At 43.4% G+C, this 71,832-nt stretch overlaps 1 protein-coding gene and 1 non-coding gene across 2 annotated transcripts; one reads left to right on the plus strand and one right to left on the minus strand.

The window, feature by feature from the left end:
- Positions 1 to 27,642: 27,642 nt before the first annotated feature.
- On the plus strand, positions 27,643 to 39,069 carry HEY2 (hes related family bHLH transcription factor with YRPW motif 2). Its single transcript, XM_041470149.1, has 5 exons — positions 27,643 to 27,850; positions 29,032 to 29,110; positions 29,215 to 29,298; positions 31,925 to 32,006; positions 36,848 to 39,069. Exons 1-5 carry the CDS (start codon positions 27,768 to 27,770, stop codon positions 37,531 to 37,533), a joined length of 1,014 nt encoding a protein of 337 aa, XP_041326083.1. The 5' UTR covers positions 27,643 to 27,767; the 3' UTR covers positions 37,534 to 39,069.
- A 10,800-nt stretch (positions 39,070 to 49,869) lies between these two features.
- On the minus strand, positions 49,870 to 49,941 carry TRNAE-CUC. Its single transcript has one exon. It is a non-coding gene; the product is annotated as a tRNA-Glu (tRNA).
- Positions 49,942 to 71,832: the final 21,891 nt, after the last annotated feature.

Below are 71,832 nucleotides of genomic sequence, written 5' to 3' on the forward strand. Positions count from 1 at the left end.
TTTAGCTTTTACAGGATATACAGATTATTGTAAACCTTGTAATATCCTTAGGGTACATTAGATAAACATTCCCTCTTTCTTTTTTTTTTTTTTTATTTATGTTTCTTGCTTTACCTGCTGTCATTTTCTGTAATTTCTTTTTTAAGAGCTTGACTTCTGGAAATTCTCACTTTGTCCCTACATTTTCTAAGATCAGTAAAAGATTTATTTCATGATCAGTCTTTTTTCCATTCCTTTCAGCCCTCAAGTTTCATTCATCAGTTCTTGTTTGACACAACAAATCATTAGGCCACAAGTGGGACCCTTTCTTGCCAAAGATGAAATAGGTTTTACATCTTTGTGGTAGATGATATATGTTTTACACATCGATATAAATATTACACCTCTGAATTGAGAAATTCCAGCCCTCTGCTGCCTCTCAGTTCTTTGTGTTCTCTAAGCAATCAAAGTAAGGACAACAGCTCAGGAGAGAATGGAATGTAGATTTTGGCATCCCAGGCCTCTTTAAAGCATGTAAGGTACTTACCTTCAACAATTGCAGCCATCTAGTGGACAAATACCAGAAACAGTCCCTCGTCAGTACAAATGTGGTCTTCCCTTGCTTGCAATTGTTCACTGAGTGGACTGGTATTTGGTGTTTCACAGTTAAACAGGCAATACAAAGCAAGCATCCCAAAATCACTTTATCGTGAGCCTGTATTACAGCGCAGTGGTCCTGGCCACTCTGCTAAGACCTTACGAATGAGCACACCTTGCTACCACAGAAAATGATACTCTAGGGAGTCACTTGGGCATGCAGATTTATTCTCTTGCATTTCCAATACCTAAAAAAATGATGACTTTACTAACTGCTGTACACTGACAGTGATAATGAATACATAACCAGAATGGTTTCTGCAGCAGGACACACCACTGACTTGCTTGGATACTTGACCAGTGAGTGTGGAGGAAGCTTTTTGTGCGTCAAGGCCTTACCCTACAGCAGTGATTCCCAGCCTGTGCTACACCTGCCTGACTGATGTATTGATGACTCTGCCAAGGGGAACATCAGCAGCTGCTGATTATCCTGGCTGTAAATGTTTGCCTTCACCGAAGGAGACTACATAGACAATTACCACTTTTGCAAGCTCAATTAACTCAAGTCAGCTAGGAAATGGCAATGTAACAGCATCTGCCTTTTGAAGTGTGAGACTTACAGAAGAATTTTTTTCACGGAATGGGAGATTGGGCATTGAAATGGGCTGCCCAGGAAGGTGCTGGAGTCACCACCCCTGGAGGTGTTTAAGAAAAGAGTGGTGTGCCACTTGGTGCCATGGTCTAGTCATTAAGGTGGTATTAAGCCATAGGCTGGGCTTGACGATCTCAAAGGTCTTTTCCAACCTAGCTAACTCTAATTCTGTGATAAGTCACCTTTTAAAATGCTGATACTTTAGGGCAAGGCATGACTATCCCATTCTGTTCACTAGGAACTCATCAAAATCTTGATGATGTACCACTGATACATATGTCTAAGGACCCTGAAGGAATGACTTGTTGGAAGCCTAGTTATTTCATATTTTTTTTAGGTATTGCCACAAAACTTAATTGAACCCTAGCCATTATTACCAATAATGAACCCCTACCATTATTACCAATATATGATTCAGGTACAATACAAAAACCTGGCTTTCCCACACTCTGCACACATGCTGTGGGTGTTTCCAGGTGACACCATTGTCATTGTATGTCTGCGGGATTCCTGGCTGTTAGGAATAAAAAAATTGTAAGCAGTATTTTTCTAGTGACATTTAGTTATTGTGCTATCACTGCTATGAAGCTGCATACAAAGGGAGGAGACAAGACAGGAGAGGATCAGACCACAGGAAACGCCGTGGTCTACCCAGTCCTCCATTATGTTTAGCAAAGCTGCTGAAGATCCTGGAGCCAAACACCATTTGGAAACTACAGTAACTACCTGCCTGATTCAGCACCAGAGTTAAGCAAGCTGTTTGTAGCCAACAATATAACAATTCCAGCCATTTTTTCTATTCATAATTTATGTTTAAGGTCTGCATTGTTTCTATTTTTTTTTCTCTTGCAAGAAATTCACTGCAACACTTTACTGAGGAATATGCTATCTGTTTTATACCTAAGACATAGGATATTATTTCTACAACTAGAAACTGAAACCATTCATCAACAGACACTGGAACTGAAGCAGTCACTTCTAATTGATTCTTTGAGAAAAGACAGACTTACTCACACATACAAAAAACAGCAGCCAATGTTTGCCTGTGTGCATGGCCTGGGGCAGCAGTTTTCAGTACTGAAACCCAATGAGACAGGACACAAGAGACAGGAAAACAGATGTGCCATGAAGTTCCCAGAGTGAGCAGAGCGACCTCAGCTACACATTCTAGTGATCAGTTCACCCCAAAGGGCTGACATCAAACTGGTGTTACATTTATTTTACATTCCAGAACAGCAGCAATAATCCTAAATTAACGTAGATCTACACTGGACTTTAGCACCTGACAGTCACTTGTCAGCTGCAGTCTTGTTCTGTATGTACTCAGTCCCTGCAATATTTTAGCATGTTGCCTTTTGGAAGGATTCGGGTACTGGACGTCCCCTGAGAAAGCCATAGGAAATACATATTGGTCTTGTGGTTAATTTAAGAAAGCTCTTGATGTCATTATTATATAGTGGAAATGTAGCCAAACACTTAATAAGCAGCCAAAATTTAAATAAATTCCCATTTTCTTAAGTGGTCATTTGAGTGTTTGACATAAAACGTACATCTGTGTTTAAGACATGGCATACACACATGAACTTACACATCACTGTAGGTTTTAACATGTTGAAACGATTTGCAAGTCTGCTTTAAAGTTATTGGCTTCCAAAACCAATGATGATAAGTAAAGTGAGATCTGGAACAAATTAATATATTTCCCAATAATCTGTGGGTTTCTTCAGGCTGCTCACAGTACTTAATCGCCAGCCAAGATCTCCCCATGACAACAAAATGTAAAAGAAGAACAATGCTATGAATATTGATAAGGTGCAAAGTCAGGCACTTAAAATTTAGAAAGCATAAAACTACGATTCCTCACACAATGTTCATTGGAGATCCTCATATACATTTATTCTGATGCAAACCTGATATTCAACTTTTTTCCACAGGACTTCTCTGTGGCTGGGGCAGACTGGCAAGCCAGGAAGCAGAAGCAAAGTGCTGCTTTCCAAGCAGGACAGCTGGCTGTCAGCAAATGCCATGACAATGCCAGCTTCTCTGCCAGAGAAACAGAGGGCTCCAGAGAAAATATAATGGCTGACCAAGGTGCTTGTGCAGAGGCAGTGGGTGTGCAGGAAACAAGTTACATTCTCTATTTCCCCCCCTTTTCAGGAGGCAGTTAGGAGCACATATAACCCAGCTGGATTGCCCAGGAGAAGCAGTTTCACTCTGCTGCCTCCTTCTCTTCCCCCTAACCCCACAGCTGGGTTTGCCACCTGAGTTGGGGGACAGACAGACCCCTGCCTGAAGCTAGCAGTCCCTTGAAAACAGAGGCTAATCAGGAACAGATGGCCAGAATTGTTCCAGGAGTGCATACATTTCCTTGGCCATCATCTTCCCAGCCCGGGGATCTGTGGGGAAGTGCCAAGTTGACTGGGCTAGTTCCGCCTCCAGCTGCAGAACTGTGATGGGAAAGGAGCTGCTCTCAGCTGAGCACTTCCCAGGAGTAGGGCTACAGACACAGGGAACAGGTATCCCAAGGCACAGGACTGGTAACAGCCTGCAGAGATCCTCAAATCACTTACAAATGAGCTACTGCAGGGAGGGAGATTTAATCCTGCTGAGGAGCTTTAGACTGGATATTAGGAAAAATTTCTTCATGGAAAGGGTTGTCAGGCACTGGAACAGGCTGCCCAGGGAAGGGTTTGAGTCAGCATCCCCAGAGGTATTTAAAAGACATGTAGATATGGCACTTGCAAACATGGTTTAGTGATGGATTTGGCAGTGCTGGGTAAATGGCTTGACTCGAAGATCTTAGAGGTCTTTTTCTTCCAGCCTAAATGATTCTATGATCCTATGATTAATGCCATACTGCACCCAGCCTAAAGAGCTCTGCTTCTTAACCTTACAATTCCTTTCCCCTCTGTGTTTTTCTCCATGTGGCTGTTATATATTGGCTGTTATATATTTTTTATTACACCGATTTAAAGTTGAGAGAAAAGGCTTTACAATTTGCACCTATTTTATTCTTTTTTTTCTTCCTTACAGATGAACAAAAAAAAGAAACAAGAAGAAAACCAACAAAAAACAACAAAAACCCTAACAAACAACCCTCAAAATCAAAACAAACAAACAAACCCCCAAACAAAACAAATCAACAACAACAAAAAGGCCCAAACAAAACCACCCCCCAAACAAAAAAAAACCCCAAAGCCCAGCTCTGCCATTCAGTTTGTCTGGTTTTGTACTTGGGCACAACAATGGTTCACATTAACAGCAGTAATATTTTTTATAGGAGGCAACTGGAAATTCAGAGACACTGAGTGACCTCTCCATGCAGGAATAAACAAAAACCTTTATTTCCAGCTTCCTATTCTAACAGCAAAGCTGCTCTCCCACACTCCCTACAGTTTACCAAAAATTGTCCCTTCTCTTTGAAATGTTTATTCCAAAATACCACAATGTGTCTTGGATTCCCACAAAGCTCAGAGTAGCAACACAAATCCCAAATCTGTCAACACAGCTTCACCTCAGTGTTGTTGCTGTAGTTGAGACTTGGATTAAGGCACCTCAAGACTGAGGCACCGCCTATCTGGAGCACCCAGCCACTTGCAAAGGAGGAAAGAGGGAGCTATGGGTGACAAACTGACATATGGGTTTGGGGACATGCAAGGACTAAGCGGTAAATTTGCACCCTTGGGAGAGAAGAATGAAAAAAAAATAAATTACCTCATACCTAAAATGTCAGAGTATTTCTTTCAAAGTCAGAGTCTCATTCAAGCCATGCTGTTGCTTATGATTCAAATTTTCCACAGCCTCCACATTTCTAAGTATTCATCTGCCTTCAGTATTTTTTAACGTAAAGCCAGATCAAGGCTTCTCAGCAGAGTAGGCAAGAAGCAGTTTTGGAAATGGTGGTAGAATGTGTCCAGGACAGGGAGGACAAAAAAAAAAAAAAAATTAAAATAAAAGGGGGGCTTTGATAATGCTGAACAGCAGAACAGCTGGACTAGAGCAAGCTTTTATTGCCCTGTGAGAAGTGTGGTTCAACTACTTTGAGTCTGCTCAGAGCCTGATGCCAGGAAAGCACTTTTAAAAATCTTCCAGTTGCTAAAAAGGAAAGAGAAGAGTTCTGCCTCTTGGAAGAGTGTACCTTGAAGAGGGTATTTGCCTAAGTGGGACTGCAGAGCACAGGCTTCAATCCCTCACCATGTTGAATTTCCTAGCCTTTTGCTAAAAGTGGCATGCCAGTAGCTATGGCACACATCATCCCAATTCAGGGACAGTGCTGCCACTGCCCAGATTCTCAGCGGTGACACGGGAGGCTCTGTTACTCCAGCTTCTCACAGGGGAGGCAATGGGAGGCTCCTCCTCTTGGGGGAAATGGCTCACCAGGGCCAAATCTGCAAAACCAGCAATGCCATAGAGTGCTCCTGATCACTGCACTCTGGTCAGAATTTTGGCTTTGGGCTGTGGAGGGTTTTCTGTTTTTTACAACCAAAGTTTTACAACTCAAATGAAATTATTTGATTTACTTCATGAAAACTGCAAACTCAATCAACATTTTCTTGTAGTGGATATGCCTTGCCCTAGTGCCCCATCACTCATGTCCTGCCAAGCATCCTGTGGGAAAGCAGGAAGGAACTGAGACTCAAAGGCTGACTGCTGGACCCTCTGCTGACACCCTAAGGGAGATTGCAGTGTCCCCTGGTTGGCAGAAAAAACAAAGTTTGTCCATTTCCTCTGTCAAATGTGTTAGTAGTCCTTCTGCTGCCCCGGGAAACTCAGGTTTCCAGGATCACTAGAAATTGCTCAATGAATCATCACAGATCTACAAATCCATGGCTGCTTCTGAATAAAGGTGCCCTTCATGCATCGTGTGCATGGGGGACTTCTCCTCAAGAGGTTTGTGCAAGTCCCCAGGTAATTTGCTCATGTCACAGAGTTTCCATGAGGTTAAAAATCAGGTTTTGCATAGCACTAATATAAGCAAATATTTATCATTCTGAGCTGAACTAACATGTAACTGTGCCTACCCCAGTTCAACAAGGATTTTAACTTGCTGCCTGCTCAAGGTGAGACATAGGCTTAAACAGCTTGCTGAATAAAAGCCAAAAGGAAGATAGATTGAAAGATTAGGCAAACATAAATGATTGCATAAAATTTTCAAGGAAAATTTGAAATTGTTTCCCCTTTAATTCTGATGTTTTATTGGTATTGCTTTCCCAGTAGAATTTCAGTGCAGCTCTCATCTTTACAATAGAAAAGGAACAAAACTAAAGCAAAATTATATTTTTCCACTTAACTGAGTACCTGTTTTTAATGGGTGGAGTCAGGACAAAACACAGAATTTCTCAGACAGACTCTGATTTTTTAATTTAATTTTCCAAAACCCTTGAGCTGTTCTGAAAATGTTTTATCTTGTAGTAATTAAATAAAAATCAATAATTTCAATATAATTTCAAATGATACATGGAGCATACAGGCATATTGTAAACACAGAAAAACATTACAACATCTGTTATTATTAATTCTCTTTACTTTCTGCTCCTGTCAAGTGAGGAAATCCTTCTGCTGATACAGGAATCAGAAGATCAGAGTTAGGCTCACCAGAGAAGAAGAGACACAAGGATTTCTGACGCATTTCAAGACAGTGTAAAGGTCTTGTTTATATTCTTCTTATCAAAGTATAAGAGTGAAGGAGCTGTAGCCTGTGAATATGACCAAAAGGACTGACTGCCATATGAATCTCCCCACCAGCATGTTGTGATCTCCTGGTAGCCTTAACGTTGGTGGACTTAACGTGGTGCACTGAATATTCATTATTGATCCTCAGTGGCTTGTGAACAGAGGCAGCGTGTCCTGCATCACCCAGCTTCTGTTTATCCAAAATGCCACAATCACATATATTTATCCCAGAGATAGCATTGTAAAAGTACACCGTCTATGATGATGCTTCAGACAAGAAAAGTATTTTTACAGTGTTGAATACCTGGAAGTGACAGGAACCAAGTAAGGAATCACAGTAATGGTGCAAGACAGGACTGACAAGCAATTTGCATGTCAGCAGACAGAAAGTAGGGCTGTAGCATGCCATGCAAACATCTGCAGGAATGAGCTGCAAGGTCGGAACCTCATGTTTCTGGAGGCTCAAATACATTTTCTGTAACATTGGTAAAGATTAGAAGAAAAAAAATTGTCACTGAAATCTCCGGGAAAAATACATTTAGTACACACACACGCACACAATTCCCACAATCTAAATCAGTTCAGACCTATCCCAGAGGGAGCTCCTCATCCTTTCTGCCTATTTCCACCCCATTCGTTTTATGCCATCTCTTTCTAATACAACCAGGGAAACTGATCAAACACATTCTATACATACCACCCAGCCCACAGTCTCAGCATCCCAGCTGTATTCCTAACCTCACAAATCCACAGTCAAACCATCTCCAGGGTTTCAAAAGCATAGCAGCTTTCATGAAGGGAGGCAGTGGGAGCTCTCTTAATTAGCTCAGCTTCTTTGTGCATTTCTAGACATGTCTCCCTCTTTGTTCACCTTTAAGAGTTTCATGTCAGGGTAGAAATAGAAGATTTGTCCTCCATAAAGTAGCATCATATTTTTCAGGGTCTTCTTTTTTTCCTTATAAAAGTTCTTACACTTGGGGTCAAATATCTAAACAGAAAGAGGTGAATTTTAACTGGTTTCTGCATTTAATGAGGACTAACAGAGGAAAAGCTGGAAACACAGACAGTTAGGTGAGCATTTCACTAACAAAAAGTCCTTCACATGTTGTCCCTACAACTCTGCAAACTCTCCCTACAACTTTGCAAATTCAAACATGAAACCATCACTAATGTAATTCAATACTTCCTGGAAGTACAAGAAAATTAAATTCAGTCTTGATAGATTAATTCTTTTAATATTTCCACTGGATGTATAACTTACCAACCTGACAGTCATTTCCACAATGCAGGGAAGGCAGCAGAACCATGAATTTTCTCACCAGTACTTTAAAGAATAAGTTTATACAGAAAAGAGAGTTGAGGACAAGCCATGGAAAGATGGGTTCCAACTTTACTGTGTCCCTGATTTCATTATTCGAGGTTTGCAACAAGGAAATCACATGATCCCCTAGAATATTCAGCATGGGCTGAGAGGCCCTGGGACAACAAATCACTCAAGAATGTATCTAAACTACACATAGCAAATTTTTCTAAGGAGAACCCACATAGATCAAGTTAGATAATAATTTAAATCATTCTTACCATTCCTCTCTGGCTACTTAAAAAAAGGTTTGAAAACTGAGATTCCCCATTAAAACCTGCATGAATTCCAAAATCTGAATTAGTACATGGCTTAATAAGAGGTAGCAGTCCATTAAATTTGTATCTTCTGAGAATTGTTTTGTCTTACATGCTGCAAGAAATATTTCTATTATTAGGGGACTAAAATAAAAAAGTTAAAATCTCGGTATTGTCGAATTTTTATGTGTTATCATAATGGCTAAAAAGAAAAATGAAAACATCAATGAAATTGTGAATTTTGAAGAACCCAAAAAATGCACCTCCTCCTGAAGTAAGGAGATTACAAACATCAATTTGTCTCCAGAAGTTTACACGTTGCTATGAAGAGGCTGTTCTTCCTACTAAGTAGACTATAATTAAAGTATTTTGTACAAAACTACTTCAATATGAAGAAAAGTAAACTAATTCTGGTCTCAGAATAAGTAAAAAATAAATAAGGAAAGGAAAGAAAGAAAGAAAGAAAGAAAGAAAGAAAGAAAGAAAGAAAGAAAGAAAGAAAGAAAGAAAGAAAGAAAGAAAGTTCTACCTCAGTTCAAACTCTACCTCTCCTTCAAACCTCCCTGTACTAGAACTAGCAAAATATTCTGATCCATCTAACCAACATCCTCACCAATTTCCCATTTGAAGCCCTTGCAGATGTCTCCTGATAATTAAAACACTTTTTCTGCAAAAGAGGAGGCAATGATCTTGCTAAAGACTACCTACCTTTTCAGTACATGCACATATGTACATTGTACACGTGTACATTGTTCAACTTACTGCATGTGTGTCCTCTGTTTTTCAGTGTAATCTATCTCCTTTCTCAAAGACAGCAAAGTTTAAGAGAGTGGGTGTTACCTAAAATTACATTAGAAACTACACCAGCATTGTTTTAAAAACCTATATCAATAAACTACTTCAACATCTGGAACAACTGTACAACTCTCACTGCAAAGCCTTCAGTGTTTTTATTTTTCCCATGTAAAATAAGGTCTTAGTTTTATACAAAAACCTTGAACTAGAGTTACACTAAAGTGTAACTTAATTTGCATACTGTACACAATGCTACTGGTTTATAATTCTACCTTTTCAAAAGAGACATTTTGGCTGTTTGGAGCTTTAATGTCAGTGTACCACCTTAACAGCTACAAGTACATATAGTTAATGCACAAAGTGAAGCATATATAACATATTCATACTCATTGAACCCAAGGGCTCTGCTCATCCTCAATATTTCTATTTTTACAAATCCGCACCTTCATCAACATTTCATATATAAATATAGTAAATATTTAGCTATTAGAATGTGGCTGCATGGAACAGGATGAGAAAATGTTCACAGGAATATATCCACAGTCAAGTTTCGGCAACTAATCACATCTGCTCTGCCTGGATTCTGCCATTCATGGTAACACAGTCCCAAACCTCATCTCTGAACCATTCTTTTGAACAAATGTCACAGACTGTGCATTCACCATGGAAAAAATAGGCTCAATTGACTATGTTGGCCATCTATTCATCCTTGTTTCTTTTCCATGTAATATCTAACATGTTGATATATTTAACAAAAATTGAATTCATTAACACATTAGTCAATATATCAATATTGTTTGTTGATTAAGTTCTTGGGATGTTTTCCCAGTCATAAAGTGATCAAACTTAATCTCCGAGTTTTTTTCCATTGCTTTACTTTCTTAGAGATTTTTTTAAATTATAATTTTCTGTAGGTAACTAGGTTAAATTAAAGACTTCTGCAATTTATTTTTTTATGGTCTCTTTTATGTTTTCTCACTAGAGCATTTCTGCTGTTTGAAGAGACTGTGACCATCCCTTCTATTGAAGGGCTGTACTCAAAGAAAACAATGAAAGACACAATTCTACAACCACCAAGTACGGACTTCTCTTTATTTGTCCGAATAGGGCTTGGTCTGCAGGATCCTGGAGGGTAATTTTATGACTTTTTGGACATAGCTTCACTGTCCTGCCTAAGCCCAGCAGATTGTGGGGTACAGCTCAGTTACATCTGTGCTATCAGACAATGGCTCTGCTCCTGCTTCTAACGCAGTCACTGAGAATTTTGCCATGAACTCATATTACTGTAATTCAGATGTGCTACTGAAATAAATGTGATGTATATTTTCCATGATATGATTACTGGATTCAGTTCTGGTCAATTAAAGCTGCCTGCCAGGGCTATCAACAGGGTAATGATTAATGTCAATAAGCAACCCTTGCACACATCTGCTGGCTGCCTATTAAAAAACCCAAAACAAACAAACCAACATTAAAAATGGGCAGTGACATTAATTTGTTGCCTTCAGCCACGTTTAGACTAAGAATACCCAGCTGCATGGAGCTGAAGTATTGTGTCCATAAAGAAACTGGCAGAGGGAACATGTATTGCTAGGAAAGTGTCAGACCTGAATGACACTCTGAATGAGACCCTGGCTCAAGGTGGAGAGCTCAGCTGCAGCACTGCCCACATCACCCATGAAAGGCCATGCAGCAGCACTCTGCCACTTCACAAGACAGACAAACTAGATGAAAGCCTCACAGCACACCAAGAACAGCCACAAAATGCAACAGAAATAAAAGTTTCTCTGTGTGTGTGTCTGTGTCAGTGTGTGTGTGAGCCCTTGAAAGAGCACAATTACAGCAAAACACCCCCAGTGCCTCCCAGGACTTTGGGGTGTGTGCAGCGGGCCCTGAGTACCAGCCCCACAGAGGACAGCATAAGAGCAGCTGGGCTTGGTCCCTGCTATGGAGGGAGAAACTCAGAATAGAAAAGCTCCTGGTGAACTTCTTGTGGGTCCCTGGCCCTCTCTGCTCTCCTTCCAGCCAGCACCTGGTACACCCACACTGACCCTCCATGCCCCAAACATGAGGGATCTTCTCTGTTCCCATCCTAGCTGGGCTTTCGTCCCGTGGGTTGCATCCCTGAAACAAAGACACATCCTCACACTCCAGCTCCTCTCCTAGTTCATTCTGCCATGATTTTAATGCCACCCTAGGGACTGGGCTAAGCAGTTCGGGGAGCAAAGATGGGCATCTCTCATGCTCCATTGTTTTGAAGCAGGAAATGGCCGCAGAAAATCTTCTTCTCAGAACACTCAGGCTGATGACATGGGACTGGTGGGATCCCTTCTGGTCAGAATGTAACCCTCACTGGAACAATCAGCAATTTGGACATCCGAAAATTATTTTATTAAACAACAGTTGTTAATCAGTAGGAGGTCTTTTTCCACAGCCATTCTTTAAAGCCGAAACATTTCCATGTTTCCTGTAATACTTGTGCTTAGTCACACATTGACAAACACAAGGGAAAAAACTCAGATCTGTATGACAGATTTTTGGAACTGCCAAAATAATCTCTTTGAATTCTGCAGCCACTTGACAGCAGGAGTCCAGGAGGAGAGTGTTGAAAGCAAAAACTATTTATTCACTGAAGTTTTCTCCCAAAACAGGATACCTATCACATTCTGCAAAAAAATACATCATCATATGAACAGTCCACAGACCCTGTTAAACTTTAAAACTTTCAAGGTCCACTTTTTGCTACCCATCCTGTAAGCCTGACAGAGAGAAAAGCGATTGTCCTTTACATTTCAGAGAGAATTTAACACACTCAGCCAAAGGCTCTGCCAGAGGACATCTTCTGCAGAACATCCCACCATCTTGCAACTCACATATTCACATGTGCAAAAAGTCTCTGGCTGAGTCTGCTCTTCCCTGCTGTAATACATCACAAGAAAAGAGATCCCTAGGTCAAAATTCCCTAACATTCAAACACTTGAGAAGTATTAAGTACTCTAATTAAAAATTATTACAATTACTTTCTAAATACCTGGAGAGGAAGGCTTGTGCTGGTTGGGCTAAAGGTCACATGTCACTAAGTCATGAAACTTTCCTCCTCCATGCCAGGCTGGCAGCACGTCTCATTCAGAAGGCCATGACTTCAGTGGAAGTGAAAGTGAACATCCTCTCCCATATCCATCAATTCTGAAGCACGGAAGGACCAAGCACTTCATCTCTAAGTAGATTTGCAGAGAAAGAGATAAGCCTGGTGTTTTCCAGGGCTGGCTGTAGCACAGGGCTGGGACTGGCTGTAAGCAGGTGAGAAGGGCCATGGCCTGCAGAGGATGGCAGCACCTTGCTCTGCTCTGCTGCTGGCATGGGCCTGAGAAACTGGGTTTGCTCCTTTGCCTTGCATGACCATCACCTGCTGCTGGGGTCCTTGCTCCTTACACCAGGCATCCACCCCCAAGCAACATGAGCAGGCTGGGCTCTCCCACAGTTCCCTGCCTCCTATTTGCATTTTCCTTCTCCCTCATCTTTTTCCAGGGCAAGCCCAGTCTCTCCATCACTCGCCTCAGGACAGGCTGGCTGTGCTGTTGAAAACTTCAAGCATGGGATGCTTTGGGGTCTGTCTTGAGGGGAGAGTTTCAGTATGTGTCCCATAGCAGCCCAACATCATCACCAGAGATCCAGAAAGGCCTGGAGTTTGGATATACCCATGGTGTGTCCTTCTAGCCTGCTAAGCAACACGTACACATCATTTACATCCTCTACATGTGGCACTGCACATGCCAGAGTGGGACTGCTGCTCAGAGGCGCTGTGCTCTCCCCATAACATGCCTGCATATCCTTGGGAGCTCAAGTCAAAAACATGGGCTTTGCCAGCCAATGCTGAGAGTCAAAACTTCAGTGTCCCATTGTGAATCAATTCCTTAGGCCAACCCATGCCCAGCTGTGTAATACAAATAACATTTTTTACCACAGAAAACATTTCTGCATCTTGGAGGCATACAGTAAATAAAAGCACATTAAAATACTTAATGTGCTTAACTCTTTGTGTCTTTGGAGTCATTTTGCTACAATGGAGTTATAGGTGCTATAAAGAAATGAGATTCCTTGTGATCACCTTCACAGTGTACTCTCAGGTGGCCTTCATAAATGAAATTGAAAACAAGATTCTCCAAAAAATACAGACTGAGAATTGAGACAAACTTTCAATCACTAAAATCACAAATAATCTCTCACGATAAAGACAGTGTTGGTGTTAAAAACTGTGTTTTAAATTAATTTTAGCCAGGTAAACATAGTGTTGGCCACAAAGGAGTAAGGCCATGGTAAGAAATCTTCTGGAGAAGCAAATAACTAAATGTGCATGACGGGCGCAGCTGGGCACCACCAAGCTTTCATGGTGACCTCAGCAGGATGAGTAAGTTCATCCAGCATTTTCCATGAAGCAGAGAACAATATTTTTCACTTTGTAGCTTTCTTCTGAGGCTCCCAAGAGAGCAATTCTTTTTTCCAGGCTGCTTGCAACTGCCCCAAAATCCTGCAACTCCTGCTTTATCAATACAAAAAAAGGAAGGAAACATAAAATGTACAGACTGACACGTTCAACCCTTTTTCTTCTTAACTAAAAATGTGGGAAATCTGCGGTGGTGGTAGTAGAAAGAGGTGAAAACACATCAGTGTGGCACAGTGATGTGTCTTTGCACATCTCCTGCCTCTCATTCCTCACTTCCCTTCCATGGGCACAACCAGCCATCAACAGGGATACAATAGCAGCAGCTGTTGCAGATTCCCCAGCTCACCCCTTTATATCTCCTGGTGGTTCCCCTTTGATCAGTGATAGAGGGAAGATTAGATCTGAGCTGATAAAGAGCTGATTGTGGGACAAAGCACACATGGCTCCTGCCAGTCAGTGTTGTGATGTCCCAGGTCCACAGGGATGCTGCATCTACGTAAGAGCGGCCATGCTGAGCTCCTGCCATGCACAAAACTCATGTACTGAATTTTCCCTCTTTGCCTCCAGCCATCCCTGCTCTGCCTCTTGCTTAGTCAATTGCTATCTACCACACCAGCAGTAAAGGGCCCTTGGGAAAAAGGAAACCAGGGAGTAGGCTGGTTGTTCCTGATCTAGGCGTGCTCTCTGCCAATACAGCATATTTTCTAGTGTGTTTTACAATTCTGTTTAAATGACTCAGCTAAGGGGTTTTGTATAACTTCTGACCACAGCCTAACAGTTCTCACAGGAGGTAATATTTCCTAGTGTTTGGCATGAGCTTTTCTCCTTTTCATCTAAGCACTTGTGCTCCTTCAGCAATCCTTACCTTCTTCTATCCCTTCTTCATGCTTACAGGCTACAACTTTGTAAGGGGTTACTGGATCCCTCAACTTCCACTAAACCCTTCAACATACAGTGCTGTATACCATATTCATTGCTGTTATGAAAGTATTTAGACAGTCAGGCTTTATCTAGCTTATCCTAATCTTTCCCATAAACCAGTCTTTTAAGTCCAACAGTGGGTTGAGTTACTTATGTGAATTCCCTCCCGTTTGTCAACAGCAATCTGCAACGTTCTGATCTTTGAATCACTGGATTGTCACAGTGCTGACAAGGTTCTTTTTTATAAGTAATCAACTGCTCATTTGTTGCATGTTACTAATTGCACTTAATTCTACCTCTGTTTTTTCCGAGTTTCATTATACTCTCCATATTACAATGTTGTGGTAAGCAGCACCAGACACAACTGGATTCCTTAGTCTGTCAGCAGCAAAGGTAATTGACATAAATATTTAAAACAGAGCAAACTGTGATATATGAAACAATTAAAACCCTTTCAGAAGCATCCTCTCTCTAACCTAGTCTCCTGGTAAACTGAATTTAAGTGGCTGCAAAGCAACCAAACAAAAACATTGCCTTTCATTTCTACCAATGGGAAATATTCCCCCTCTCTGCTCTACATTCTTGCTCCTCACAGAGTGAGTAGATATTTTATTAGGTACAGATTTAAACACAAAAAGATTTTCCAAGCCTTGGATCCAGTTTCAAGCAATTACACATTGGCTGGGTGTAACTCAATGCAGGATCACTCAACTGGAGAGCAGAACAGAGAAGGCTCCTTACAAAGAAAAAAAAATTATTCCAAGTGTTCCACCTCACACAGAATTCTTGAAAAATGTGCTTCTCCCCAAGGATCAGGGGTTGTTTGTCTCATTCAAGGGCTGAGTATCTTCCTGTTGCTAGTAGACTGGCAAAAAATTAGAGGGCTCAAGATGCAGGGTGAATGAAGAGCTGTCCTGAGCTGACACCAGAATTTCATAAAAACTCCTGAAGGCTGCACCTCTGCCACCTCATAGTGCTGTCTGCTGGACACTGGACCCGTGTGTATCATCTCAGTTCTAGTAAGCAGGATGTACTCACCTGTCTGCTCTCCAGCAGCATTGGAAGGAAAACATCTTTGCAATCAGGGCAAAAAGTCCCAGTCATGTGCCTCAGTCTGCCCCCAAAGCAGCCTTTCTAGGAGGGAATATGGTTCTTAAGACTGGTAGTCTTCTGGTGTTACTGCAATGCTGTCTCTGAGAAACTCACCTGGAGAGAATAAGAGCTGGTATTGGTCCTCTGGGTCTCAGATAAACCAGATTAAATGTGATTTTTTTAACACTAAAACCAAGTCTAGAACACGAAACTAACTAGCTCTGACTCAATGACACCAAGTGGTCACAGCAAAATTTACATTTATTATTATTGGAACATTTTGCAAAATTTTCACCCTTTGAACTGGAGTTTTGCAGCATTACCATTTGAACAATTTTATTTATTATGTAGGAGCCATTAAGCCTGGATATTTTGAGTATAGGAAGAGCACTCAATCTGTTGAAAAGAACAAGGGAAAGTTCAACATTAATACTTAAAAACTGACTTACTATATATTGACAAGATGCAGATTTTAAAGCACTAGTTATTCAGTTAATTAGCGATTGATGAAGTGATTAATAACTGGACTATGTGATGGTGCTAATATAGAAATCAATGAAAATGTTCCTATTACCAAAATACCAGAGGTCTTTTTATAAGGCATTATGTGTCTTCTCAAACCTACTGAAGCATAAAATACCAGCAGATTGGTTACTCCATACTTCACAACAAGAGTTTATCATACCCTATGCTCTAAGGCTCATAATATCTCTCACAAGAGGTATTTGAACATGTCTTGACTGAACAACATGCTTATTGATGTAAGAAAAGAGGTCTCAGTACATTTCCTCATCCATTACAATTCTGTATGTGATGTCGGGCTATATAGCAAGTACCAAAACATATTTTTAAAAGTCTGTCACCTGCTGGAATATGTTCTGTTAGGATGTTCTCTTTTCTTCCTTAGATGACTCTGTGAAATACTTGTGTAGTCATTTTGCCAGCCGCCATGAAACACCAACAAAATATCACAAGTCTAGCCAACCTAAGACTGAAAAACTGGCTACACTGAAAATTAACTCAACAGGTTCTCCCATTGTTTTTGAAGGGCTTGAATTTTTCCTACCTAAAGAGTCTTAACCTCTGTAGGCACATATGAAAAAGGAGATGGGTGTGATAGGAAAGAAAATGCTCTCTATGCCCACAGGGAAGGGGAAGGTGAGAAACAGCTGTGTGGACTAAGGTGTGTTATAGACATGTGTACTTTGTACTACCCCTGACCCTAGCAATGAAATTCTGTTGTCCTTCTACACAGAGTTATCATCCCTCTAAATATTTCCTGTATTGACTCTGATACTTGCACAAAGCATGTTTTGAATAGAAAAACTGTGACTTGAACAAGAAGGCAAGGACAGCATGAAACACACAAAGGAGGGCAACCAGTGCCACCCCCTTCCTCCTGAGCCTTCTGAGTGAGCTAAATGGCCTGTCTCTGACACGACAGCATCTGGCTGCACCAGGAGGATTTATTCCCCTATCCAGGCCTGCTCCACAAGTGCACAACCATTTCAGCAGCTGAGCTACAGTGGCCACTTTATAGACTTGCTATGCTAAAAATACTCTGTGCCCTCCTGCTCACTGAAATGCACCCCTCTTTCTCATGATTCACCTTGCTTGGGCTGTGTTTCCTGAGCTCCTCAGGTTACTTTCTCTCATTCTCGTCCCCTATCTGCTGTTGCCAGATCTTCTACATGTTAAATAAATTTATATGCTCTACTTAGCATCAGTCCTGTAGTCTCCTTACTTCCCATTTAAGATCAATACAGGAGAAATCAATGGACTACACAATTCCCTCAGACACTCCTCTCCAGACCATCATGCATTGTTGGCACCTCCTTTTTATAGCTGGTCTGTTAGCTGTCTTTCTCTCTTTACTGCAGTGCTTTTATCTGAGATCATTTTAATTAGAAGAAAGTTACAATTCCTGGAGAAACTCTGCATGACAGAGTAGTCCTGGAAATCTAAATATATGTCACTTGTGCTATGTTATGTTTTGCTGTATGAAAAAAATGAGAAGCTGTTTTGTTAATAACACACGTGATGGAATTTAGATGATGCCATGGACTTATAGAACACCTTTCTGTAAACTTTCTGGCCCTTTCTGGCCTTTCTGAAACCACAGTAAAAATCTCACTCTATGTAAACTGTGCCCTGAGCCCCTGAGCTCTGCAGGGTACCTGGTTTCAGAAGCAGAGCATACAAGTGACACAAGTGACACACACCCACTCTGTGGCTACTAACCAAATTCAAACAGGCAGGTGCTCGGTAACTGCCTCCAGCAGGGCAATTCCTCTGCATGACAATTCCTTCTCCTTACTCAATGCCAGCAAGAATTTTTTTCCTTGTTCTCCTTACTGTCAGACTCCCTCTCACAGCAGGAAGGTTTGTCCCCTCTGGCAGGAAGGGCAGCAGCAGGGAGGTTTCTGTAGCTCATCCCTCTCACCTCTCTCTTCCCTGACAGAGCCACTGGGCTGCTGTGCCAGCTTGGAATTCCCCTATCAGGGAAGAAAAATCCCCTCTGATTGCAGGAACCCAAACCTCCCACAGAGATGGATGGGTGATGGAGTTTAAGTGCCATTGCTCTGACATGTCACCTCACAAAAGAAAAAAAAAACTTCATGCATGCTGAAGTACCTCAGTGTGCTGTTTCCAGACAGAAGGAGCTCCAAGGCTGAGGGGAACATTTTGACATCTTAGGGACATGGACATACCTAGTAATCCTGGATACACTCTGGGTTTACAGCACCTATGCTTAGGCCCAGAGACAATTTAAAGGTAATACAGGAGATAAAACTAGCAGTGCTATTTTAATATAACTTGGGAAAAAATTGAGTTAGTCTGCACTGGGAAGCACCTGCTGAGCCTGGAAAATCAGGTGAATCTGAGCATATGCCACAGGCAATCACCACAGCTCTCATGGTGGGAGCCCTGCACAGCCACTGCTAATCCTGAGTGTCTGGAAAATCCACCAAAAAGCTTCAGAGACTCTGCACACACAAAATGTGGAAGGCAGGTAAGCCTGGGCTGAGCAGACTACCAGAAGAAGGGAGGAGAGAGTATGGTAAGAGAAAAGGCAGGGGCGAGGGAGGGCTGGAGAAGAGCCAAGATGTTAAAGGCAGGGTGTCTCAGGCAGAGTAGGAATGAGTGGTCCAGAGGCAGTGACAGGAGCAATGTGGCCAGAGCTATTAACCAGGAGGATGAACTGAACCACTTTTCTAAAAGCCCAGAAACACAGAGAGGAGATGTGCTTGGGAAGCCAGGCAGGAGCCTAAACAAAGTTTAGCCTACCTAGCAGAAAAATCAGATTATCCACTGCTTTTGTAGGAAGATCTGATAGCTGCACTTGGAGACAACTTTCACATCTAAGCAAACAAGAGGGCAGAGAAGACACCAACATTAAAAGCCTTTCTCTGCAAGAGTGAGAGAGCTGATGTCCTCAGCCTTGTTCAAGGAAGCAGAGAAGACGAGCTTTAAGAAAGAAGAAGTTCAATATTGACTGTACAAAGGACAAAGATGGGAAAAGGACATATGAAGAGGGAGAGTCTATCAAAAGAGACATCATGTAAAAGCCATTCTGTGACTGGGAAGTCATTGCTAGAAACTTCTGTGAGCTGCAGTCCAGAAGACATCATCAGGCTGTTCCCAAAGAAGGAGCTAGCAAAAAGGAAGGGAGCATGTCTCATGAAGAGCAGTAGAAAATAAAGCAACGATCAGAAACAAAGCTAAGGAGAAAGGTTTGCAAAAGGCCAGGGCAGCTTTCCAAGTGGGAGCAATGGCCTCAAAGAAGAGAAAGTTTCAGAGACCTGAGGTTCAGCTCAGAAAATGAAGCTAAAGTCTTCAGTTAAAGAAGTGTTCCATGGTCAAAAACAATACAACAGTGGCTAAGCTGGGGGCTAAAGGGAGGAAACACGAAATAGCAGCATCTAGTTTTATCCTTTACAACAGGATAAAAGCACCCAGGCACCTCTTGATGTTTTGGGTGGGGGGTCCATTTTCTGTAAATCCGGAAGGGTTACAAAACGACAGAAAGAATCAGGTCAGGCAGGACCACTGCATGTCATCTATTCCAAACCCCTGGCACAGGCAGGGTCCCCTAGGGCACATTACTTAGCATTGTGTCAGCTTTTGAAGATATCCAGGGAAGAAGACTCCCAGGCTGAAGGCCTGAGGAAGTGCTGCCAGCCACCTCAGGCCCTGTGATGGAGCTGGAAAAGGGAACAGCATAGGTCTGAAAATGGCACCTCTGCTCCTTGCAAAGGTGAGCACCAGCACTCACATAGAACTGGCAAGCACCACAAGCAAACTGCTCTCACTGTAATTTTAAGGGTGCTTTGGCTAACATCTGCCATAAAAAAAAAAAAAATGAAACACAAGAAAACAACCTACCAAGCAAATTAAAGCATTTAGCATTTTGGAAAGCCTTCAGTCTGCACAGAATTTTTTATCTCTTTTGCCAGAAAGAGCAGTGAACACTTTTTAAGTCACTGACAATGAACACTTTTTAAAGTCTGACACATCCTCAGAGCTGCAGAGCTTTCCTCTCAAAGTCTGATCTACCTTTGCTGTAATAAGACATATTTATTTTCAACCACATGTAACAAGAAATATACACTAAATAAAATTAATTAGAAAGACATTAAAATAAAATATTACCAAAGTAATATATTTTGAAGGAGAGAAAAATGTTTATCACTATAAATCAACAATACCTTCATAAAATTATTTTCTTTTAGAAGTAAGAAGAAAATTGGAATTAGGCCCAGTTCCTGCAGAGAGAGCTTTTCAATTTCCTTCTTGAAGCAAAAGTCATATCCAGTCAACACAGGTTTTCCTGATTAGGCTCAGCAGGATCAAACACGATAGTAACTAAAGAATCATGAAAATACTTGTTTAAGCACAGGCAGTTGTAAGACACAAGACTCATCAGAATGGAACAACTTCTCTCCCTTGCACAAGAGTTGACAAAAGGGAACTTCCTGTAGTTTAGATGAACTGTTCTCTACATGGACATACATTCATGGCAGTATGCAAAACTTACAGTCTGGGGAAAAACAGTTTCTCTTTGGCTGAAAATCCTGATCCAAACTTCTGCGGTGTAAGACCCTGGCTCTTGACTGAATGTATGCCTGTTTTATTTGGGTATAAATTTTACCAGTTGAGTGTCCATGTTGACCCTATGGGCTTTATTTCAGAGACTTGGAAGATGTTTCCATTAATATTTTTTTATTTCCAGAGATCATAATTTCTTCTACTGACAAGCAGCTGTTTAGTGTGTCCTTTTACTTACCTAGCTTTGCAGGATCTGTAATTTCAAAGTCCCTTCCGAGTGCCAATAAGGACTACTGTTACTGAGGAAGTTTGCAAAAATACCATGGATCTATCCACAATATCTGAGGTTGTTTATTTCTATCACATGCACAGTTTATATAAAGGAGTATTTTTAGAGTATTAGGTGAAGGGCTTTATTATAACAGCTAGGTTTGAAGCCTGGAGATGATACACTATTTTCTTTCCTAAATAAATCTTGGATAAAACCTTAGCACTCCCTGAAAATTGGATCCTTCTTAACTCTCTGGAAAGCATGGGGGTTTTTTATCTTAAAGGAGCAACCAACAATAAAACTCAAATAATGACAATTCTCCAGTTTTTGGCATCCAAAAAGCACAAAAAAAGGTCCATTCAGTGTGAAAAACATAAAAGAAATAAAGGAACATGCTGTAAAAAGCAGACAAGGAAGAAGAAACTAAAAAAAGGGGGAAAAAAGAAGATAGAATTGCTTTAGTTCAAAACCTACCACGTTTTTATAACAAAAATTTAAGAAGGTCCCCATTTCTGACACGATGTGTTTATCTAGATTTGCCACAGTCGCTAGTGAATTAAACCATACTTCACCACGATGAAAATGTATTTCAACAGAAATGAGTTTCAATGAGAAAGCTGTGATTATGTGCCCATTTTTACAAGTACTCTATTTCCATTATAATAGGGTAGTTTTATTCTTGATACAGATCTATGGATTTTAATAGCATTACTGCTAAAATAGATTAAAGTTCATAATTCATGTTGTGCAAAAAAACTGTGAGATTAGGTTCTGTATATTATTGTGAGGTAATTAAGTGGCCTGATTTCCACTAGAAAAGGAAGTGCCCTAGTTCCCTTTAACACCATTGAAGCTGTTCATTAGGATGACTGAAGTTAGAGCGTTCTTAAATCTTGGCCCATATTCTTCGAAAGAAACAGAGAGCCAAATCCCAGGAGATGTTCAGTGAAAGTCTAAAATCCACAATAATGCCCTAATTCTCCACTGCTCCATGTCTCCCTGGTCATGTACAGCTGGGTACAGCCATGTAAAATATTACCTGGCAAGAACTTTGCACATGTATAGAAAATCAAGACCTGGCTTTTGCAGAACGTGTATACTGAGTATCAGGCAAAATGCTGTCATTACCAAGATCCTTCACACAATGACTTTAAACTTTAGCAGGCAATTACTATTTCCATTTTAGTGATAGGAGCCTAAAATAAAGGCACGAAGCAAACTGGCCTAGATGGAAATGCCCGGGAAAATCAACAGTCTTAATATTTAGAGTGGATTAGTTAAACCACAAACAATTCTATGTAGACATCCATTCAAAATTAAAGCTGCTTTTGTTCTAGTCAATGTTATTTTATTCTGAAAGTGAGTTAATTTAAATCAAATTGCAGCCAGTTCTGTTGTGAATAAGAGCATGCAAACTGAGTTTCAATACAATTCACAGACACTTTTAATTTACACCCTTTTTTAATTTAATTAATTGTCCTGAGTGCCTGAGCTCACATAGGAAGTGTGCCAAGGCACAAAGAGTTAAGGATGAGGCTCTCAGCTGCAGGGTTTGTCCTCTCCAGCTGCCCTTCCTTGGGGTGCTGTTCAATCACGCTCCTTATCACCAGACAGTGGGAGCCAGAGGAGGTGTTCCTGTCCTTCTGTGTCACCTACAATGTAGTGACAGCTCTTAGGGAGAGCATTTCATGCTCTGGACAAACATGCAGCACCTATTGACTAGGGGCCAGGAGGAAGCACTCGACCCAGGAGGGTGCATTCATTGACCCCTGTAGGCACCGAAAACAGAGAAGCAGAGTGACACACTGCAGGAGATGCAGAGTTACATTTTCTGTCAACAGCCTAAAATCCCAACAGTCAGCTTCACTACTTGACCAAGCCCAGATTTGTGGAGGTGTAGCTCAGTGATACACATTAAAAATTGTTACTTAGAAAGGTCTATAAATACTCACTGCATCTTCCTTCCTACTTTTTTTTCCTCCATCATCTTTATCTTGAAATTTATTGTAGCAAGTCTTTGTGCCCTTTTTATCCTTCCCAAAACTGAAGTGATCTACTGGAGTGATTGCATCCATCTCAGGGAAATGCAATTTTATCGGTATCTGTGGGGTTATTGTACTACCACAGGAATCACCTGTGGATCAGGCCCTACTGTGATCCATTGGCAAAAATCCTACATCCCAGCTAATAGTGAAATACTCCTCCACAATATAGACCTGCAGGGAATGTCATGCATCCACTTCCACCCGTGTAGCCACTGTCTAGGCAAAGCCACATTTTAAAGACTCTCCTTTATTTTTTTTTTTTAGCATTATTTCCTTCAGCTGTCACACATGGTTTCCTCAGCTCTCTGCTCTTTCTTCAGTCTGTCCAGCCCACCTTGGTATGAATGTGGCCAGAAATCATTTTAACCATATATTTGCAATCACATCAGATAAAAAAAAATCAAGAAGGCTTTTTCTCTTGTTTTCCTGGCAGTTAGTGATGAGTCCATCAAGAAAAAAAAAAAAAAAAATCCAAAAAACCAAAACCAGAGTCATGGTCCACAGTCCATGAATGAGAAATGCATTTCTCTCCTGTTCTTAAGAGCTTCCTAATAGAGAAAGTAACTTAAAAGCAGTAGAACAGCTATTCCCCAGAGGCTGCTTACTCAGTGAAGGATATGGGATGCAAATGGCTTTTTAAGAAGGAGAGAGTAAAGTTAAAAAAAAAAAAAAAAATTGCTCAAAGTCTTAAGAGTCCGAGTACCTACCGTGTTCAGTAAAGAAACTCGGGACAATCTTGAGTCCCCTTGAAGAGAACTGCTGAACAAAACTTCAGTTCCTTCAGAAGGCCATGCACATTTTAAAAATAGTCTTTAAACTCCCTAACTATTTAACCCTAAACGGCTCACAGCGACGTGTAAAATCCTGAAATCTCGGGGGACAGGAAATTTCGTTTTCGGGAACGGAGCAGAAGAGAATCACTTCTCTACTGGAGCCGGCTCTCTAGACGTAGCGAGACAAGTACTGCTCTGCTTATTTGGCAAGCCGGCTCTGGAAGCGCCCCACGGCTCAGCGCCTGCCGGAGCCGGGCTGGCCTCGTGTGACCCGCCAGGCCCCGCAGCCACCGCGGGCACCACGGCTGCCGAGAGCAGAAACAAACAAACAAAGGCCCCGAACAACAAACCCACAAGAAAGCAGAAAGGAGGGAGGGAGAGGGAGCTGCCTGGCCGCCCCCCGACGCCCCCCGGCCGGGATAGGAAGCCTGCGGGCCGGGGAGCTCCAGGGAGCCGGCGGCCGGGGCTGCCTCTCCCGGGAAAACGCTGCTCGGGGGACTCCGGGGAGCGAGGGTGGCCTGCAGGAGACCAGCGTGGGTGGTGGGTGAGGACGGGGGATGTCCCGGGGCCTCCAGGTGGCGGGAAGCGGCGAGTCAAGCCGGCTTTTTTCCCTTTGGACGGAAAAGCAACGGGGAGCGGCGAAGGATTTCTCTGGGCTTCGACTGCGTGGCTGCCAGCTGAGCGGGCAATCCCGCCGCAGCAAGTATTCCCGGGATCCACGCTTTATGGGGCCGCGGGAGGAAGAGACACGTGTGCCATACAGCCAGGACCGAAGCACGACAGGAGGCTTGGCCCGTGGGTGGCGGTGCTGGTGCCGCGCCACGGAGCCCCTGCCTGTCGCAGCGCACCTGTCGCAGGGGAGAGCCTGAGACCTGGCAGAGGCAAGGGCTTGCCTTCCTCGGTGCCACCCGGGAAAGGCCGTAATTTCTCACCCAAGGAGCAGGTAGATCTCTCAAAAATAATTCAAAACAAACAAAAAAACCCACCCTAATCTAGGCAAGAGGAAAACAGAAGTTTCCCGGAGGAGGGCCTTTAGCAAGGCTGCCAGGAGGATTTAGCAGCCGGATCGACGACAAACGACGCTGACATAAGCTCTACTTGGGGAGGTAACCATAGGATACTCAGGTTTCTGTAGGAAAACAGCATGCGGGAGTTGTGCCCCAGGGGAAAAAAATACCATAAAGCAGCAGGAGCTATTTCCAGAGTGAGCAGAAATTACAAATCCAGCGGCACCGACGCGTGACATGAAAGATTTCTGTGCAAAACCCCGAGACAGCTCGGAAACGCACCAACATCCCCGGGTGATTCGCGTGCTTTCTTTAGCGGGGATTCTGGCGCCCACGCTCGAGCCTGTGTCCCCCCCTCCCCGTGTTTGCAGGCGTCTCTCGAGCAGCTGCAGCCCGGCCCGAGTAACACGGACTTAAACTCAGACCTACCAAACCTCCCCTCGCTCTGAAACCCCCATCGCTCTGAAAGGCGATGTCTGAGGCAGGGCAGCGTTTCCCGGCTGCTCCGGGAGTGCCCAGAAGGAGGATCCCGGACGGGAGCAGGCCCGGCGATCTCAGGTCTCCCCGTGTCGTTACAGCACAGACAACGAAAAATAATTTGGGTTTTTTTTTTTTCTTGTTGTTGTTTATTGGGATTTTTTAATTATTCTAGAAACCCCCACGTCGAGCACTGAAACTGCTGAGCGTAATCCCAGATTCCTAAAGCGTTTGTTCTTCAAATTGCAGTCGGGCGCCATAGGCTGCTCCTGCTAGTCCACTTCTCCCAAGATCCCGATACTTTTTTGGGTTTTTTGTTTGTGGGGATTTTTTTTTTTTCCGTGGGTTTTGGTTTGGTTTTTGTTTTCTTTTTCGGGGGTGTTTGTATTTTGGTTTGGTTTGGGTTTTTGTTCAGATCCTATCAAAGGAGCCATTGTGGGGAATGCGTCCCAAGTTCCCTGGAGCTGTCTTCGCCATTCCCGCGGACGCTCGCTTCTGTTGTGAGTGAGCAGCCGCGGAGCTCTTAGTAACTCTGCAAATACGGGCATGAAAAGGATGTCCCGGTAGGGCAATGAGGCATGAAATCCCGCTGTTCCTTTACATAGTAGCAACATCCACATGAAAGGGCAAACACCCGACGTGCCACCAAATATAATTGCAGAGATGGCGGATGTCGGCGTACAAAAGAGCTGGCGCCGGTTTCTCATTCGCAACGGCCCTTTGCCGCACGCACAGCCGCGAACGAACCAAACCACCTGTACCTTCCACGGGATTTAACCGAGTGGAAAACTGAGTCATTGGTACCGTCGGCTGCTAAATATAAAGCAGCCGGGGCAAACTCCGCCCGCAGGCAGAAGCGGCACCGGCGCTGCCGAGCGGGGCCGCCGGGAAGGTGCCCGCTCCCTCCGGCCCATCGAGCTCGCAGCCTGCCCCGAAAGGAAAGCCGGAGCCATCGGCCCTTCTTTCCTCCCTCCCTCCCTCTGTCCGGAGCAGCATCGTGCTGTCGCCGCCTGGAAACCCGGAGAGGCGAGAGCAGTGCGGCCACGGTGAGGGTCGCGGGGCCACGCCGCGCTGAACGGGACACCTCGCCGCTCTGTCGTTTTGCGGCGACGCCGGCAGCCGCTTCCCGCGTCTCCCTCCGGCAGGTGCTGCCCGCCGGAGCCCGGCTCGGGCACCCGCAGCCCCGGGCGGCCAGGCGAGGCGGCGAGGGGGCTGCCCCTGTCCCGACAAAGCACCGAGTCGCAGCAAGGGCAGCCCCCTCGCCGCTAGCCTTCAAGTCCTCCGGGCTGCTGAGCGACCGCGGATCCGTGTGCCGCCGAGAGCCAGGATAAGGCGGAGGTGCCCAAGCTGGTGCCGAACCCTCCACGCCCCGTCGCGGCCCCTCTCGGCCAGCGTCCGACAGCAGGGGCGGGAGAAAAACGTTCCTAGGAAGGTGGCAAAGGGGATGGAGCGGGCAACAGGGGCAGTCACCACAGCTGAAAGATTAAATTTCTGCGGAGAACATACCACTCCGAATGTATTTTGTCAGGAATCCGGAATTTGAAAACACAAACAAACGGGGTGGGGAAATCCCAAACAAAAGCAAAATAAAACCCGCCTGCTACAGATCCTCCGGTAAGCGAGACGCTAAACTTCCTCCCAAGTCGTTCCCAGCAGGGATTATCGCTGTGCTTGGCTCCCGGCCCTGCAAGCGCCCGCTAGCCCTCGGCGCGCCCGTGGAACCCAGCGGGACGGGGCGGCCGGGAGGGATTTATACATTTCCCGGGACTTACACAACTCTCCAACGCACTCTCGTGTGCCCGATAACACAACTCGCGGCACCGCAAGAAAGGAGACCGGGGCTGCTGCCACCGCCCGGGGCTCTGGAGCACTGGGCAGGGGGCTGATCCGGCTCGTGTGTTACGGGCGGAGGGGAGCAAGGTCGTCCCAAATGCCCGGTGAGAGATGGACAGCGGGGCGACACCGGCCACCCCTCTTCTTCCGGCAGCATCGGAGGGCTGGGAATCCAGTACTGCACCTTCTCCCCGCAGGGCGAGCTCAGAGGATGCTCGGAACCCCGTACCCCTCCCTCCCCGGCCCCGTGCCGGCTCCGCTCCCCGCCGCCCGTGAGCCGAGGGCGGCACGGCCCCCGCCGGGCGGCCGCCCGCTCCTCCGCACGCCTCCGCGCCCCGGCGGTGGGCGGCCCCCGCCCGTCACCCTCGGCAGGGCGGGCCTTGCCGGGGGCGGGCCGTCGGGCTTGAGGCTGTGCCGCGGCGTGGGAAAGCGCCTCAGAGAGGGCTTGGTCTGCTGGCGGTGCGGAGTCGTGCTGTGCCGAGCCGTGCCGTGCCCGCAGCCCCCCCGGATTTATTTATCTTTGCCCCCGTGCCGTGCACACGATGAAGCGACCTTGCGAGGAAACTACCTCAGACAGCGATATGGACGAGACTATAGACGTGGGTAGCGAGAACAACTACTCGGGGTAAGTGGGGCACCCCCGGGGCCGCCGTCTCCGTCGGGGGCGCGGGCCGGGGTGCGCCCCGAGGTGGGGCAGGGCGAGGGGGAGACCCGGACACCCCCTTGGGATGGGGGTTGGGGGGCGGCCCGCCGAGGTCAGAGGTGTTATGTGCCCCTCCAGGTCAGCTGGCAGCTCGCTCATAGCCCACCAAAAATTCGCCCCGCGCTCGGACTGCCCGAGCCTCGAAATTACGCGGAGCGCTCCGGTAGCTTTGTGAGCCACCGGGCTGCGGTTCATTAGCTCCGCTTAATTTGCCATTTGCAATCAGACCTTTTCCAAAATCGCTCCTGATCAGGCCGAGCAACCTAAGGGAATCGGCGCCAGTGGGAAATGAGCCGTGGAAAGTAAGCAGGGATCCTCAGCAGCTGAACTTCAGCAAACCCGCCGTGCGAGCCGAGGGCGAGCAGTGGTGTTTGCCCAGGGAGGGTCGCGCTGGGCGCGCTGCGGGGACGCTGAGGGGCTTCGGGGCTCCTCCTGCCAATTTAGAGGTTCATGCACCAGAGCCCTATCTCGTCTTCATCAGTGGCTAAATGAGTATTAAAAGATACTGATTTTTTTTTTTTTTTTTTTTTTTTTGCGCGCGCTCATGATGAAATAAGAACAACTTCGTACTTGTGGGTAGTATCATTTTAAAAGCAGGTTTTGGATTCTGCTCCTGGACAATCCAACAGAGCCAGGCTGGGCACCTGGCATCGTACTTGACCATCTACTGACTGTGTAGCAATGGGCAGCAATGTCAAAACCCAGCAGGCCTGGCAGAGGTTGTGTCATCGGGTATGTCCACTCACCACTGCTGTTGCCATATAGAGGTGGTTCATGTGCATTTGGGCCTGGTTCTTCAGCCTGTACTTGGTAGGCAGGACTTGATATGCAAAGAAAATGAAATCTGTGCTGGGTAGTGAACTGTTTGCAGAAAAGGACTCTATTTCATACAGTGTTGGAAAATTCAAAATGTCAATTCAAAATGTATGCTGGGGCAGTCAAAACTGAAATGCGTTGCTGTCTTCAAAAACACGCAAGGCACATCTTAAAAGCATTGAAAATGGCATTAGAGGGACTGTGCATACATAATATGGTGACCTAAGGTGTCTTCAAAGAGCGGTGTCAAGTTGTGCAACACCTGACATACTTTTATTGTTTCACAGGCAAAGTAATAGTTCTGTCATTCGATCAAATTCCCCGACAACAACATCTCAGATCATGGCCAGAAAGAAAAGAAGAGGGGTATGTTTCATTTAATTATTTTTGCATCTGACAGTTTGCATGTGTGCCGTGATTTTGCCCTTCATTTTTATGAACTTAACGTGTTTTGTTTTTTTTGGGAATAGATTATAGAGAAAAGGCGCCGTGATCGTATAAACAACAGTTTATCAGAGCTGAGGCGGCTCGTGCCAACTGCTTTTGAAAAACAAGTAAGTTTTTTTTTTTTTTTAAATATAAATTCTGTATCTCATCTGGCAATGTTAGTTCTCTTATAAATCTCATTAAAATAATACTGTATGTGTCCTGATCTGGCACAAAGCAGGCATTTCAATAAAATGCTTTGTTGTGGCAAAACTATTAGAAACATAATTCATTATAAGGCTGAAAAACATTTCCATTCTTTGGCTTGTTTTTCCCTTAAGGGTAACTGTGTTCTTGTTGCCTCTGTTCTTTCGATGAATTCCAGTAGTGGTTTTGTTAAAAATGTGCTTTACTCCATATTAAATAAAAAATAAAAATACACAAACCCAACACAACTCCCCAAACCTGTATGTAAATTAGCCTTCTGTCTAAATCTTTAAATATCATTTACTTTGCCGCTACTTTAAAAGACCTTTTTTTTTCAAATCTATACTTCCGTTGCAAGCGAATCAGTCCAGTTTCCTGAAAAGGGAGCAGACAGTCTGGATTATTCATGTTTTAAGATTAGTCTTTAGAACCAGTGCATTAGGAGGTGGAATAGGCCCGTGTTTGTCAGCTAATGAAGTCAGTGATATATTCAGACTTTCAGTGAGAAAGTATTTAGTAGGAAGTCTGAAAGCATCCAGTTAACTTTGGCTCAGGTCCTTGGTCATGAAATTACAGACCAAGACCTTAGAATACAATGTTTCATTAAAAAAAAAAAAAAAAAAAAAAGGCATTTTGGTTTTTCCATTCAAATTAATTTTTTTCTGTATCTTGAATTTTTTTTTTTTTGGGTTTGATTCAATATTCAGCCTTGTTCCTGTTTTGCTAGAAGTGTCTGGCGATCTATGGATATGTGCAACTGACACTATGTTTCAATAAAAATGAAACATCTGGAAATAAATAACCTGACTTCCCTGTAATAGTAAAATAAAAAAAACCCAGAAAGTAAAATTTGAGAGCAGGATTGGGAGGTGTTGAATGTAAGTGGTAACTAGGTGGCAAACACCACACCGTGCTAGGCCTATTTCATCCCTGGCCTGAGCAAAAGCCGGCTGAAAAAAATAAATTTGAAGTATTGGTTGAGAGCATCACTTGTGTCACCTGCAATATGATTTTTAGTAACTGGTAGTTGTCACTGTGCCCTTTCATTGGTTCTGGCAAAACTGTGACAGGGATATTTTCAGCTAGATAAACAGGGGCAAGAGACAACAGTTGTTTGTCCCATTTTATTGTTTATTTCTTGAAAACCACAAACATTATAAAACAAGTCCTACAGAGCCTTTGGAAATTACCCAGCACCATGCAGTTTTTAGCTATTAGTCACTCTCACTGAGACAACTTGTACTGTGTCTATGGAAAAGATGAAGTCTGAGAAAGCTACAGGATGTAGCTGCATGTAAAACGGGGAATTCTGACCAAAAATTCACACGCACATCAATGTTGGTGCTTTGAAAGCAATAAGCAGATTGAAAAAAATGCACTGCCATAAAAATGAGCATGTGCTATATTTGAATCAGAAAGTCCCACCATTTTCCCGCAATATGCCAAGGACAAAGTCATCAGTCCTTGCCCAGCTCCTTGACATTCAGCTCACTGGAGTTTCCAAGTTGGAGGTTTAGTTTCGCTTCCGCCTCCCTCCCTCCCTCCCTCCCCAAGCCCCGTGCTACTCCCAAGTGTGGCAGAGATGAGCGCTCTGAAGCACGGCTACACAGCACCGGGTAAGCTTTGCCCAACTCAAAAATGTGCAACCTGGGTGAAGCTGGCCGAGACAGTGAGGTGACCCTGATGATAACTAAGAGAAAAAAATTGGCTCGCAGGATGTGATCCACTAGTGGCTGCAGCTTGCACGGCCCTGATTTTAACTGATGCCAAGGGATGATCTCTTGCACTGGAATAACATTTGTGTTGTCTGGGTGCATTTCAGATATCCAAGGGAATGCTACCAAGCAAAATAGTTTTATTTATACATTTATATACTAATAGTATCGTTTGAGTTCTGTTTTGTACTTTTCTAGTATCTCTTGTAGCTCTGTGAGCCACTCTTAGTGTCAGATAAGATTTTTACTGCCAGAGGAGCTACACTCTTTCACAGTATTTAGTCTTTGCTAAGTAGGCCTCTCACTAACTTAAAATACTGTGGACTGTGTGGCAGTTTTTTCAGGCAAAAAATGAGAACGGAATATTCAACAACCAAATGACACATTGCAAATTAACAGGCCATGAGGAGAGGGACAGTGCTGGGTGTGTGTCCGCAGGGACACCTACCGGTAATAGCACAAAAAGTAACGCTGCAGCACGGTCCTAATCTGTGGCCACACAGATCCCTCCTGCCAGCTCTCCACTTGTGTTTGTTGTTAAAAAGGAAGTCCAGAAAGTTACGTAATTCTCTCATTTCTTGAAGATGTCATCTCTACACTACCTTCAAGGCCAGAGCTGGGCTGAGGTATAGCCCTAATAAAGGGAAATTAGAGAGACGGTATTAGTCCTTAAACCGAGTCTGGGAAGCAGATGCTTACGAAAGAATTAAGCAGAGAATGTCCTAATGATAAGGGAAATTGAAACCATACAGCTGAGCTCAGTGGAAAGTATATCAAATTAAAGTTTCTACTACTCGTAAGCATTTGTTTATATGTGTCTCTTATCTCAAAGGGATCTGCCAAATTAGAAAAAGCGGAAATACTGCAAATGACAGTGGATCATCTGAAGATGCTGCAGGCAACAGGAGGGAAAGGTAAGGAGCCAACATTTTTTTTCTAATATTTGGGGAAATCTCATCAAAAAAAGTGCTTTGAGGAGCTGTGATAGGCGTTTCCAGATTAAAGGAGTGGAAATCAATGCTAATGGCAGGATTGAACTCGTGGGAAAGAGCTACTGGGACAAAAGAAGCACTTGACCCTGGGCTTGTGTTTGCTTTCATAACACTGTGGGAGTAAAGGCTTCATTCACAGGCAGCCCAGTCAGAGATTTGTTTGGGGTTTCCAAAGAGCACTGAAATCTGCACAGGGAGACAAAACAAATACACAAACACCAAACATAAACAGGAGGTTTGTGGCAACAATTGTGTAGCTAAAAACCTGATGCTAAACCTCATTATTGAGCTGCTATACCAAAGGAAGTGAACAGAGAAGAACTTTAATTTATGTTTAAATATTTTCTTTGTTCTGGAAAGAGTTTTCAGTTCCAGGTTAGACCATCTCATTCACCAGAGCAAAACCCAGTCTTGCTCTATGAAGCTCCAGGTATCTGATGAAGAGGGTAGGCAGGCAATGCTCTCTGCACTCACATTTCTATGCTATATTTGTGTGTCAGAGGCCGGCGTAGCTCCCTGTTAATGGGTGCTGGCATGACGCAGTGGCTGCACTCGCTGACCCATTAGATCAGCTGAGTGCCGGGAGTCGAGCGTACCTCGCTTGTGCAAGCTGACAGTCCCAAGGCTGGAGGCCAAATGGTTTCAGCCACCCACGGGGTGTTCTGTGTAGTCATGATTTTGGAACTTATTTGGAGCGAAAAACTTGCTGGCATTCCATAAGCATAGTCCCACGTCCCGTGCCATCAACCGTGATCATACTTTGAATTGTTGTAATGGAAACCAGCTGATTCTTCACTCATCCACTATGCCATATAGGTAAAGGCTAGAAAAGAAACTGCTGCTTTCTCTCTCTTACTTTTTTTTGACCAAAGTTTTTAGTGCATGACTGAATTATGCTCCTCTCCCTACCTTGCAGCAATTAAAAAACTCAGCTTCGAATCAGTGCATGCCTAACAGCAGATGACTATAGGAAAGAAAGTTAAAGGCTGTTTTTTCGTTATTTGTGAAAATTAACACCAAGCTGACACACCTTTTTTCTTGGTGTTAAGGAGTTTTTTTCTAGGAGTCCGTTTAAGCTTAAAATTTATCGGTAACTTGTTTGATAAGAGATGAAAGGAATTTTATTGTCCATCAGGTAACAGACATGTCTCTTGATTCCTCAGAAAATGTACAAAATTGAAAAATAAGGTTAACATATATATGTAAAAAGTCCTTGAGAAAGCACTGTAGTTGCTAAAGACATGCTCTTGAAAGTTACAAAACGCCATCATTGATCATGGTTGTGCAGTCTGTATCTGTGATACCTGAATCTGTGATTCAGATTCTCTGTGTGTCCGAGTGACGGTGCCTTCTTCGAGTGTGTGGCTGTGTGCTGGTGTCCCACAAGCTCTGTCTCCCTCAGTGCATGGAGCACACAGTGCTTGGCTACTGAGGGAAGTGGTGGCTGTTTCGCTTCATCCTCCCCATGCGAGGTGTGGCTCAGCTATCCCAGCCTGACCCCCACGTCACGCTGCACATTGTTCCTCTGAGGAGCTGCAGCAGCTCCCACCCCTCCGATGTTTGCCCCGGCAGCGGGATGGCCAGGAGGTGAACCCAAATGGAGACCTCATTCATCAGGAAGCTTCCTTCCCCGGCTTCCCCGCCCAAAAAAAGAGAAAAATGGATTTTTTTATAAATGGGTCAGGTCAGGTGGCCAAGTGGGGCAGGGGATGAAATGCTTGGGATGGGAGCTGCAGGACAGTGAGATATGTTGGTGGAGCCCAGCCTCTGGCTCCAGTTGGACAAACTGGATGTTGTTAGCAGTGCCAGGTCTTGCAGTCTGTTCTCTTCCTTGGTTGGTCTCTGCTGCCATGTCTCTCCTGCTCCAGCTGACACTGGCATAGCTGTGGCATGTGGGAAAGGATGAAGTGTTGTGATGCAGGGAGAGGCAATGCAGGCTTATTTCTGCAACTGCCTTTCACACCATGATCCACAGTGGGTGGCCCATCACAATAGTACCTGATCACTTCACAATACTACAACTTTATCTGCTCCTTCTGTTCTAGAGATAAGAGTAATCTCACTGCACAGGTTAAGAAACTGTAAGAAAAAGAGGTTTGAGAATGAGTACTGGGCAAAGTTTAAGCCTGCATTTCCTGCTTGCTTAAATGTTTTACTTTGCAATCTAACTAACAGTTTTAAATATAATTTCTTAGAGTATTTTTAAAGTAGATATTTGTTTTATTTGCATTTATTTCCTTCTTCGTAATTCATCTTGTGCGCCAGAGAGTTTTTTTCGTATCAGCAAAAAAATGAATTTCATCATTTTTACCAGGGACAATCACTTTTTTCTGCAGAAAGGAGAAATGGGTCCTGATACCCATATGTTCCCCTGCATTGAGGACTGTCCTCTTCCACACACAGAAAGGAGGACATCCGTGATGGGGAATTGGGTGGGGCTTGGCAAGCCAGGATGGGGTTGGCCACCGCTCAGCACACTGATCCCAAGGTGGGCACTGCGGGAAAAAAGCCCAACAAGGCTTCTGCCCCTTCTCAGAGCTGCCTGGGCAGGCAGGCAGATGCCTCTCAGGTCCTGTGCAGACTCTGCGTTTCCGCTGCCCTGACACAGGTGTGGACAGTGGTCTCATGTTCACATTGAGTTATTATTTTGGCCTAAGGCCAAGGCTTTTTGCTGATGGTGCAAGCGAGCACAGGGGAGGAGTGATTTGTCAACAGTGAGTTGCTTGCAGAGAACTCAGTGTGGTTTTATTGCAGCTTTGCTACAAATTTATCTTGAGTGAGTGCCACCTGTGTCAGTGCATGGGTTCATGTAGCTTAAGTGACCTGTGTGCAGCGCAGGTGGGTTACCAGGACAAATGAGGTAAAACCAAGAGTTCCTGTTCATTACAAAACACTGGCATGTGCACATGGTGGAGGATGTTTGTGGGTTGGGAAAGAAATAAGAAACAACGTTTTTAAATCTCTCTCAGAAGGGGGAAGCTGGTGAAGGGGAAACCGGGAAAAGATAACCATCAAAATATAATGGAGCCTGGGAGTCCCAGATCTCATCTAGCCTCTGTTTTCATGTCTCGGCCACCATAGGAGACTGAAAGGGAGCCAGGATCACCAGGGCTTTGGGATGGCTTGTCACAGAGCCAGCAGCTCAGACTCAGGGGAAGCTGGTGACAACCACATCCCCCACATCTCTTCCAGTCCGGAGGGAGGGAGGGAGGCTGGGAAGCCCTGGCTTGAGCTGAGTGCTCTCAGGACTCCCAGGCTGGCTGACTCGTGGCCAGGGCTGGGAAGTGGTTCTGGCTGTGTGTCAGCCCCTCTGAAGCTGCTGGAGGTCCTGGAGCCTCCGGCACAGCAGCAGTCCCCATGCCAGGCTGACTGGCACCCGAGAAGGTGCCCTGCTATCTCACTGCTGCTGGCACGCCTGGCCTTTGTTTCTCAGGAGTTCACTCAAACCTTTGGTGGCAGTGGACCCGGCAGGAAGAAAGCTGTGAGGAGTCAGCGCTTGCGGACAGGAGTCCTCAACTCCTCACGCTCGTTGGTCTGCTGGCTGAGCCAGGGTTTCACTCAGGTTCAGATGAGCAAGTGGGCCTGCAGCAAAAGCACCATCGTGATTTGGCAAGATGGAGTGTATAGAGGGCAGGGGATTTGGAGCAATGTGGATAAATGTGCCTGAGTTAATTCTGTAATGTGGGCGTGCAGTGACAGAAACACTTCTTTCTAGCCTGAAAATTAATTAAAATGAAAAAAGCCATCTAAAGTGCCAGCATTTTTCAGAAAGGCCGAGATTATTTCATGACAGAGTACAAGGCATTGCTGCCATGTTCCACCATAAGAGGGGCACTTGATCTTTATATACTGACACTCATCACAGTCATGCATACCTAAAAATTTTCATTGAAAGTGAGAAGAAAAACACCATGCCAACTTCAGAGTGGATAGTATATTATTCCCCCAAGGAGACAACATTTAAACTAAAGTAGGAAAATTCCAAAAAGTGGAATAGGTTTTTTGTGGTTGAAGAGCTGCAAGTTAAATGCAAGATTTTATGCTCAACCCTTTTAGAAAGGGAGTATCTTTTCATGTGCATTTAATAAAATGTTTTTTTCAAATGCTTTTTTGTCCCAAGCCTATGGAGCTCCAGTTGCTGTTTGTTGAAATACCTCATGGGCCATATGACTGTCAGTCTTCCATTTCCAAATTAGTGATGGCATTACATAAAACGTTTTCTCAGTAAAGCTTTTTATTGTGTGTGTGCAGAGTCATCACAAGATGTTTTTTGTTTGTAGTTAAGCAACACCGTATGTCATATTGTCTTAATGACTCTGTGAAGTAGATGGGACCCCGGCAGCAGCTACAACAACTATCTCACAATGTCAAGAAATAGTTTGAAAGCATTAGGATGAATGCCAGTGGAGGGAAGAAAAGGCAGGGTAGTACATGCAAACTCTCTGATCTCCAGCCTGTTTCTTTGTGTGGATAAGCATCTCATTCACACGTACAGCATCAACACTGCACTGCAGCAGCTTGCTGAGGAATTTCAGGAGAGGAATCATATATCTTTTTAAGTGTCTTATGGACTTATTTCTTTTCATTGGTATATTGTCTGCATAAACAACTGCAGCCTGTTACATTACAGGGATGGTCACAGAGATCATTTACAGACCAGGGAACAAACTTCTGTTGCACATCTAAACCCATAAATGGCAGACGGGCCCAGGACTGGGTTGGCCAGCTCCACATTCAACACGTATTTTGCCCTCCCCTTGCAGGTTATTTTGACGCTCATTCCCTGGCCATGGATTTCATGAGCATCGGCTTCCGGGAGTGCTTGACAGAAGTCGCGAGGTACCTGACTTCGGTGGAAGGTCTCGACACATCCGACCCCCTGCGCGTTAGACTCGTGTCTCACCTGAGCACCTGCGCCTCTCAGAGGGAAGCTGCTGCCATGACCTCCTCCATGGTCCACCACCACCACCACCACCCCTTGCACCCTCACCACTGGGCAGCCGCCTTCCACCACCTCCCGGCCGCTCTGCTGCAGCCGAATGGACTGCACGGCTCCGATGCTGCCCCATGCAGACTCTCCTCGGACGTGCCCCCTCACGGCTCCGCCCTGCTCACGGCCACCTTCGCCCACGCCGATGCCGCCCTCAGAGTCCCCTCCGCTGGCAGCATCGCTCCCTGCGTCCCTCCTCTCTCTACCTCCCTCTTGTCCCTGTCGGCCACTGTTCACGCCGCGGCAGCAGCAGCCACAGCTGCAGCCCAGAGCTTCCCCCTGTCCTTCACCGGCACCTTCCCCATGCTCCCCCCCAGCGCGGCCGCCGCCGCCGTCGCTGCGGCCACCGCCATCACCCCTCCGCTGGCCGTGTCAGCCACCGCCAGCCCTCAGCAGGCCGGCACCGGGGGCGGCACGAAACCCTACCGACCCTGGGGGACTGAAGTTGGAGCCTTTTAATTCCCGCCCCGGCCACACACACCTCTTCCCACTGCAGCTCCCGCCTCTCCCTGTCGGCACACGCGCATGTGCTCTCACCCACCATCCCTGCACCCAGCCCCGGCCTCCGGGAATCGCCGAGCCCTCCCTGCTCAGCCCTCACCCGAAGGGCCTGAGGGGTGCCCCGAGCCCGCCGAGGAACGGCGCGATTATCCTCACTGCCGGTGTCGGAGAGGACATGGGGAGACACCTTCTTCCTCTTCTCCGTTTGTCTTGCTGGAGGCACCTTGAGGGAGCAGCAATGGCTTTCCTAACAGTGTGACCATATCAGCATGCAGAGCATCTCCTGCAGCATACGTAGAAATACGTAGGCATTAGAACTAATAGTTCTCCAGCTATGCATCCTTGTTTGGCAGAGAGGTGAGGGATTGCATCTACCGGGTCTCCCCAGGCTAGAAGAAGAGTTCCAGTTTCCTAAGTGCCTGACATTGAAAAAATAATAAATAAATAAATATATATATATGTGTGTGCTCTGCTAAAACAAATAACATTGCACAGGTATGGATATGGTATGGGAGAGAGGTGAAATTCTGCATTCAGCTCCAGAACTAGGATACTTTTCTAGGGCAGGTCATGCTCTTGAAGGGGAGAGGTTTTTTTAGCCAAAAGATTGCCGAGGAAGAATGTTTAGTTTGACAGGCCTAGTTCTCGCTTAGTTCACTTTCTTTGTACAGACTTGCCAAATTGTGACGTCTAGCATAGCATTGGCAAAAGCAATTATCCTATCAGTGCTGGGATTAATGAATGTTTCAGCATTGCCTGTGAGCCCTGAGGCACCCATTTTTATAGCTTAAACATGGTGCTAGCTCCTATCTGCACAAACAGTGAATTTGTCATGCACCCAGAAGTAGCCACCTATTGAAAGTGTGCGCACTTGGATACTGTTGATTCATGCCAATATGAGAGATTCAGTGTTGTAAGAGTTCAACTTAACTTATTTAGCTGTACTTGGACACTTACTTTTAGACAATTCAGTGCAAGATCCCTCTTCTTTTCACTATCAACTTCTGGGAGAATGATCACTCTGGGTATGAATGAAGTTATGGTAGGGACGATTTTTAAATTGGCTATTAACATGCCAACATTGTAATGTGGGTTTGATTCCAAACCAAAATGAATGTATTAATGGGATGTGAGTAAATTATTTTGTCAATACCCAGATAACTAGTGCTGCATAAAATGGTTTGCTTTCATTTTTTATTACAGTGACTTAAAATAACCTAAGTATTTTAATACAACCAGTCAAGAACTAGAGATTTTATGTAAAAAAAAAAAAAAAAAAAGAAAAATAAAACACAGCATGTATTATTATGCACTTGATTTCTCTGCTGTGTGGAGAAAGCAATAAGCATTGAAAATGTTAAACATTATGCAAAATATACTTTAAAATATTTGTTTTAAAAATACTGTACCTAGTCGGTCTTTTATGCATTACTTTGTTAACCTTTTTTCTATGCAAAAGTCTTTACATATCACTAATTAAATGAAGTCCTTTTTGACTGCGTTTTATGGATGATTTGTTGCAGTATTTGTTTGCTTTTGAAGAATACTTGTGGACTCAAGAGTTGTTTTCTGCCCCTGATAACAAGCCTGTTGGCTGCTCTCTACTCTTCTGCTCCCCTTGCTCAGCCAGGAAACCCACCTTCTCCAGCGTGATCTGGAATAGTCGGGGGAAAATAGCAAAGCAGCACTGGTTTTCAGGCTTGCAAACTGGCTCTGCATTGATGGTATGCTTAATGATACCAGCATATCTGTTCATCCTGGAGAGCCCCAAAAATCATTGAGGTTCAGCTTTCCATAGGGTTTAGAAGGTGAAAATGTTAACCCAATGACATCATTAATCCATAAATATATGGAATGAGAGGAGGTAGTTTTTTACAAGTTCAGGTCTTCTAATTTGACAGTTCTCACTGAGGCACGGGTTTGTTATTGTTTCATCAGACCTGCCTAAGCCCCTCTGTGGAAAGTGTGGAAAGCTCTGTTTATAAGGATGAGGACAAAGTCTTACATGTCTGAATGCCGAAATAACAGCTGGCAAGACTGAGGCACAGAAAAAGGGGATCACACCACAGCCAGACAGACACTTCACCTGTCATCAAAAGCCTCAGCTCGGTGGCTCACTCTCCTGTCATCCTTTCTCTCAAATATTAAACCTGGAACTCATCCCTGCCTCAATTAGCTGGTCTCTGGCACTTAAGTGAGGAGGGGTTGTCATTCACCTGAAAAAATGGACAAAAGAGGAGGAAGAAGTCTTGTAACCCCTACACTGTTAATCAACCTTGATATTCTTTGAAGTAGTGTTGTTTGGGTGGGAATATGACTTTTTGTTTTGTTAAGGGCAGAAATGCTGTGCTGTTGCTCTGGCATATTTAGCAGCATACAGATGAGGTATAATTCACTTTCTAAATGTGTATTTTCAAGAAAAAAGAGGACATTAATGGCTGGTAGATAAAAAGTGGGGTTTATTTGCATGAAAGAGCAGGTTGCAGCCCTACTTGACTGCAAGCTGTTAACTATTAACCTGCTCTCAAAGAGCCTGGTAGGAGGTCTCTCAGGCATGTATCACCTTAAAAATAGGCACCCACTGACTTGCTTCTGCCTAAGGTCTTCAATCTAATTGATGTACCTCAAAACATCATTTGTTTCCCAAAATGCAATATTCTGCCTTGTTCTAAAAAAATGGCAGTTTGAAAAGACACTGATTAGGTACACACCACTGATAGATTTGTGCAGCCTGTTTGTGTTTATCCCATTTTCAATTTCAAAAAGCAGGCCAGATCCCTGAGTTGCTGATGTGTCCTCTATTGCTTGTTGTGTTGGGTTTTGGCCTCCACTATTTCCTGTTGTGTTGTCTTCTGCATCAGTTTGGTTTGAAGCAAATCACCTGGAGGACATGAGGAGCTCATCCTTCATGCCTGCTTATTCCTAGGCTGTGGGGAATGTTACCTCTCTGAGAGTGGATGAAGATTTTCCAAGTGAGAAATTAACGACGAAGACACATATTTCACATGTGCTGTTGGAAAGTACATGAGAAGGTAACAGCTTCTGGTGGCTTTGGCTGTCGCTAACAGGTCAGAGCTGAAGGTGTCTGTGCAGTTTTTAAAACAGAGCAAGGGAAAGCTGTTTCCTTGGCATAACCAAGATGCAACAGTTAGGCCTCGTGGCTGTGCACGTGCAACCTCACTTCAGCCCTTTTCTATCTTTATTGTGCATTCAGTGAGGAATGGACCTGGATGAAGAACAAAGTTAGTAGTTTATATAATTTAAGAGCAGATCATGGCACATACTACAAGAACACAAGTCAGGCTCCTTGTTCAACAGTTAGCAGTTGGCTTTGACTAACTTTTCAATGGGTGGGTTTACAACTTTAAATTCCAATTATCAAGAGGATCAAAGCAGGTTATGCAATTTCCTAGAATGTTTTTCTTAAAAGGAAAAAACTAAAAACCAATTCTGTCACTCAGCATTAGCAGGCTCAAAACCTTAGCCCTCAGCAATGCAAATAAAAAGCACTTAGGCTGCTGAGAGAAGATTATTACCTTAGAGAGGAGACAGGCAGCTGAGAGGCAGTGCTGCCTGTCTTCCCTTTGCTGTGATTGCAAGTGGAGGAAATCCGGCATTAGGTATTGCCTAGAAGAAAAACCAGCTACTGTGGCCGAGGGCTGAATGCATATATTCAAAGTAGAATAATTGGCTGTGACTACCTCTGCCTGAACAACTGCCAGGAGGTGCCAGCTTATGCTGCTGCCTCCTAAGTGTGAACCTTCAGAATGTTTGCAGCTGTTTTGAAAGATGGTACTTCAAAGAGGATGCCATGAGATAAGTCTGGAACATGGATTTTGGCAGATTCTTAGGGCTATTGTAAACGAGGAATCTCTTCTTTACAACAGGAAAAGGTCACAAGCACCTTTTAGTCAAAAGATACAAAATAAGAAAATACTGACATGTGAAGTGGACTTTTACCAGCTCTGTAGTCACCAGCCTCATTACTCATCTGCTTCTGTAGGCATGGATAGCCTGAGATCAAACAACTGAGGACCTCAGGGACTGAACAGGTAGTTTTGCTCAACTTTGAGAAAATATAAAGGAATTGGTATACCTTTGTTTGCAAGCTTCATGCGTCCAAGCTTCATTTGTGTGAGGCCACTGCATGAACCTGAGTTAATTTTACTCAACACTGAACTTTCTACTTGTGCACTGTTTCTCTGCTTCATTATTTTACACAGCAAATACTTCGACACTAGTGTGTAAAAGTCTCAAAGGAATGAGTGCAGCAACACATCTGATCATATCCAGAAATGATAAGCAGAGGAGCACCAGGCAGGTGCTAGAAATGTTGAGATCTCCACTCAAGGGTAAACCAAACCTCTCCTGATTTATAAATGAAACAACATTTTGACAGATAATTCACAGATCATTTCCATAAAATATGCAGGATTTTATTTTTTGGGGGAGAAGACATGGTTGGTTTTGATTTGTTTTTTTATCCTGGTAATTGCTTTTCCTGGAAGTTGTAAAGTGCCATGAATGTGCAAACACAATCACTTAGTCATCATTCAGTTGTCTAAATGTTTGCCATGTCCTAAGTTTGGCTCCAACTATCACTTTGGAGGGGGTAGGTCTCCCTTGTGTCCTGTGTCACCTCTGCCAGTCCTTGCAGTTGCCTGGGAAATCCAAGTTGCTTAAGAGGCATGATATATGTTAGGCCAGGCAACGGAATTTCTCTCTATCTTGCATCATCATTGGAGATACAGGATTTCAAGCTTAATAATATTTTCACGTATTATCTAATTTTTTCAAAGAATTAGACTCCTCACCAGAAGAAACAATAGAACAGTATCAAAATCATTTGGTGATAATGCATTATCATCTATCACTCCCATAGAACTAAGATCAGTCAACACCTCAATCAGCACTAATTTTAGAAGTTCTCTTAATGCTCTGACTTCAGTAGTGGTGGTGATTGAGATGATGTCAATATAATTTGTTTTTAAAGTGATATTTTTCTGCATTTATGGTGGCTATGTAAGTCTGGGACACATGAATTAGTGTTGTACCCTAGATACTCAAATACCAGAAGCAAAAGGAAGTGATTATGGGAAATAAAATGAAATATGTTTCAATTCTGGTTGAATTACTTTCAAGGTCTGAAGAGGCAGATTCCTTTCCTACAGATATACTACTGCCAATATTGAATTCAAGCAAACCTAAATGTTTTAGACAATGTTTTAACAGTGCTATTACTTATTCTACAGGAAAGTCCTTCTGAGTTAGTGAATTTTGCTTTCCACTCAGTTCATTTTCAGGATTTTTCTCTTCTACAAAGAAAGTTTTCAGGAAAAAAATACCTTGATGCAACACTGAAATTTTGGTTGCTAGGAAATTTTGAACACTGCCTATGTGAACTGCAAGACCTCTGCACCCACTCCTGGAAACTGTCCCAATGGAAGATGTAAAGGAAACAGTTTTACCTGTAAAGAATACCCATAGATATTACTACATGGTAAGTGAAAATCTAATGAATACAAGGCAATATATAAATCCAAGGACACAAAACTGTACTTATGTAAAGGCCTACACTTTTTCCCCCTTACTTTTGATTTAACTCAGAATGCTGAATTTTTTCATATCTCAGAGAGAAAAGTAACTTTAATTTTCTTGAGAAAAAGGACTTTCTCCCTCGACGAGTTTAAAACAAAAGTTAAACATTTAAGGTACACTTTCACAACTTGATTAACGGGACAAGGTCTGTTGTGTGTGGATTGTTCACACAGCCCTTGGTTTTATTATACAAGCCCTAAAATAAAGTAACATTGTTTTTCTCCCCACCCCCTCTCCCTCTGTTGCTTTCTAAATGTATTTTGGTGGAGAGAAGGAAGTTTATTTTTCTTGGCTTTTCTGGGGTTTGTTTTTCTGAAGAGGCACCAGGGTGGCAAGGGGGGAACAGTGGTGGGGACTCTGGCTCCTTGGGCACCAACAGTATCTCTTTCCCTCTGGACAGGCAAAGCTGCTTCCTTTCCTTTTCCCTCCCTTGCCCTCTTTTTGGGCAGCTGTCCCACTGGTTGTCCCCCTCCCTCCTTTCCCAGCAGAAAGGGGATGTAACCTTAGCAAACCAGGCAGCCACCCCAGCAGGGGCTGGTGGCGGGGACCAGCTGCCAGCCTGTGGTTTCATGAGGCTGTTTCAGTCCCTCTTACCACACTTTTTCATTTTGTCATTGTCAACCATAAAAGCTGAAGTGAATGTTTTCTGATAATTATCTCAGACCTTCAGCCACAATCTACTGTGTCCAATGTCTGCTTCCCTCCTCGTGTTATCAAGAATCCGATACCTGCCCTGCTACAATGACTTTGACCCTTCAATTCATTATTGCATTTAGTGAATTAAAATGCTCCAAACAGGAATCTCAAAACAAAATAAATAAAACCATTTCTTGATACTGCTGAAAACTGACCTTCTTGTGCCACCCTGTCCTCCTTCAAGGCCTGCTAAACCGTCAAGAAAGATTCCCATTAGTAAATCACTATTGGATCATTAAACCTTTTTAAGGCAGTATGTGCCTTACCAAGAGAATGAGGATTACGACACAGCAGTGGCTGCTGCCCACCGACAATCATGGGAACCGACCTCAGTAATAAATCCATTAATTATCTGGCTCACTTTGACCGGTTCTCACGCCAGAGCCGCTCCTTTGATGTGACCGTCAAAACCCAAGGATGCCCAAGAGCAGTAGCCACCAACAAAACAAAAGAGAAGTAATGATTCAATATAAATATGTAAGACCTGCTTGCCCATATGCCCAGCTTTTGCAGTGGAGTGTTTCTGTACCGGTGGTTCAAACTGGAGGCAAAAAAAGGGGAAATAAAGCTCTTTTTCTCCTGTATATAGCCTTTAAAGTGAAGAAGAACTAGGCATGTTAGAGATATTTTTTAGCTATTGTTGACATGTGTGACTTTTTCAGTCCCTGTTGCTTTTCAAAATCAGTGTTACAGTTCATCACCAATATAACTTAGAACTTGTCCTGTGAAGGAACTAAGAATGTATTTCTGAGGGAAACAGAGGAACTATTCCTTTTCAGTGTGATTATTTGTATAAACAAAAATCTTTATGCTTTTAATCCCCCTGCAGGACCAAAACTTTAGAGAATGCATTTTTGTCTGATTTTTAAAAGTTATGGGTGTCAAGCTACTTTTTGAGTGTTTAAATACATAGAAATACAACTTGTTTGTTAATTAGCTTCTTGGCTACTCATCTATAAAGTGGAAATAGTGTTAATTAATACTTGTCCTTGATCTTGTCTAATTAGATCACAGACCCCAGGGGAAAGACTAGTTCCTAACTCATCATCATCTTGGGAGCACTTTTAACTCAAGTTTCTATCCCCTACCATAAGCCTTTGGTTCATAGAAGATAGTAGCTCTCCTGGAGCCCAGATGCTACTGAGGAGGCAAATGTCTGATGTCATAATGGATGACATGGAAGGAAAGCCCCTTTGAATGCATGACCAGAAGAGAAGTAGAATTCATTAAATTACATTTAATCATTTGGCTTTTTTTTTTTTTTTTTTTTTTTTGAGGATCAGCAAACTGTAATAAACAGTAGGTACAAGAGATTTTAAGATACCTGGTTTATCTTCATGATACCTGAATTTTGCCTTCATCCACAGCAGAACCATCAGCCACTCCTTTCTCACCAAAGACAGGCTTAGGGGGATCATGATGGTAAACCCAAGAGAGATCATTTCAGAACTGGGTTTGGCATGTGCACAGAGGCTCCCTGTGAGCCTTGTAGCAGGCAGGGGCGTCATGGTGATAGGAGCTCAGGAGCTCACATTCATCTCCTCATGTGCTTCACACTTCACTTCAGCCTGGTTACTTAGGGGAAGAGGAGTGCAGCATGGTAGGAGGGATGAAAGCCCTTGCAGGCTATAGCAAGGAACTCCATTTGGATTGAACCAAGGCCACAGTCCCAACAAGTCTGAAACTGAGACTTACTACCTGGCTTGGGGTAGAGAATGAACAAACTACAAAACATCATGCTGATAGAATTAGGCGGGTGGTTTCTTATCTGAGCAGACAGGAAGAGCATTCTTGGTTTTGCCTTTATTTTGCGGGATCTCTTGTGCAGAACTGCAGCTTACACAACACAAATTATGACAGTTATGGAATACAGAGTTGTAATTTCTGTAAAAAAATCCCTTGCAAAGGGTGCAGGGGCAGTTTGGGTGGACAGCCACAAAGGCACCCTGCTGTAACCACCCTCCATCAGCCCAGCTGCCTTGTCCGTGTCTGGGGTGCTGCTATTCCCAGCTACATGCAGCAGACAACACCACCCACCAGAGCATGTGTTGTAATACCAATTTATAGTCTGTTATTATTTTACTGCTTTGGGGGAAAAACTGGAATCTCCCAGCTCTGTTTTCCTGCTAGCAAGACAAAAATTAGGCACAGCATAATAACATTGTCAATATAGTTTACTAAAGTATGATTATTCAAAAGAGCACATGGGAAACAAAGCATGGAAAGGCAGAAGGTAATGATTGACTGTAGCCACAAGGCAGTATAAAAAGGATCTAGAAAGCAGATTTGCAGCATGCAAGAGAAAAATTCAGACTTTTAAAAGGATCAGAGCTTTCATAATTTCATGATCAGAGTACTTCTTAATATGACATGGCAACTGCTCCTGTAAAAGGACTTGCTGGAAAATGGTCCTTGGACAGTATTATCTAGATTTGGGAGTGGTAATTAAATCTGTATTGGACTTTCAATAACATTACCTTAAATAAACTGCCTTGGTTTGCATAAAATAATTTTTCTTAAACACAATTCAGGGTAAATTTTCCAACTGTAGTTCTCAAGGAACAGTCCTGGCAGGATGTGCAGTGAGGTTGTCATATTTTTTTATCTTAATGTCCAGAAGGTGTTTCATAGTCAATGTGTAGCTCAGGAAGAAATGTACAGTTATGTTTTATGACATCAATATTATACAGAAAGTATTTTGGGATAGATAATAGGATGGGGGGGAAAAGTCTGGAAAAAGGACTGTGTGCCTGAAAGCATCTTTTGGGTTTGTTTTTCCTTCCACCCCACCAGTTTAATAAACACTTTGCCTTGTTTATGTCCTTTGACTGCCATGGTGACAGCACTAATGTCATAGCACAGTCTGCTCCCATGGCTCACCAGCCTTGTGAATCCATGCAGAAGGGAAGGGAATGAAACCAGACCTTATCTTGTGTCCTTGGGCAGCTGATGCCCTGGCATCCTGACCTGGGATGCAGAAATTGTGGTTCCCTTCTTCACCTTGGCACAAACTTTCTGCATGACCTTCAGTTCAAAACCTACAGGTGAAAAGCAGAGGTGCTGCTGACCCCAACAGAGTGGCTGTGGGGGTGAACATGTTCAGGGACACATGGTTCTTTGTCACCTCATCCTGTCTGTGGCATTAATACAATGAGGGCACATACCATTACCGGAGTGACAGAGTCCGAGTCACACTCCTGATTATTCTTTGTGACATTTTTTTTAATGTTATATTAAGACTGTTTAAAGACAGCTTGTAAAGTTTCCATATACAGCGTTCCACTCAGAAACTGTGCAATGATTTACCTTAAAAGCTTCATTTGTACGTGAAATTTGCTTTATCAGCAAATACAAATCCTTCATTCCTCTATAGTTCATTGGAAGGAAATGGGCACAACGTTAACTTAAGGAGCTGAGTCTGAAACCTCCAGAGGAGGGGCTGCTCGGGGAACCGCGGGCGGGCGGTGGCAGACACAGGACCGGGATGCCACCTCGTGGTGTGTTCCTACAATATTTATATCACTAGGCAAAGGTTCGTTGCCTTGGGGAGGATACCACGGAGTTGCACTTGTTTATATCCACAATAAAACAGACAAAAAGGCCATAAGTGGCCAAGAGAATGTCCTGGGAACAGAATAAATCTAACGACTGCATGGCTTTATGCACTTCAAACAGAAGTGAAATATGATGGCAAGTAGAAAATACGCCTATATTAAAAAAAAAAAAAAAAAAAAAAAAAAGTGGGAACTTTAATTTTCTAAAGAATTGCTAGTTGTAAAACTCATGCAAAATTTTATGTTCACTTACAGCCAAAATATCACTTCATATAAGATTGGAAAAAACTTACAAAGCAGAACTGATGTAGGGCTATAACTTAAAGGAGGTAGCAAGAATGAAAAGTTGACTCAGCTGCTGGTTTAAGTTGATCTACAGTTAAGGTATTGTCTTTCTTAGCATTCTTGTTTCTTCTGCAGTTCATTTCCATACACATTTGCTGTGACATGGGAAGCACTTGGTCACCCTTATGACGAAGAACAGAAATGAAAGTGAAAATACTTGTGAGCCAGTACCTCAAAATCTACCACAGTGAGAAGAGAATTCAGCTACACTTTCAAAATGTGTTATTAATAATCTTATATTTGTTTGAAATATTTCTGCTCTAGCCAGATCACTTTTGTCATGTGCTTTTGATTGCACTGCCAGTCCTGGGTAAAACAGCCCACATTTTCTGGGGCTTCAGCATGCCAGCATCATGAATTACCTTTTATGTAAACCAAAAATATTAACAAAAGCTCTAGGAAGGATGATTCTTCTATCATTTAAAAACAAGTACCCAGCTCCTTCCCTCCATCACTAAGATCCAGGAACAAGGAATCAGAAACTGCTGTAACACTCTTCAACACATGCTCAAGGTGAACATTGATCTGGGTTCTTTACATCCCAGACCAGGATATCTTCAGTCACAGTGGAACCTGAAGTGTAAGGAGACCAAGCCAAGAGGATTGGTGCCTACCCCTTGCTGGGTGAATATTTGCTGTCTATGCAAGGGCAAATTTCCAGTCCGGCATTGGACTGATAAGGGATTTGGAAGGCCATTTGATAGCTTCTTCAGAGATTATGCAGCATTCGTAACAAAATATTGGAAACTACTCTTTCTTTGTGTGCAAGAGCTATTCTGGCATTTGTTTACATGTTTCTAAAATATTACATGTAATTATTTTTTCTCAGGTGACTCTACAGCTGGACTTACACTGCTAAGAGCATGCAAATGTCCTACTACAGAATGACTTAAAGAAAAAGGAAATGCTTATTTTGTTCCTATTCTGTAAAACCATATACATGTCTTTTCTGAGAAGGCAGTCAACACCTGAAATTCATTTTAGCTCCTTCTAAAATTGCCCATCATTTTCTGACATAGAAAGCAGCAACTGCTTCCACGAACTTGGTAAGGCATTTCACTGAGATCAAACAGGGAGAGAAGAACTCCAAGCCCTACACAGTTCTAATTAACAGGTAAACTGTTAATTATAGGGGAAAGTGCAGGATGAAATCATATAATTGTGACTTTCAAGATATTAGGAGATCCACTGAGACATTCCTCTTGCCCAGTCTGAGAGACTTGATAACTTGTCCAGCCCACTCTTAAGAACCTCCAGCCATAGGAATGCAATAATTCCTTGGGTGGCAACCTGTGGAGCTGGTGTTTAACTATAATTTGGTGACACCTTTTCTTTATATCTAAAGGGTGACAACAGCCCTTTTGACTGTTTGCTTTCTGCCTTAGAGCAAAGGTGATCCCTTCCCTTTGAATGTCCTCAAAGCTTCTTTTTCATAAAAAATATAGTGGACGACCTTTCCCACGAGACACTCCTATCTGCAGGGGAGGGCAGCCTAGGCTCTGGCACGCCCTGGGAAAGGCAGCCAAAGCCATTATTTCACATCAGGCACCACCAAGGAGAGCCTGGCTCTATGCTCTTGGCACCTCATTTCAGGTACTTGTAGACATTGAAGAAGCTCCCTCTCAGCTGTCTTGGTCAAGGCTCAACAGGCTCAGTCTCCTCATCCTTTCCTCCTAGGAGAGAAGCTCTGGCCCCTACTGGGTCGCTGCTGCCATGGTTCAAAGATTCACGATAGCACTAAGTGACCTGTGGCAGGGGGAAGGTGTGGGAGCACCCTAAGCTGTTAGAGAAGCCCTCCCCCCCAAAAAAAATCCCTGTGAGTGGTCATGGGATGTCTATAGGCAGTGCTGTGACTGAAAGATTTCCAAGCAGATCCTAATGCTACACCTTCCCGTGCCCACCAGCACAGGGCGCTGAGACTTTTTGCACGGCCCTCGTGCGCGATTTCAGCAAGCCGTCAGGTGCGTCTTACAACTCCCGCGCCTCGGGCTCGCAGAGAAGCCGGCCGATGGTCCCAGAATTGTAAGAGCAGAAGGAGAGGGCCGGAGAGAATCCTAAAACAAGACAGATGAAGGTGGTAAAGGTGAAAAAAAATTAAGTCTTCCCTGACCGGGAATCGAACCCGGGCCGCGGCGGTGAGAGCGCCGAATCCTAACCACTAGACCACCAGGGATCCTTGAAACGCAGTCCCTACTTCTTTGCAAAGAAGCAATAACAACGCACTCCCCCCTCCGTCCTTTGACCGTGTTCCGCTGCTTTTTCCTTGAGCCCCCACTTTCTAAGCAGTACCCAGTCCTGGAAGCAGCTAAATGTGGAGAAGGACGTTGTATTCCACCCCACGGAAGAGAACAGCGGCGGCAGGCTGGGGAGGAGAGGGGGCCGCCCAGGCGAGGCTGGTGAAGAGCCCTCGCCGTGGGCGGGAGGCGGGATGGTGGTTGGGGAGCGGCAGGACGGACCTCGGGCTGGAAGCAGCGGCCAGCCCGGCGGTGCCGCGGCGGGAACGGGGGCGGCTCCCACAGCGCCTCAGGCAAGAGCTGCGCGGCCGCGGCAGGGGCGGGGGGGCTCGCAGGAGGGCGCCGGCGGCCGGCGCCGGGTCTCCCTCTCTTCTTCCGCCAGCGCTCTTCCCGCCGGCCCCACCAGGCGCGGGCTTCGCGCGGTTGTTTTCCCTCATTTCGTGTTGGCTTTACAAGCCGATCGTGACACCATCGTCTCCGGAGGTACGGAGTGTCGCTGTCACGGCTGCAGGCGGGGCCCCGTCAGCTGGGCGCTCTGCACCGCACATCCCGGCCGGCGGCAGCCGGGAGGGCAGGAAAGTGGCGCTTCCCCCGCGCCGGCTCGGTCGCTGCGCGGGCAGGCTGTGGAAACACCTCCGCTTGTCCGGGTTCCGGTGCTAGGCCTGCAGGGAAAAGCGGCTCCAAAGGCCCCTCTCAGGTGGGAGCCAGTGGCTCCACAGAGGGGATCGAGGTCGGTGTTTGCTGGCCTTGCGCTGCCGCGGCCTCCTCGCACGATAGATATTAATTTGTGACCTTGGATTTTTTTTGTGAGGTTTGTGCGAGTGGAATGAAAGCGGCCAGTGCTGCCGATGACCTCTGTGTAAAAGCTCTTTCCTCTGGCATGTTGTTTTCATGAGCATAGAAGATCTGGGAGCTGTACTACGAAAAATAATATTCCCTAGTTAGGCAGTGTCTCAACGATACGGGAGGGTTGGCTCTGCCCAAGCAAATTTCGCTAGTTCTCAAGCCCTTTGCTTCTAAAATGCAAAAACCTTTCTGTGTTAAGATAGATAAGCTTCAGACTGTGTGCTTGTGGACTGTGCAAATATGCATTAGCTGATCTTCAAAAGCTTTGGAGTCTGAAAACAAACTTAAGGGAATAATTTTCTTCTGGGAGGAGGGAAGGAGGTTGAAGGTGTTTGGTTTCCATCTCATCAGCATCCCTGTTAAGCTGATGGTTCATTTCATCACAAAACATTTACTATAGCAGTCTAGAACAAAATGTTTGTCTTGATTGTGAAGCTTTCTTTGGTCTAAATTCAGCCATTTTACTGTGCAGTGAGAGATAACAAAATATGAGGTTAAAATCAGGCCCTCTTAGATAATGATTTGGTGTCTTATATATGCAGGAACAGCTTTTCACATGTGTAGGATTGACAGCATCCCCTTTGGTAAGACAAAGGCATTTCAGGCCTTGAGGAGCCAAAGCTGTGTGGGGCTGGAGGCTGAGGTATCACTGTGCCCTGAGGCCACTTCAGAGAGGTGGGTCTGCTTAGGTGAGAGAGGTCAGCAGGTCCCAGCAGGCATCTGTGCCTATTGTTGAAGAAAAAGGCAAAGTGGGACCTACAGAGTGGTTCCTACAGAGTGGAACCTGCAAGGAACACCAGCCAGATATTTAGGTGGTTATACTGCAGAAACTGAGCTAGCCTTAAGCTTGTATACTCCACTAAGTCCACAGTGTTGTGTTTAAAAGCATAGGTTTCTCCACTCTGGGTGCATCTCAGGTGGGTTTTGGAGGGGTACTGACTTCTGTGGCTGTGACGTTAGCAGCATTGGAGACAGCTAGGTTAGAACAAGGCTAGGGCCCCCCCCAGTAGCTGCATTGGCAGGATTGAAGATATATGTTACAGAATGGTCATTGCCACCCTTAAGAGTGTCTCTGTTATGTGACACCTCAGAGGAAGGCAGGGGTGGGCCCCTTGGTTCTTAAGCTGCCTCAATGATGGAGACAAAATACTCCCCCTGACAATTTCAGAAAGGTAGCTGAGCCTATGAAAAATGTGGCCTTATGCTGATGGCAGGGTGGGCAAATGTGTTTTGTCCATGCCCTAGGTAGCTGTTAGTTGTAGAAGCAAAGCAATCCTGCTCTGTTGTGCTTGACAGTTAGCAAATCACTTTCCAAATGAGTAATATACCTTACTAAATTTCTCTTGAGCAGTGAAAGGGTTGTTAGTTACCGCCACAGGAGCAGTGAAAACTAAGGTATGTACAAGAGAAATTTACTAAAATAGCAGATCTTTTCCTTGATGTTAACCTCAGAGGTGAGGGCTGGCCACTAGACCATCAGGAAAATAGCATTGAGAGTCATATGCTGCCTAGTTACTTTTAGAAATGGCTTTCTTTACTGTACAAGTCATGTGCACTGACAAAAGATTGTGCCTCTCCTCTGGCTTCCTGTATCCGATAGAGAAGTGCATCAGTGAAGCTGTCAGCGATTCCGCCTCCTGCCAGCACAGAAGCAGCCAGTGCCTGTGCCTGCATCTCTTGAGATGGTAGCCGGAGAAGAATGATTTTCACAAAGGCACCAGGAAAGGAATGTCAGAGGCTGATGTTTCTTTTCACTTAACGTTGGTGTGCCTGTGAAACCGAGTGAGTAGCATTCAGTGTTAGAGGTACTGGATCACGGCTGTCACAGTTTAGTATGTAAGGCTGAATTTTGGAACCTGAAAAATCAGAGCGATTCCTTTAAATGCAAGCTGTACAGCAGCATGCAATTAACTTGTCTGTTCCATATGAATACATTATATATTATTATTACTTTAATTTGACATGCTGATTGATATGTGACAGTAGACTTATGATGTAAAAATTAGTAAGAATAACATCAAAGTAATATGCTAAGTTATGGAAAGTATATAATTTGAGTATGTATGTAATATATAATGGTAAGTGCAAATTTTCTTTAGTACTGGGGTATATGCTTCAGCTCTAGTGAAAACCCTTGATCTGCACAGAAACTGCATTTATCAGTCCTCTCTTTCCTCAACCTGTGTGTTTCGTGTGGAAAGTCTTGGTATCAGATTTTCTTCTCTAAGTTCGCCTGATTTGTAATTGTACATCATCCCAGTTTCAAGGAAGTGGAAAGGAGAGGGAAGGAAGAAATGATGCACAGTCTTTTGCTATTTTGTGTTTAATTTCCATGTATGGTCAGATTGGTGACCTAACTGTTGGATTATAACAATTTTCGGGGGGAAAATGCTATTGTACTTTGCACTTACTATATCTGTTTTAACCACAGTAGTGTTTTGATGGAAATAACGTGAGGAAAACCTGAAGATGCGTTGTCCAGGCGTCGCAGCTGTTGTGGTTCTCCCAGCTCCAAGAGCACATTCCAGGCCGCGCGGTTGCTGGCTCCCTGTGCCTGCAGTGTGGCGCTCGCAGCGCCAGGGGACGGGCAGCGCCACGGCTCGGGCGCGGCAGTCCCGCTCCTGGGGGGATATTGTAATGGTCCTGAAGGACGAGACGGGGAGCAACCAGCAATATTTTACGGTACTTACTTTACAGAAGCACTTTCACACGTTCTTGTATTCTTTTTCTTCAGCTTCCGTTCCTCCCCTGGCACTGCATTTGATATAGTAAAGCCTGGATCCACTTCTCTTCCCCTTTAGCCCATGTTAAAATGCACGTGATTCTGGGGTTTGGGATAAAGTGTGGTGGTGATGTGCTTCATACAGTGTCCACTGAGCTACCTTACTTGAAACAAATAGGACGTTTTTGTCATCTCCTGTTGTATTGCAGCAAATTCAATTTCTTTTTATAGTCTTTCTTCAGTTGAGCATTTTGGAAGCTACTTCTGGTTTGCTCTTCTAGACAGAGAAATAGGTGCGTTATTAGGGGACAACTTCTTATAAAAGTTTCAAGCTATGGTCACTTTCTCATTTTTGTAAAACTTGTGGAAAATTTCAATACCTCAGTCACATTGAGTTATACCCAGACAATCAATTCAAAGTTAAAGGGTGAGTCGGGGACACTCTGAAAATTCATCATTACATAAACTGAAGAAACCAAGCTAAGAATAGCCCTCAGTGCAGAAGGATCAAGCAGAGCCTCAATTATGTATGCATAAAAGTCTGTCTGTATGAAACCTATTTTGTGACTACTTCATGGTGAATAATGGTAGGAGTAATAGGCAAAAACAGAAGGGCTGATAATGGAAAAAAAAAAAAAAGAAAGATTGGTGTCTCCTTTATTTTTATATCTTTTCAAAACTGGACTGTTATAGCAGTCAAGGTTGTCAGTGTTATTCTTTATGGCAGGTTGTCTTAAATAAATGTGCTGTAAGCTAACAATTACAGATGTAAAAAAAGAAAAACTACATGAACTACATGAGCAATACAGTATTTTTTCTGCTATTAGTATAAGCTGATCTGAATGCAGGCCATAAACATACCGTACCTCTAGCAATTTTTTCTCTTGAATGTATGTAACTCTGTTAATGTACACTGAAGCAGAAGATCAAAACCCACTGAAATGTAGTATTTCGGTATCCTGAATCTGTTCTGTCTTTCATGTGTGGTTATATGTGTAAGTTTGTGTGAGAAATATTTTTCTAGGATAAAAATTCACAATTTGGCAGTGATGAAAATAGCAAATTTACATTTTGTCTCCATCAAAATAATGCAAACAGTGATAAAACAAATTTGCCCAAACCTGAAATCAACAAGCAACATGAATTTAAGATTTTCTCCGGTAAAGATATTCTAAGCATTGATACCACAAAGACAATTAATCAAATTATGTTAAGAGCATTTGTATTCGAATGAATTAGCAAGGAACATATTGCCATGGGAAAGAGCAAACTATTCAGACTATCTGCTATCCTCTGTACTGCAGTGAGACTAAAACTAAGTTTTATTTCAAAGGGGATGTGTGTGTGTCTAATCTACCTCTTATCTGTCTATCTCATGTTCATCGTTGCAACAGAAAGGCAGGCATTACTGAGTGCTTCAGACTCAGTAAAATATAAGGGGGTGTGACGTGCCACTCACACAATGACTTCTGCCAATGATGTGAAGTCTGTGGGTTGAGCCACAGGCAGTAACCCACAGTGCCATAACTAGAGCTTGTACAGTGCTTCTCTCCCAGTCCTAGCCTGCTTATCCTGCTGCTCTGACAGGAATTTGAGTGATTTCTCCCCCATGCAGTCTAGAATGTATATTTGATATGCTCAAGTACTATAGAAATGCGTCGTTTCTTTGCTATATGGAGTTCATGCATTGTCTTTATAGAGCTTTCTAGACTGTACAATAGAGGTGACTGTGCTTGGAATGATGATGGACAGCAAACTGGTACTTTAGGACAGGGATGTCTTTTCTGGAGCTAAAATAAGCTGTTAGTCACTGTCATTGTTGTGCAAGTGCAGCTAAGAGATAAACAGGGTTTCCACCACTTTGATGGATAGGGCTTTATAGCTCCTGCAATTTGGCAAAGGAGGTTGGGTAAACAGTACTACTATTCTTCCTCTTTTTTTCCCAGTTTTGTTATCTTAGCACTGCTAGAAGAGTAACTGAGAGCAGGGCTGCTTTCTTCCATGTGGTGGTAGAAAACCCTTGCGCCAGTGAAGTCTTTGGAGATTATAACCAAAGTAACTTTGGGTTTGTCCATCTTTTGCTGGGTAATAATAAGATGTACTAACTTCAGTGTGTTACTAGAACGTATCCTTTAAGCAGCAGACTATGTTTTAAAGAAAATCTGTCCCTCTTAAAAGAAACTGGTTTGGTAAAAAAAAAAAAATCAGATGGAAACTTCAATTTTAGCTGAAAGTGCAGCAGCAAATTTAGTGGAGGAGTTGAGAAAGTTGCTGTTCCAGTAGTGGCACTGAGTGGTAGCAAGCATATGCTACAAGTAGGATAATGGCAACGGTGGGAGATGGCTGTGTCTGTATTGGAGATGCATTTGAAAATGACGTGTTTTTGAAATGAATCTTCTAAGCAGCTGTTAAATAAAAAAAGCCTCTGACAAATCTCTTACTTAAAATTAAAGCTCGTTGGATTCATAACATTATAATTAGTAAAGATATTATTCTTGAGACACCTGTGCGCCATTTGTTATTTTGACACATTATTTTAGCATCTCTTTATATACGTGTACACTTTGTGTCACCTTTTCATTTATGCAGGTATCTGCCTATCTTCAGGCTTGAGATTTTGGAATTTAATGGTGTTCCAATGTCTTTGTTACAATGCCCGAAAGACTGAAATCAGTCTTTCAGAGCTGATTACTAACCTAAGGAAGAAAAAAGAAGCTAGATCTTGTTTAGGCTAGCCACAAACGTTACCTGCAGTTATCTCGGGTAAGGGAGTGGAGTTTCTGGTAAATATAGCGGGTGTTGTTTCCCGGGGATTGGGTGAAGAAGCCTACTGGCGGACAGTGTAGAAACAGCAGATGAGGTTTCTAGGCTTTTCAGTTTCCCACGGATCTAAAGGCTTTGGTTAACCTCAATTTCCAAAACTGGCTGTTTTGTTTTTAGCACCGCCCTTGAGAAAACTCCCATCCAGAGGAAGACCCCGGCTCCTGGACTTTATGACTCGTAGGACATCTGGCTCCGCAGACCGACCCCTTCGCCCAGGACAGGGCTTGCAGCCTGTGAAGCTCCCTAGGAGCGCGGCCACCGCGCCCAGCCCCGGGGCCACCGCGCTCCGGCGGGGCCGGGGCGGCCGGGCGGGCCGAGGGGAGGCGGGGCCCGCCATGCCGCCCGCCCGCAGGTCGGTCTGTGCGCGCCGGGCCGCGGGAAGGGCGGGGCTGCTCGGGCGCGGCCTTGGGCCCTGGCCGGGGGACGCGGAGCCCGGCGGGGCGGGGACGGGGCCGCCGCTGCGGTGGCAGAGGAGCTCTTCGCCCGCTCGCTGGTGCACGGAGCCAGCGCGGCAGCGCAGCCCGGGAGGCGCGGTGTGTCCGTGCGGGCGCGGTCGGGGGCGCGGGGCGGCTCCAGGGACCTGCCCGCCCGCCGCGGGTGCTGCTCCCGGGCACCCGGGGTGTGCTCTGCTGCTGCTGCCGCTACCCAGCCGTGCCGCCGAGATGGCTTTCGCGGCTTCGAACCTCATTTATTTCCTCCCTCTCAGGGTCTTGGATGAATTACTGGAATGTTCCAGGCTCTCTCTGTATATTAATTTGGGTAGCCTTTGGTTGTCACGATTGCGAAGTGCTGCCGGGTTCCAAAGGTGTGTCAATAATTGATTTTTGTCTCTTTAATCAGTGCAATGGACTTTCCTCTCTGTCCTTCATCGTGCGGTGCTTCAGAGTTGGTTTACGGGTGGAGTGGCGTACTTGTATGTTGGGTGATGTGTGTGCAATATCGTGGTGCTAAAGGATGTAGTAACTGTTCATCCCCTAGGTGATGAAATGAGATGATGAACACTTCGACTCAGTAGCAGGCTTTTAGCATGTGTTTACTTTACATGCTACAATTACTCTTCTCCCGTTAGGTAGTCATACATTTCTTGTATTAATGCGCAGTGATGGACTTTTAAGATGGGTAGGTGCCCATTAATCGATTATGGTTTGCTTAAAATGCTATGACCCAGCCTAAGGGCCTGTGTTTGTGTGATACTTAAAATGTGTGTTGATGAACTCTGCCAGCATATTGTATCAGCCAGTGTTTACACAGTATGGAAATAATAATTTCCTGATATTGTTCCATCTGACACTTATGTGTACACACACAGACTTTCAGAAAATTAATGGAGAAGGCAGTAGAAAATGCCAAGAATATAAGTATGCATGAATATATACTTTCTGAATGAAAATTACTTTATCAGGAATATATTTTTAAATGTAAACCATGATAAAAAATATGTAAGTTGCAGTGCATTTTAGACTGCCTTCTCTTTCATCTTTTTACCTGGAAAATGTCCATAAAAATATGTCCATACACACAAAATATTTTAAGGACCTAAATAGTCGAGTAATGTTGATCCTTTGAAGAGTTGTATTGAAGTAGATGCTTGTAGCCAAAATGCTGTGTGATGGCTTTCTGTTTTTTTGTTTGGTTGTTTGTTTTTTTTGGGTTTTTTTAAGTAGTGGATCAAAATCTTGGGCTTGGAGGGAAATTCTGTCTTTTTGGTGGTTTTTTTTTTTTTTTCCGTGTTGCATATTAAGTTATAGAAGAGAAATGCTTCTGGAACACCTGATTTGTCCAAGTTGTTTATGAGGCTGTCTCTGGGTTTCATTCCTTGGCTTTGCCCAATGCCCTGTTCTCACTGCAGCAGTAGCCACACTCACATTTGGATGTGTCACATCTGCTGCTGAAATGGTAAGTGATTCCCTTTGGAGATGAAGTGAGTTAGAATTGATTGGAACAGTCCTTGTCTTATTAGGAATATGGCTTTGTTGCTTTGTGTATCCATGATTTTGAAAGAGAAGGTTGAAATTAGTTGGAGGCTGGCTCTAGTGGATATTTGGCTACCTTAAGATCCTGACTTCAGGGGACAGCTTGCAAATCTCTTTGTTAGAGAATAAACCTCTCTATCCAAACAGAAGTGAATTCACTTGAGAGTGATTTGGATTGGAGGATAACAAGTCTTTGGAAAGATAATTTGAAAAATTGTGGTGATCCTGTAGCTAGTTATTGCAGTCCAAAGTGACTGTCTGCAGTCACCCATTTGGGTGGGTGTTTCAAAGGTGAGAACGTAGTGTGAGCCTCTGCAGTGAGATCTGACACAAGAAATTGCTGTTCTAGGCAGCTGGAGCTGCTCACAAACAATAATTATGGAAATGAAGGACAAAGGGACTCAATTTCCCTTTGCTGTCCAGTAGGCGTGAAAGGAAAGCTGGAACATGACCAATGCTGAGAAAAATGGTAAAGCTCTCTGTCCAGCACCTGGCTTGTGCTCTCTGTGTTTCAGCAGGTGCCCAGTTCAGCAGCAGGCAGTCATGGTCCTCGGCTCATCTTGCAGAAGAAATTCAGTGTCATCACCCAAAAAGCAGTTGACTGACAAACCTCTTCCTCATCATGATCAATAAGCCAAAATAGTCAAAGGCTTTATAGGTGTAGCTTTTGTTTTAGTGAGGTATCCACCTGCTGGGGGAGTTATTGATGGTGGGGTTGGCGTTGGCTGCCTGCCACAAAGTTGATGGCTTCTCACTCCTTCTTGTGAGTGATCTGTACCCTCACGGAAGAAAATGTCCAAGTCATGTTGCTGCCACTTTCTGCTGTGAGTTTGTCCTGGGGGTTAAGATTGTTTTCCCAAAAAGAGGAAATGCTATATTTGATGAGTGAAGTCAGCAGTAAGAGTGCTCACTCAAGTGACCTCCTTTGACTAGGAAAGAAAGCAGAGTAGGACAAGGAAGTCTTCAGTTCTTTCTTCCTTCTCCTCCTTTTTTTTTCCTTTTAAAGATCTTACTCCGTTGTCATTTTTCCCTAGCCAGATTTATGAAACAATGAGTTAGTGACAAAATTCACAGTAGGCTAGAGGAAGTATATTTCCCTCCCCAAACAAAATGTTTCAGATAGATATATTAAACACATACAGAGGAGTATTTTCTTTTTCTTCTTGCTTTTCTTTGCAAACCATTCTACTGTAGGTGGAAAGCTGTATGTCTTTATTCCTGGTCAAAATGTCAGGTGGGTGTGAGTGGTTGTGCTGGTGCTGAAAGTTGTATGTTGGGAACTGTTTGTTCATTTTTGGAGTGGGCAGCACTCTGCAGCCTTGCATGGGACCCTGGCTGTGTATCTGCAGTGTCTCCCCAGCTTGCTGCAAGGGCAGAGTGCAGGCAGGCTTCAGGGGGTCTGCTGGTGCTTTCCTCTGGTTGCAGTGCAGAGTGTCATACTGAGTGCCCACAACCAGGTGCGGTGCTTTGCTCTTGCACTGCTTTGCTCTTGCACCTGCGCTGCTCCCAGTCTCTGACCAGGCTGGGAGAAAGGATACCAATATTTCACCTCAGTACCATTTAGCATCCTCCTGACCTCCCTATACTTACCTGAGAATTAATGACTTGTCATGGAACCACAGTTCATCCTTTGAGAAGACTTCTGGATTAGGCTTGAATTTGTCAATGTGTAGAGTACTCATCATAATCTCAGTAAGCCTTTCTGATTGCTGTTTATCCTGAGAGGTGAACTGCTTTCAGTTGCATGCCTCAAATTCCTGATGCTGTGTGGTCCAATGCCCCTGTCAGAGCTCGGTGAAGCTGTTCCCTGCTCAGTCATTCTCTGCCCTGTAGTACTCCTGAGCTGTAATTAAGCATTTGGCCTTCTCTTTGGTATGCTGTGTGTAGAGCCCACCAAGGTGCCATTTCTTCCCTGTTGCTGCTTTTCTTATGGCTACTCTATGTGTTTTTCAGGGTTTTTTTTCAACATCCTTCTTGAAATGTGGGGTTGTATGAGTACCCATGAAACTGATATGAAACTGATTTACAGGAACAAAAAACATGCAAACTATATTTGTTTATATAGGCAGGATATGTGTTTATCTTTTGGTTACAATGTCAAAATAGTACTGTTTATGTTTCATTTTGTGTTCGCTTTAGGATTTAAAAGCTTTTTATTAGTATTATTTCTAGAAAGGAAATTTTCTTACTTTGCTCTCATCCATTAACAGCTGATTTTGGGATCTTCTCTTGGTGTTTCTGAAGATAACTGAGGGCCATTTCCTCAGAATCTAAGACACTGCAGGCAAGGATCAGTTCCAGTGCAGCAGATGATAGAGGAAATCACAGCTTTGTTTTAGAGAAGTTCACAGTGAGAGCTGTTGCTTCCTTGAACTTAGCCTTATCTTAAGAAAAGGTAATATATTCCCTGACTCATTTTTTTCAAGTAAATTTAACCTTTTCTAGCAGCACTCTCTCTGTCTGCTGTTACTCCAGTCTATTTTTTTCTGCTTTCTGCCCCACATGCCATCTGTCTTATTTTGCAGTTTGTTTTCTTTTTAAGTATTCTAAGGTAATGCAGCAAATAAAAAAATATAAATATTCACAAAGCATCACTGCCATTTTGATTCAGAGGGGAAGAGGTGTGGATGGCTTTCTGCCAGATCAGGTGATGCTGTGTTTGCAGAAAATCCTTGGGCCTGCCTAGGTTGTTACTTTGGAGGAGATGCTGTGTGGAACAACTTTATGTGGTCAGTGGCTTGGCACTGCTTCTGTGCTGTGTCAGTAGGCTTTTGCTGTAGTTAACTGTCTTATGCTTAAGTAGTGCCCCAGTCTGGTGTCCAGGGCTTTATTTTACTCTCAACTTAAGAAGTATCATTTTTTAGAATGCTTTTTAAGCAGCTGTAGTGATGCCGAAGACATGGGTACTTGTGATAAAGCTGGGGTTAGTCTGTATGCAGATTTTTGGTAGCTGCAGCAAACTCAGCAAAACTTTGTAGGCCAGAGTGTCTTGAGTTCTTCCTTTGTACTTCCTCACAAAGGTTCAGATAATTCAGGAAAGCATTGAAGTGTATAATAATTTTACACATGAAGATTTTACACATGATATTTAGAATTTGTATTAAAAATAAATTATTCTCTTATATAAGCAGTATTTGACATTTTGTACTCCTTTTTCCCATGCTGGTTGCTGATCAAGCCTTTTGTAGTGAAGCTGCTGAAGACTCCTAAAATAGGAGCTGTGATAGTCCATGACATAAAGTCTGGTCTGTACCTTCTTTCCAAATCCAAAAACTTCTGAAATGCAGGTGTTGTGGGGTAGCTATGTGATGTAAGTGGTGATATCTTGGTGACAATAGGTGAAGAACCAAGGAAATGAAACTTTTACTTTGTTACAAGTAAACTTTGGAACAGTGTGCTGAAATGTAGCCAGGTATGTGGTGACAGATTGACTTTGCCTGCTGTGAGCCAGTCACTTGTGCAGATCTGGCCCAAATAATTAACAGCTGAGGGACATGAAAGTCCTCTTGCCACCCAAATATGTGGGGTCAAGTCACAAGCAGCCTGGGTCATCTTCAGGCTAGTTAGGAAACAAATTGAGAACCACAAAGGAATGACAAGGGTGGCTTTCTGCCAGTGCCGTGAGTTCTTCTCCAGTCCCCATGGTTAGGTATCCACTGAAGAAATTTCATTTGATTTACTGGTAATTTGGTTTTTGGTTTTGTTCTGTGGTATTGGGTTTTTTTTAGTGTGTGGTGCTGGGCAGTGTTGGCTAGGTGTGCCTTTTAGTTAGAGTGAATAGAGGGTGACATCTGCATTTGTGTCCTGCTACAGTCATACTTACAGGATGGAAAGGAAAATCTCCTTTGTTGGGCTTGTGCTGATGTGGTTGCTCACATCACACCATATCAAATGTCCATTTGTTTCCTTCTATCAGGAATTCTAAATTCCTTAAAAAGGGTCTGTGCTGCTAACTGATCCCTCAGTGGTCAAATTTTTAAGTGGGTTGTTTGTTTTGAAAACTGGATTCTGTTTGTAGTGCATCATTTCTGTTAGTACAAGTAACACACTGTTGTCATGAAAAGAGATTAAGAAGATGAAGGTTAGTTTTCTTTTCTCCTGCACTGTTGACACTGTGCACCTGACCCTACTGTGTGAGAAGGAAGTTTCAGTGTTTTGTCAACTAGCTGTGTCCTTTTCTAGGCCCTGCTCTGGTGGTTCCCAGCCCCAGGCTGAGCCTAGCATATAATGGGCAGATTTTAGGGGTAGGGGACTAGAGGCTGATTTTGAAACCAAAATGGTACAGCAAGACTAAGAAATAATGAATCTTCTACAGGGAGGTTGGAAAGAGCGAAGAATGTGAACCCTAGGGATGAACCAGACCTTACACACTGCCACGTGTTGGAGGATTCTCCTGGCCTCCGTGGGTGGTGAGCTGTGGGATAACACTGCATCCAGGAGAGCAGTTCCTAGCCCTTCTGCTCAACCATGAACACAATTTAAGTTAAGTTTATGAGATGAGCAAGGCAGGTGTGTTTGTTTCTTTGTTTTCTTCCAGGGAAGGAGATTTAGACTCAGACCTGGCAGAGCAGAGTGATGCTGCTCCTTGCAGAATGGCACCGTGCTCCATTAGGAATGAGCCATGATTGAAGGGTGCTGTGGGTAGTGTGTGCAAATGCAAGCAGAAATCCAAGGAGGTTTGCAAATGGAAAGGTGGTGCGGCTGAAGGAGCCACTTGTAGCACCAAACCTGATTTTAAGGTGCTTCTGAGGAGATGTGTATTTCTTTTTACTTGGTGACTGTAACATGTTCATTATGTTGTGAACCAGTGTAGAGTTTTGGATGTAAAGGCTTCAAGTTACAAAATGTATTTCTTGGGAAAAACTGTCATCCCTTAGTAAATGGTAACAATCCTTCAAAAGCCTCTCCTCTGATTGTGGGTTTTTTTTGTTGTTGTTTTGTTTGTTTGTTTGTTTTTGTGGGTTTTTATTTTATTTTTTTTGTTTGTTTGCTTTGGTTTGGTTGAGGGATTTTTTCGGATCTAGAAGCTTTGTAAAGAAGCAGACTTCTGTGGCTGTCACTGGAATCAGGACTTCACTGAGTATGGTTTTCAAATCGTAACTGCTTTGCTGTCAGCATTATATTGCAATTAAAATAAAAAGTTCTACACTACTGTGTTTTACATCTGTTTAAGTTTTTATTTCTTCTTCATGCCATGTACTGTTTTTTATGAATTCTGTGATGCAAGACCTGTGAATGATTTTCTCACTGAAAGGCTCTAGGATGACAGAATCCCATGTTATAAACTGGAATTTATTTCATCTGGTCTTGAAACATATCTCTCTTCCTGCTTCTTTTCACTTATTTTTTGCCCCTTCTTTTTACTTCCCTGAGTCCAGCATGCAGATATCTCAGAAAAGTAATTTTGACCTGTGGAAGCTAGACCTGTTCATGAGATCAGCCCAGCCATGTGTTAGGGATTTTATGTATGAGTTTTAATCCTAGGTCCTATCATAATTATTGGCAAGACATGAGTAGGATATGGTTAAACTTGATGACCTTAAAGGTCATTTTCAGCCTAAATGGTTCCTGATTCTATGAATCTTGCTCTGAGGTAATAGCCTTTTCACAGGTAACGTGTTAGTCCTTTTTAACTGCAGATCATTAATGCACCCTGGTGGGGCAGGTGCAAACTGCTTTTTGTATTATTTTTAAAGTGTAGGTCTCTACCCATTTTTTATTTTTTTTTCAAAGACAAATTTTAACACAAAAATGGAAGGACTGTGGCCCCTCAAAAATAGGTGCTTTAACATGGAAAAAAGCAAGGCCAAATCCAAAACTTGTTAATGCATTATCTGCTTTTACTGGCTTCAGCTTGAGAAAGGGTGAGCAATTACACTGATGTAGCTGTAAGCAAGAGAATACAAAGTTTTGTTGGAAACGTTAGCAGCTGTGTCAGGTATAACCTGCAGTGAAGAGGAATTGGGCAGCTTTCATCTTTGGGTCCCATGTTAGCTTAGGTGTCACAAACATAATCTGTGTGAGTAGTCCCTCTGAATGCACTCAGTATGGGAGTAGAGAGCTCAGAGTCTCTGTTGTGGCACCTGGTTGATGTGGCTGAGATGGATGGCTTTCCTGAAAATGCAGCACTGGAGGAATTGAAGCTATTTGTCATTTTTCTGACTTTATGGTGTTTGGTTCCTCCCCACCCTCCAGCAAAAGGAAATATCTAGCTTCAGAATGCTGAGTTACTTTGTTGATACTGTCAGTGTAAGAAGTTTAAATTTTAGTTTCAAAATTAGTCTGTTTTGTTCAACAAGAGAATCTCAGTTCTATAATAATGTTTAAAACACTTAAATAATCTGAAAGTAAAATATATACTGCTACTGCTTTGCCAGAAAACTTCTACACATCTGTTTTTTATGCAACAGTACTCAAGCTTAATTCAGGTGTATTTTTAACTTTTTTTGTTGTTTAGTTAAGGCCTGAACCATCTCACTGATTGAATGCATGCAGAGTTGAGCAAGTAAAAGCCCAGTTAGATATGCTGAAGGAAGGATGGCATATGACAGTTTTGCTTGAATCATAACATTGATCTATCTTTTCTGTGTACATAGACATAGGTAACTTTACTTACCTGAAACATTTTAAAGAGTTAGCTGTGCACACCTTGTTAGAACGCAGAAAAATATAAAGAACTTTTCTGTTTCTGCTTCTGAAGAAGCAAGCAGCTCTTCAAAGAGTCGCTCCCTAATTAGTAGGTAAATGTGATGTGCTCTGGCGTATAGCGAGGGGAATTCCTTTTGAGAGGGGAGTTTCTGCACTGCTTACAGTGCAGGGTGACTCGGTACAAGGTCAGCAACTGTGTTTAGTGTTTGCAGGAATCTGGAGGTGGAGGAAGGAGAAAAGGTAAGATAATAGAAGTTTTCAGGATATTTCAGAAGGACAAGACAGCTAAATAATCTTGTGTTACACAATGCCTGAGGGGATTTTGCAAGGAAGAAGGAAATAATTAGAAACATTGCTGCTTTTAAAAACAGGGTTCAGTCTATGCAGTGTAAAGAGAGTTTGATTTGTTGTTGATCATTGTAACTTTGATGCACCTTACTCTGCCAGCATTGGAGCACCTATGCAACTGCACAGGTGTAATACAAGGTCACACTCAACAGACTGCAATAAATTTTGCAGGTTAAGCAATTGAAAAATAAATAGTGAAGGTTTCCAGTGTTAATTTTTTACATTACAAATGTACAGGATTTTGTGTTACAATTAAACTGTTCAGTGTTGCTTAATATACAGTGTAAGCATGTGACACAGTTCAGGTTGCTATGGAAACCTGGCATTTTAGTTCTGTTAACAGTGTTTCAGATAGGAAAAGATTTGCATTGCATTACTGCTAGACTCTTTTCTGCCCCCACTCCTCACCTTCTTTGCTTCTCAGTTGGGAGGTAGATGATAGAGAAGAAGCGATGACCTGGAATTTCCATGAATCAGGGTCAATTATAAAAAGAGGTGTTGAGCTGAAACTTAAAAATTTTACCTTCAAGTAGATCTTGTGTCTAGTTGCTTTTTTGGAGTAATGAAGTATTTAAATGCTTATCATTCACAATGCAGTGTCCTGGGTTGATTTGAGGTTCTGTTGATTTGAGGTTCTTTTTCTAAACACTTGAAAATCATGGGGTCCTTTTTAAAGAGATGTTTCCAATAATTTTCACAGCCTCATTATGTATATTGCTGGAAATGTGCTTGACGTAAAAAACTGACCACTTCTAGTGCTTTCTGTTAGACTGACGGATTTGTTCCTCGTGGGTTTCTTGTTGCCTGGTCTTGTCCTGTAAAACATCAAGAACATGTTAATCAAGTTCATTGAGTACAATGGGAACATTTAATATAAACCTTTGGGACCTAAACTAATTAATAATTGTAAACAGAAAGTGATTAATGGAACCTGTGATTGACAATATAGATATTTGTGCCAAGCATCAAGCCACATCTTTGTGATTTAAGAATCTTCAAACACCAGTGTCTTTCTGCTCTGCCTCAGCTTTATTTACATTTCATAAAAATGCCTTTCTTGTGTTGGTGAGAAAAGAGCTGAGAAGAGAGCAAGTTTGTTGTGAAGCTGAGGTCGAGTGTTTGTCTCTTGTAGTCTGTTTGTCATCCCATGAATGCTGGCACTCATCTTTCCACGTGTGCTTGCTAGTGCCCACAGAACAGAGTCGCTGCTCAGGGAGTCACACTGATGGTTTTCTGCCCAAGCTTTCTGCCGCAGGTCTGTCTTATGTGAGGTTGTGCTTGGAATTCAGCCATGTGCAGCAAAGCCTGCTGGAAGGGGGTGTCAGCTGGCGTGGTGGGATATAAACTGAAATGCAGATACAGAGCCACTTCTGCTGAGTCTGCTGCGAGTCATTGGTGTGGTAATTTTGGGTGGAGGAGTGTTATATAGGCAGCTGAAGTGGGCAAAAGGGAGAAAGGCAAAGGGCAGTAATACTTGGAACTGGCAGCTGCTTGCTCCATGGACAGATTCTAACATCCTGAGACAAGGGAAAGCCCAAATTCTTTGGCTTGGCACTTTGACTGGTCAGGGTTGCCTTAATCACCAAAGGGTACTTGCTGTTCATCTGTCTGCTGTGATGCTGCTGTTTTGCCTGTGCAAATCCCACTCTGTGGCCCGTGTAAGCTACTTCATAGAAGTAGCTCTGGAGCGTGGCCAGGCCTGCAATACGTGACACTGTGGATCCAGTGGCCTCGAGCAGCATTCTAAGTGTGGTAAGAGGGGAATCTAAGGAGGACTTTATCATGGCCCTTGTAAACCTGGTAGAGAACCTGTAATTCATTGGGTCTGGATGGGATGTGGTTGCTTGTATGTATTTTTCTTGACTTTATCAAAACAGATGTGCAAGGCTTTCTTTGAAATACTAAACAATTCATGAAATTAGTTGTTATAAGCAAGGAACATGGTAGTGTCAACTAACAAAACAGCAAGGTAGTGCTAAGGGGATTGTCTAAATGCTAGTTGATGTGTTGAATGTTCATCAGTTTGTTCTGTTTTAGAAAACTGCAAATACTTGGTGTTTTAGTTGTATGCTGGAGAGCACATAAATGAGAAATATTTTGTGTATATGCCTACATGCCCCAGGCAGAGGTAGGGGAAAAGTGATATCGTCTTACCCTCTCTGGTTGTGGTAAACTTCATCCTTCTATGGTTCATATAATCACAGAGTCACTAAGGTTGGAAAAGACCTCTAAGATCATCAAACCCAATCTTTGATCAAATCCATATTATAAAGTGCTATGTGTGCTCATTTTTTGAACGCTTCCAGGTATGGTGGCTCCCCACTTCCTTGGGGAGTACAATCCTTAACCACTATTCTAGTGAAGAAATATTTCCTAATATCTACTGTGAACCTCCCCTGGTGCAGTTTAAGTCCTTTCCTTGTGTCCTATTACTAGTTGCCTGGGAGAAGAAGCTGACTGCCACCTCCCCACCTCTTTCTTTCCAGTAGTTGTAGGGGGCAACACTCTGTATACCTGTACAATGTGAGTGTGAAAAGCTGTGGGGTCAGAGGGCTTGGACTTGATGTTTAATTGAATTGGGGTAGGTTGAAACAGGAGATACAGTAAGGTGAAGGTACTAATTATTTTAAAACATCTGCAGCGATGTTCTTGTTGACCTAAAAATGAAAATCTTCCCAGGTGGCCTGATTTCCAACAGCACTGCACTTTAACATTTAGAATAGCATAGCACTCTGCCTGTTAATAGTTTATACTGTGTTTTGTAACCAGTTTCTGTCTAGCACCTGAAGCTGAGTTAAACAGTAAAATGCATTGTTCTGTATGGAAGATGCATCTGGTGATTTTCAGCTGCCAATGAGGGAAGATTAAATCTTGATGTTTTTGTCTTGTGAAAACATGACTGGTGATGTGGAATTCCTGGTAGCGTGTTTGCTTCCTCTTACTCTGTGTGAAACATGGCAGCCTGTATTAGTGGGTTAAATCCTCTTCCCCAATAAGACAGGAATAATTTGTCTGGAGAGTTCTTTGGAACTGAATCAAGTTTTGTTATTGTTCTGTTTCTGAATCAGAAATGTTTCTGCTACGTTGTTTGTCATTTATTTTATTTGGACTTTGTTCATGTGCACAGACTGTTGGAAATCCAGTAGGGGCACTGAAGGTGATCTAAGCTTAGCATCTTCTTACTTCATTAGTAGGGAATGAGAATGCTTGAACTTTTAGTTTACTACACCACTGTAGGGGGGATAATAAACTCCTAAACACTGTACCCTGTTCCTCAAGAGCGAGGGTGTTTGTTTTCTTTGCCTGTCTTATCTCCAGATGTTATCTTTACTGTCCTTGAGAGCCCACAGCATGCAAATAGCCACATTGAATCTCTTTGTTTCTCTCTATTTGGGGACGCAGAAATTGTGACTGCTCTGTGTTTGCTATGAACAAGAAGTCTAGAAATTTCTTCTGCTTACACACTTATTTTTCCGTCTCTTATTTTTTGTATTTTTATTTTTTGTGGTTTCTTAATACACACCCTTGTCACAAGAAACATGGCAGACAATGCTTCAAAGATGAAAGGCATAAAGAAGGGCTATTCACCTGAGCAAGGGCTGAGTGAACCTCAGGTGGAGTAGCTCTCCTGGGTTAGTTTAGTACCCTCCAGTTATGTGTAATGGACTGGAAATTCTTTATAGAGCTTATTAATGTTTTAGAATTAACAGTACACTATACATCATAACACTAATGTAACTATTTAATTGTATCAAAATAATGCCATACTTCAGATAGCTTTAGAAAGAACATTCTTTTGTCCATTGTATTGAATGTATTAAGTTAGTGCTGTGTTTTACTTCTTTCTGCTAGGTACTTTCCTGAAAGCTTCCAATCTCACTTTTTCCTAGGTCATTCTGCCTATAGAAAAGACTAAAATAAATTGTAGCTTACTCTCGTCTTTGCTGGCTGTGTATGTCTGTTATGTTTCATCTTGAGATGCTGTAATGTTTATACAGAAACTTTCATCTTTTTTATTACACCAAGTAAAATATACTAGTAGAACCTAAAAGCAGTAGAACTCAGCCTGGTTAGTCCAGTCAGTGAGGCTTTAATGAAATGCTGCAACATTTAGCATTTCTCGTAAAGTGCAAGTGTGCATTCATTTTCCTGGTTTCAAAAATGGTAGGTGTATGGAAATGCATGCAAGAGTTATTATTAGTGTTTTGGCTTGTGAAGCTTAATAATAGGCATTTATATAGCCAGTAGCAAATTAAAACGTCTCCTCTTCCATGTTAAACTGTTTCTGTTACCTTATTGTTTAAAGATGGTGTGTGTTTATATTTATTTGCATCTGCACAGTGCTCTGGTAACTGCCTTGGGCCCATCAGAGGCACAACTAGCAGCCCCCAAGGGTTCAATTTCCGATCTAATACACTGAATCTCCTTCCCTTCTATATGTGATTTATTCTACAATTTCTTACTCTTCCAACTTGAGAGATATTTTTAATATTGCTCTTGAAGTTTTACAAACATACCTTTGCTATTTTTTTGTCTTAGTAGTGGCTTATTGGTGTAACCCTTGTCATCTCTCGTGCTGCATCTTTTAGGGCACATTTAGCACATGCACCCAGAAGAGTTGTTTTTCAGAAGAAGACACTCTGTTACAGAGTTGCAGACCTAAGCCAGATCATTAGTAATGCCTGGTGTCTGGATACGGCCAGTTTTGAATGTTGGTATACAGCAGGTGATTGGGAACGTGCAGTGCTGTGAACAGATGTGTGTGGTGTTTGTAATCTCAGGGGCAGAGGTATAATAGAGAAGAAAAAATAAAAAATTACTGTTGTGTGGGACCCTGTGCCAGAGAGCAGATGAGAGCTACATGGTGTGTCTGGGCAGCATCCTGCTCCCTCGGCACAGCGGGGTCTCCCTGTTGCATCCTTGCTGTGGCCACGTCTGCTTGGCTGTCCTACTGGGAGTCTTGTACCTTCATCTGCTCTGCCTTCCAAACTGGAAAATTTGTGTGCTTGTTGTTCACAGTGTGATTGTTGCCACTGTCTCTTGCATTATGGGGGTCCTGCCAAGTTATGGAATACACCACCCTTGACTAGATTTTCCTGAAGTCAGTTAATTGCTTTTTTACATACTTGCTCCTTGCTGAAGGGGCTGAGTGAGCCTGGATCCTCAGATCCAGGCTTTTTATTTTCTTTTGTGGATGTGAGCTATGATTCTTAATGTATATGCCCACAGAGCCAGATAAAATTGAGACTGTGCTCTTGGTTTCCAAAGTCAGTCAGTTTAAATTTCACAGAAAATAATAACCATCTCCTTGTCAAAGTAATCTCCTCCCGTGCTCTCATTGTTAAGGCTGGATTAAAGCTACTGGGAGGATACTTGCACACGTTGCTCTTCCACTCTCATTTGAACATGTGGAGGTAATTCTTACAGTTCAGCTCCCCATTTGCAAAGCAGGGAATTACATAATTTTCCTACCTCATGAGAGGTTGAGAGGTATTGACTCTACAGGATTATGAAAAATATGTCTAGAGAATTGCATGATCTTGAATGTTTCTCTGTATGTTTTTCCAGGACTTGGAGTGGGCACCGATGGCCAGAGAAAAGCTATGAAGTCCACTGAATGTTCTAAAAATAATCAGATGCTTCATTGGCTTCTGCATTGCTATGCTGTTGGATGCACTGTTGCTTACATGCACAGTTTTGGAAAGTAATGCCCACAGCTAAAGGATTGTTTGTTGATGTTTTAGGGCCAGCAGACAGGATTTCTGGGTGCTTACTCCTGAGCACAGCAAGCAGGACTTCTTCTTGTTTCATGAAAATGTGAACTACTTAAACTGCAAGTAGCAAGGTACATTATTCTTCATGCATGAGAAGGGAAGGAAAAGGGAGAAAAAATAATTTTGAAAAATTGGTAAATTTATCAGTCTTTGAAGGGTGCTCTATTCACACACTAAGTTATTTTTAATCTTCTGTTCCCTTTTTTTTTTGTCCCTGCACTTGGAGCATCTTCTTCTGCTACTTTCAATGTACCAGTGCAGGAGGCTGCTGTCCTGCAGTGCCAGGTTGCAAGGAGGACAGCAGGACACTGGAAGCAGATTCTGGAGGTCTTGAGAGTGTGGTGACAGTAGAAGTGGTGTGGATATCCATGGTCAGGAGTTCAATCTGTTCTGTGATTATAACATCTAATTTTTTGGCCTTGTTGGAGCATTCCCGTTCTACCTCCTCAGAACTCCCTGGCAGTAACACAACATAGACAAAGCAAGTATCCAGAAATTAGTAAATATAAACTAAAATATCCAGAGCAGTAGGGCTAAATTAAGAAAGAACAGTGTATGTTTACGTATTTTGTTCTTTTCTTTATATAATTATCAGGTGCTGACACTGGCTAAATTTGGAGAGTGGTAAATTTTTAGCAGGGTCCTTACTGAAATGCATTGTTTAGTTTGCCTTGAAAATGCCTAATTAAAGAATTA

This window comes from Pyrgilauda ruficollis, unplaced genomic scaffold (genome assembly GCF_017590135.1).
Source record: "Pyrgilauda ruficollis isolate IOZ18807 unplaced genomic scaffold, ASM1759013v1 scaffold24, whole genome shotgun sequence".
In the NCBI taxonomy this organism is placed as follows: Eukaryota; Metazoa; Chordata; class Aves; order Passeriformes; family Passeridae; genus Pyrgilauda; species Pyrgilauda ruficollis.

Bases quoted from the DNA above. Each gene is read 5' to 3' on its own strand.
- HEY2 (XM_041470149.1), top strand. From the start codon at position 27,768: ATGAAGCGACCTTGCGAGGAAACTACCTCAGACAGCGATATGGACGAG. The intron at 27,851-29,031 runs GTAAGTGGGGCA...ATTGTTTCACAG, and splicing joins AGCGAGAACAACTACTCGGG to GCAAAGTAATAGTTCTGTCA. The intron at 29,299-31,924 runs GTAAGTTTTTTT...CTTATCTCAAAG, and splicing joins CAACTGCTTTTGAAAAACAA to GGATCTGCCAAATTAGAAAA.